The sequence below is a fragment of the Ursus americanus genome, chromosome 25 (assembly GCF_024610735.1).
Source record: "Ursus americanus isolate L20-20 chromosome 25, mUrsAme1.1.p, whole genome shotgun sequence".
NCBI lineage: Eukaryota > Metazoa > Chordata > Mammalia > Carnivora > Ursidae > Ursus > Ursus americanus.
In genome coordinates this window covers 5,996,088-6,068,176 of record NC_142151.1, presented here as the reverse complement: position 1 = coordinate 6,068,176, position 72,089 = coordinate 5,996,088, and the positions used below count along the sequence as shown (strand labels likewise).

The 72,089-nt window shown below is 40.4% G+C and overlaps 1 protein-coding gene across 3 annotated transcripts; it reads left to right on the top strand.

The window, feature by feature from the left end:
* Positions 1 to 14,079: 14,079 nt before the first annotated feature.
* On the top strand, positions 14,080 to 56,503 carry PARP11 (poly(ADP-ribose) polymerase family member 11). Of its 3 annotated transcripts, none has more exons than XM_045781169.2 (9): positions 14,080 to 14,287; positions 35,889 to 35,999; positions 37,578 to 37,706; positions 38,552 to 38,672; positions 41,384 to 41,459; positions 44,930 to 45,002; positions 45,081 to 45,211; positions 51,937 to 52,088; positions 53,585 to 56,503. In XM_045781169.2, the coding sequence occupies exons 3-9, from the start codon at positions 37,581 to 37,583 to the stop codon at positions 53,899 to 53,901; spliced, it is 996 nt and encodes a 331-aa protein (XP_045637125.1). In that variant the 5' UTR covers positions 14,080 to 14,287; positions 35,889 to 35,999; positions 37,578 to 37,580; the 3' UTR covers positions 53,902 to 56,503. The 3 variants fall into 3 exon arrangements, with proteins under 3 accessions (XP_045637125.1, XP_045637124.1, XP_045637123.1); XM_045781168.2 differs by having other exon boundaries at positions 35,886 to 35,999; XM_045781167.2 differs by lacking the exon at positions 35,889 to 35,999.
* Positions 56,504 to 72,089: the final 15,586 nt, after the last annotated feature.

Here is a 72,089-nt window from a genome sequence, read left to right as displayed (position 1 = left end):
CTGCTGGTGGAGGGCAGGATGTGCAGACAGCTCAAAGGCTGGCAAGGCAGCCCAGGTCACACTTCCTGCCACTTCCCGATCAAGGTCCCTGGGGCCCCTTCTAGAAGTGTGACCTTAGACATGTGACGAGACTCCCTGAGCCTCCGTTTTCTCAGGTGAAAAGAGGAAGTGATCTCACCTTCCTCTCTGGGGAGGTACAGTGGGGAGCAAGAGGTTGGGAGGGGGTGGGGAAGTAGCCCTGCCCAAGTCATTGAGACCAAGCTGGAAGAGAGGAGATAACGTGGGGAAACCATGGTCCAGGGAATGGGCTGGCTTGGAATTTGCAACAGGGCAAAGGCTGGGTGTGGGGGGGTATGGGGTCAGGGGTTCAGGCATGTGAGAGATAAGGTTGGTTTCACAGGGATGGGATTTGCCAGGGAAAGTACTTTCCTTGATTTGAAGTGACAAGTGCTCTTGACAGTGCTCTTTAAGGGAAGGAGGTGATGTGGCTTAGGTGGTGTAATTTCTGGATGACTGTTACTGGGGAGCAGGAGTTTATGTTCCCACGCCTGATGATGCATCCAGCAATGCATGTGGCTGGGCTGTTTCTTCACACACTTTTACTTTTGCTTTCCTGTAAAGAGTTCCAGTGTTATCATTATGTTTAACAGTTATAAACACTCCCATTTATTACGAGCTTACTAAGCACCGGCTTTACTTGTATTTGCCTGGGAAATTTGTGCTTATCACCCCCAAGCCAGGCAATGAGTGAGCTGTACAAACACTGCTTTATAAGCCTTGGACTGACTTGTTAGTATGCAGCCCTCACCGTAAGAGGACATGGTTCAGAAAAATCAGTTCCCGATTTTTCCCCCGGGGTTGGAAGATTACCTCTCAGGCAGAAGCCGGGACTTGTGGTTTAGTGAGCCTCCTCTCCGGTGCGTGGGGAGTTTGTGGGTGCTGCATGGGGCATGTCCCGCAGGAACAAAGGTGTTTGCTTCCTCTCACCTTCTAGGCAGGCTCCCAGTCCCAGGGAACTCACAAATCACTGTCACGGCGCTTCTCACATCACACGGTCCTTATCTGTTTCTTTAGTGCTCTCTCCCTCAAGACTGTGAAGTTCTCATGGGCAAGATCTAGATGTCTTTCCTATATCTCCTCGTCCCTAACACTGATGTCCCCAGCAGGGTCTGGCACAGAGCGATGCTCGGCGCGTGTTGAGCAAAGGAATGACTTCTGTTCTCAGCTCGGTTTCTGACATGCTTGGTGAGCAGTTCATTTTTGGAAAGACTGTATTTTTCCTCTGTCACAATCTCATCAAAGTCTCTCCCCACAACTATAGTACAGTTGAGCCTTGAATAACATGGGTTTGAACTGCACAGCTCCAGATACACGTGGATTTTTTCAGAGTACATTCTTATATTCTCTTTCTTGTGGTTTTCTTAACATTTTCTTCTTTTTTTAAAGATTTTTATTTATTTATTTGAAAGAAAGAGAGAGAGAGCATAAGCAAGGGGAGAAGCAGGCAGAGGGAGAAACAGGCTCCTGAGCCCTTCATGGGACTCGATCCCAGGACCCCAGGATCATGACCCAAGCCGAAGGCAGACGCTCAACCGATTGAGCCAGCCAGATGTCCTCAACATTTTCTTGTCTCTAGCTTACTTTATTGTAAGAATACATGCGTGTAATACATATAACATACAAAATATGCGTAAATCGACTGTGTTATCAGTAAGGCTCCCAATCAACAGTAGGTTGAGTAGCTGAGGTTTGAGGGAGCCAAAAATTATACATGGATTTTTTTCTTGTGCAAGAGGTTGGCACGCATAACTCCCAAACTGTTCGAGGGTCGACTGTACTTTTGTGACAGTGGTGTGTGATCCTGAAGTGTTCTATTAAGATTACTCATTACAACTTATAAGTTACTACAAAGAGTATTTCACAAATATTGAGGGGAGAAGCCAATCCTCCCTTCCCATGTGCTAACATAATTACACAATCCATGTTTGCTGGGATGCCCACCTGAAATTACGTAGGACACACAGAAGTCGTTTCTGCATTATTAAGAAAGGTAGCTATGCCATTTATTAGGTGAAATATACACCTGACTTCCAACCCAAAGGTTTCGGCTGTTGGCTAGTAGAGAAAAGGTTAGATTAGAGTAGGATGGGCACCAATGAGGCAGATTTGATCCTGAACCAGTTAGTTGTCCATTAGACGACTTGTCTGAAATCCCTTCTCTGTGGTAGCACAGGGAGGAAAGTGAGCTAGTTTGGGTTTCATTGTCAATTGCACACTAAAATCGTTTTTTTGTCTTAAAATGAAATGTGTTCTAGTATCAAACTACCTGAGCTCACCTCACCTAAAATAAATAAGAAATTTCTGCGTATTAGATGATTACCTAAATGTTCTGATCAGAGAAGACTGGTAATGGCTTGGAATGCATTCAATATCCTACCAAACTTTTTGGAGTATCCCCTGGATAGTGCTCAACAGGGAGTGGGGAAGAGGGCAGGAGGGAGTGACCCGGTATGTGCAGATCAATAACGATACAATCCAGCAAGACACCCACACCCAAATGCCGCAAGGATGATCATGATTAAGTGTCAGACGATCTGCACCGAGTGCATCAGAGATTTCAAGAGAGGAAAGCACTATGCTGGGGGGGTGGTGTTAGGAAACACTTCCCAGGAGAATCAGTAACTGTATTGGGCTTTAAAGGGCGGATGAAAGCTGGAGAGGTGGCTGGGGATCACATTTCACCTTAGGGAAAGGCCTGAGCAAAAGGATGGGGAGACCACGTGGAAGAGGGACATGGTCCATCTGAATGGAGAGAAGGCTAGCACCTGGGAGGAGGAAGAGACACAGCTGGAATGAAATGTTGGAGCCAAACCAAAATATAGTTTTGAAAAAAAAAAAAAAGCAGGGAAGGGTAGAACACATTTATTTTATTGAGAAGAAACTGAAAGCCAAGATAAAGGAGAAAAGTTAGTAAGAAAATGTCCGATTATTTGCGACATAGAACAGAGACCATCAGACCCTGAAGAGCCCTTCCACTTCATCTGGCCCAAATGCCTTATTTCACAGATGGGGAAATTTCAGCTGAAATAAAATCAAAACCTGCCCACACTCACTCAGCTAGTGAAGGGCAAAGCCAGAGCTAGAAACTAGTGTGGTGTTCTTTTCACCCCCCTTAATAAATTCAAATCTCCAGACTTAGACAAATCGCATCCCAGGTTGCTCAAAGAACTCCCAGAACCATTGTCAATAATCTTTGAAAAAGCATGGAGAATAGGAGAACTGTTAACAGACAAGAGAAGAACAAAGTTGTCCCGATTCTCAAAAAGGGGGAAGGGGGCATATTATAAAAACTATAAGCCAGTCAGCTTGACAATTATCCCTGGCAGAATTCTAGAACAGAATTTTAAAAAGCTATTTACTCCACAAACATTATTATAATAATAGAAACGAAGGGGGAAATAACCCACAATTTCACCACTTTAACCCATCAACTGAACAGATTATTAAGTAGACTCTTTGTAAGTCTTTAGAAAAGCAGAGATCACTCAGAGCCAACCCGAAATCTCAGAAAACAAAACATGTCTTCATTTATTCCTTTTTTGATAGGGATATTAGACTGGTAGAAAGAAGAGGCATCAAAACCATACTTGCTTTCAGCATGGCATTTGACAAAATCTATCATAATCACCTTGTGGATCAGACATGACCTGGCTGATAGCCAATGGGTACGACCACGGCTGGTGTAAGAATTATACCTAAAGACTGCTGATTAGTGCATATGTCAGCCTGCCGGGAAACCATGGCGGCGAGCCTGGAGGTCTCTCTTTCACACGTCCCTGACAGGATTTTTGTCTGTGTCTTAGACGAGATGCCTATCAGATTTTCATATGACACGAACAAGGAGGGATAGCTAATATGAAGGAAGATAGGATAATATTAATTATAATAGCAAACACCTACCAAACCTGCGCTATGTTCCATGAATTGTGTAAAATATACGTCTTCCACAAAATTATCACATTGAAATGGCACCACTCTCTGAGGCAGGTGATATTATCTCTCCATTTCAGAGATGGAAAAAAAAAACTGATGTTTTAAGAGATTGAGTCATTAGCCTCGGATGACACAGTTCATGAGCAGGGGAACAAAATTTTGAATCCCAGTATGCCTGGTACCAGAGGCTGAATTAAATGAGTCTGTGTAATTTTGACAGACCACAGCCATGAGCCCAAATCTATGCTATATCACAGAGCTGAACACCTGCATTATAATTTTAAAAATGAATTTCATAGACAGGGATTGGGATGGTCTGACCCACCACATCCACATGAGTGACCTGGGAGCTGGCCACAGGCTTCAAAAATAAAACAGTGGAGAGAGTTCACCAAATGTGGGTCCCCTTCATAGAAACACAGTGTTTGAACCAAGGCAGCTAACAGTTCTGTTGGCTATGTGATTAGAACATGTGTTAAGATAAATCAGAAAAAGAGCCAAAATCAATCCAGAAACCATGTTATATAAAAAATGGTTGAAGAAATGGATACTATTTTAGGCTGAGAAAGGCCTAAACCATCACGTATTTAAAAAGAAGTTGTAGAAAAAGGGCAGTTTATTCTGCATTCCTTTAAAAGGAAAAATGGAAATCTATGGGTAGAAGTTATAAAGAGCCACACTTGGGCTCAACCTAAACGACTCTCTATTGGAATTCTCTGGAAATATAACAGGCCACTTCTCTGAGTGGTCAGTTTGCCATTACTATAAGAGTTTAAACAGACAGAGAGAGCCCTTGTTAATGTGGAAGAGATTAGTGTGGGAGCTGGGAGGAAGACAGAGGCCACATAAGCTCCTTTCCAAATCCAAAATTCTAAGACTCGACTTAGTTGTTATCTTATCAGAACTTGGTTAGTGGTTATAGTTCAAATAGTGAATAGTTTATCAAATGATTCATCAACTAATCCTGGAACAGATCCAAAAATGTTAAAACAATATGGTTTGCTGGGAAATAGGAGAGTTTCTACTTTAATTCCTAATTTAATTTGTAGCTACCTGAATTTGTATCAGCATTATTTAACTGGCAAAGCCCCATCCATATCAGAACAAGAATCTAAAACCTTTCACTTTTGATTATGGTGCACAGTTAAGCCTCCTGACCACCTATCTCTTTTTGACACTACATAGTTAAGAGATCTATAGTTCTTTATAAATGCCTTTACTCCTAAGTACACATTATACTGCTTTCATTCAATCTTGACCATTTGGTTGATTTACGGTAAAGTAGTACAATTAGATTATTACTACTCCAGACAGCTATTCTGAAATGTGCTTGACAAAAGCTGATCTTGCCCACCCAGAAACAAAGGAATTCTCTGGCTTATTAGAAAGTTTGTGCTCGCCTTTTTTTCCCCCCCCATTAGCGTCCTTCTCGCCTGTGTGCCAGCGCCATCTAGTGATAAGATGATGAAGTGAGCACATTTTCCAGCCAGGGAGCAAAACCCCAGTTTTAGACAACCGGTGAGGGACCACCATTCCTTTCTGCACTCCAGAATATTTGGACTGGAAGAAATATCCAGGGGCCAAATATTTAATAGCCCTGTATTATCCAGGCAGCTCTTCCCCAAGATCCTCGCCAGAGATAGTGATTTTTAGTCTAGTCCCGGAGTAAGCATTCATCCTGGAGGGCCCCGGCTGAAAGAAATCCTCCCAGGACAAATGAAAATGAATGAATTGAATGGTAGAAATCACAGTGATTTTTCTTTTCTATTTCCTTTTAGTGTCCCCCCACCTCCTTTTTTTAAGAACTCATGGCAGGTGAAGACATGGCATGTGACTGGAGACGTGTGGAAATGCTCAGAATAACCTCAGGGAGAGAAAACGGATCTGAAATGAAAGCATGAGATAGGGAAACACACAAACACCCTGAAATAGAGGGGAATAACTTAATGTTCTTTGGGCCGTGATTTTTGAGAAGTGGTTGCCAGGCAAATCTTGTTCAATTCTACAGCAATAATGAGCCTTGTCTTAAAACCATTCCACATTTAGCCCACTGGACTTTGAAGAAAATGATATCATATGCATTCCTATTCCAGTTTTAGGATTATTCAGGATTGTGGATAATGTTAGGAATATTCTATCAAATAAAAATATCAGCACGAGACAAGCATCATCCCAAATGCTAAATGTTGATGGAAGGATTTGTGTTACATGTTTGCTAAGATTTCTATTCTACTCAGAGTTTCTTATTCTGTGATTTAGGGCCAGCCACAAGATCGGCAAGGAGTGCGTTTGTGTCAGGGGTGCCTGCCCCAAAGAGCCTACGGGTTGGCAGAGTAAGAGCCTTCTTGTTTCTTCAGTTGCACAGGTGAGTCAAAGCAAGGTGATCTGGACCATAGAGCCGGTCATCATTCTCAGCTGCTTCCTGTCCCTTGCGTTCTTTGCATTGTTTGTGTATTTACTTTATATATTATCAAGTCTTATATCTGGCTCTCTTTTCAGTCTCCTCCAGCAAATGAAAAGTTCCTCAAAAGCAGGGAGTTTATCTTTTGCTTCCTGTGTGTCTGGGCATCATGGCGCTGACGTACCTCAGCCCACTGTCTGATTTGTCTCATTATGACATCAAATCATGGACTGTGAGATCTGCCAGCAACATTGGAGATCACCTGGTTCAGTTATCTCATCTTTTAGATGTGAGATCGAGGCCCCAAAATGGGATGTGACTTGTTCAGTATCACCCAGCTAGTTGGGACCAGAGCTTGCATCAGCCCCTGAGCCTCCTGACTGTTCTAGACTTTAACATGGCATCTCAAGCTTCTCTCCCATAATGGCAGGGTGCATGTGCCTCCCCAGCCTGTTTCCAGGATCTCTGGGAACAGCCAGCCACAAGCCAGAAACTGTTTCAAATTGTGTGTGAATATTGCCTTCTCAAGTATGCATATTTTGCCTTCTACTCCGTAATATGTATGTGTTCGTTTCAACATACACGTTAGAACTATGTTGTCTAATAAGGCAAATTGGTACTGAAGGTGTAATAGGAAAGAGCTGTTTATTCCTTGGCATAATGCTGTAAGCGTCGAAGTCAAAACAAAGTTGTAACTTTGGGTTGAGTGCTTCGGGTTTAAGAATGGTGGACATCTTTCTGAGTGTGGTTTTCGGCCCCCTGAAGCTATGTGAAGGAGAACAGAGGAGGTTTAACGAAGGATGTGAAAACCAAGATCCCATATTTTTAAAAAATGAATTGTTCAACAGCTTTTTTTGAGATGTAATTCACAGCCATACAATTCCTCCATTTAAAGTGCATAATTCGGGGTGCCTGGGTTGCTCAGTTCCTTAAGCATCTGCTTTCAGCTTGGGTCATGATCCTGGGGTCCTGGGATCAAGCCCCACGTTGGGGAGCCTGCTTCTCCTTCTCCCTCTGCTCTCTCTCTCTTGTGCTCTCTCAAATTAATAAATAAATAAAATCTTAAAAAAAATAAAGTGCATAATTCAATGGTTTTTAGTAAAAATTTGCTGTATCTTGAGAGAATGGGACACAGAAAGCATGAGAACAGCCAATGATCAGTATGTTAGAGACGTACCTACTCCACACAGTGCCTTTTAAAGGGGAAGATAAGGCATTACCTAGTTTTTAAATGTAGTGTATGCTCTGTCCTGCCTCCTAGTAATCTGTGGGGTATTATTAATCTACAGAAGCACCCCTTTTATAGCTCCCCAGCTCCCCCTCCCACACTCAACCAAAGCTCTATCCATAGCTCGATTTGCTGGGCAAAGCAATGGACTTTATGGTGAACTTGCAGAAAAGAGCAGTCCTTGAGTTGGAGGAAGGGAGCAAAGGGTCAGGGAAAGGGATATAGGTGATCAAGGAATGGGCAATGCTGCTTTTTTATAAAGAAGAACGTAAATTTATCCTGGGAGAGTACTTGAATTCCAACTGCAGTTAAGTAACTGGGGCTGGTATCAGAAGTAGCTGGGTTGAAACCACATTGAGAAATGGCATAAAGTAGTGATTAGGGGCGCAGGCTCTGAAGCCAGACACCTACGTAGGTTTGAATCTTTGGTTTTAGGCCAAGGTAATTGATCTGAGTCTCAGGTCCCTTACATAAAAACCTACTTTGTAGGTTTGTGGTGAGCATTGTATTTGTTAATATATATAAAGAGCTTATAACAGTTCACACACATACTTTGTGCCATGTAAGTATTTGCTAACTGGGAGACCAGGCCCTGTTCAATCTGCACATCTCTGCTCCCCGTTCACACACACACTCACACACACTCTCCTTAGGAACTTTGCACCAGCTGTTCCGTCTGTATGGAATCCTCTTTGCCCAGATATCCATCACACTTACTCCTTTCCCTCTTCCAGACTTTTCCTCAAATGTTACCTTCTCAAGGAGGAGCATCCTGACGCTTCTCAATATTCCTTACCTTGATCTAGGTTCATTTTTTCTATAGTTGTCGTCACCCTATAACATACGATACAATGTACTTATTTATTACATTGTATTATCAGTTTCCCCCCAGCCCCAGCCCGAGCCCTGCCCGCCCCCCCTCGCATGTAAATTCCACATGGGCAGGGATTTTTCTCTGTTTGGTTCACTGACGTATCTTAAAAGGCTAGAGACAGTGCCTGGGATGTGGAGGGTGGTTGGTAAATATTTGTTGAATGAAGAATTGGAGAGTAATTCATATTAGATAATCTGTTGTAATTTCTTGACCTCCCTGCTCATTAGGAACAGGCATCAGCCCCACATGCCTGGAATGACCTCACGCAGGCAGGACACCCTCCGGTCGCTCTTTCTACCACCCAAGGCTTTTACTTGCCTCACTGTCTCCTAATATTTGAAATTATTTCTTATGGAAGTGTTTTCCTGCTTTCTGCTTTTAACCTCAAAGCTTCTCACACTCTTTTTCTAAGTCATTTCTGTTGCCCCTTTCCGGATCAGTCCTATTAAGTCCTTCTTTACAATGTGATGACCAAAACCCTAATGTGGCATTCCTGGAAGGAAAGCCCCAGCCAGGAATGTCACAGCTCCAGAGCCTTTTCAGACTCTCCGTCCTCTAATTAGGATGGCCACACATCTCAGCTGCTGCTTTTGACTGCTGCTGTGAGCTGCATGTTGATGCCCATCATTGTGCCTAGATAATTTCCCCGAGCAGCTAAAACTAATAATCAGTGGTATTTTCAATAGAGCCTTGCCATTTAGTGGGTGAGTTATTTAGCACTTCATTTTTTTTCAGTTGAATTTAATTTCTGGTCATGTTTCCTAATTAGGAAGATTTACAGGATTCATTTTGATTTTTTGAAAAATTCCTTTCCAGGAATGCTTATCTCGGCTTCAGCAAATGTTTCATCTGCTTATTTCACCTCTTAATTCCTGCTGGGGTTGTTAACGCGTCAGACTTCAACAGCAGGGCTGATTCTGGGGCTGCCTCATTGTTGGCTCTTTTTCAGACTGAGGCTGGGTCTTTATATTCAAGGCTGATGGGCACAAATGCAGCTTTTTCTCCCTTACTCCCGTACCCTCTTGTGGCCCCTCGGCTCTCCTTTTGCGCCTTCTTCCGGTCTCCAGCTCCTCCTTTCTGTCAAATCCAGCCTGTCTTCTATATGCATTTCTAGGGCTCCCCTATTTCTGGCCCTAAATGTGGCTTTTAAAAATAAAAACAGTTATAGAAAGTTACATTAAAATAACAAGCGATGAGATATCTTGCATCTCACCCCTTATTTGGTTCTCCTTTCTCCTCCTATTGTCTGTATGTGAGATGGATTTTGTTTGCACATATTTGCCTTGCCGCTCAACTAATGGTTTTCTGATTATTTGCGTGCTTTCCAGTGATAGGTCTCCACTGCTGCTTTTCTTCTCCTCGCTCCTTTCCCCTCAGGCATTTCCTCCCTCCTCTCCTGGCATTCAAAGAGCTAATAAACTCAACCAGGTGGAAGGGGGGCTGCAATCACTCAGGATCCTTGGGCTGGGCTTAGCATGGCTCTAGACGCCTCCACCCAGAACACACAGAGAAAACACAAAAGATAAAGTAAATTGTCTTCTGTTTGTTTGGTCTTCCTGAGAAAACCTGTGACCGTGGTCAGTGTGCGTAGTTTCTACTGACATGGCACTTTGCCCAGAGCTGTGATGCAGAGGGGAGCATTCCCAGTGCTGGACTTGGTGTGACCGGCAGAATTTCAGGCATTACATGAAGAAAGTAATCTATCGAAAGACTATGAGAGGTTGAGCCCCAGTGATTGAGCCCACACCTGAGATGGGTATGGGAGAGTACAGTGAAGCTGTTTCCTATGAGGAATTTTAGGAAGTCCCAGATTCATTGGGTTTCCTCAGCAGAATAAGAGGTGGATTATCAGTACAATTCCAAACACCCAGAGGGCCCGGGTAGGTAATTTAAGGATGAGAGATACTGGCCCGGTAACTCAGGTAACACTGAGTGGCTATTCCTAGTGGGAAGAGGTCAACGAGAGTTTGGCCAGTTGTTGGCATAGGTGAATATACCGTGACTAAGGGAAGCTGGAGAGCCACAGTGCTTCATGTGAAATGTCCCGGTTTTAAAATGGCAGCCACTGACCAAAAAAATGTAAATACTCTCTTTGTGCTAAAAGTCATTAGCTATGAGTTTACGACCCCAGGACTAAGCCATCACTAAGGTCCCTTTCCACTCCTACTCTCTCAGTGGTCATAACTCAAGAACGATAAGGAAAAAAATAATACTAAAATTTGTGCAGCTATTTCCAGTTTATGAAATATGTTCCCTTCATGTTACTTTGAGATACAGCAGTTTATATTTTAAAAGTTGATGTATATTCAAACCCATTGTGTTTTCTCCATTCCGTTCTCTGACCACCAGCCCAGGCAACCCCAAGACTTCAAGAAAATGAAGTATAGTCCCAACCCCACAAAAGGCTGAGGACTTGGTCCTAATCTTTCCTGTTAAACTTGCTTTGTAAAAATCCCCACCTTTGAAGAAGAGCTAAATAACTTAAACTGTTGCTATTCACTTAACAAAACGTGTTAGACACAGACACAAAAAACACCAGTAACCATGGACAAATTTCATTAATTATAAATTATAATCCTAAATAAAAGATTAACAAATTGAATCTGGCAATATATTCAAAGAATAATGAATATATGACAAAGCAGAGTTTATTTCAAGAATGTAAGGATGAGTTGGACACTAGGAAATCTACTATAGTTCATTATATTAATAAGTCAGAGTAAAAAGTGAATATGGAATAGACCTTTAGAGACAGTTAATAAAATTTAACCTCCTTTCCTAATTCAAATCTCATAGTAAATTAGGAATAGGAGGAAACTTCTTCAAAGATGACAGTGTTTTTTAAAGATTTTATTTTCAAGTGATCTCTACACCCAATGTGGGGCTCAAACCCACAACCCCGAGATCAAGAGTCACATACTCTACCAACTGAGCCAGCCAGGCACCCCAGGATAACAGTGTATTTAAAGGATATCAAGAATCCACTAAGGGCAAATGCTCGTCTTACTACATTATAGACTGAATGCCCATTATCTTGTCCTGTATTCTTCAAAAGTTTTCTGAGGTTTTGGCCAATTGAACAGGAAGAGAGAAAATTGCATTATTTGCAGGTGATATGATTGTTGACATAGAAATTCAGAGACATCAGCTGGCAAATTCTTAGAACTAATAAGACATTTTCAGTGTGTTAGGATATGAGATAAATAAATAATAAATAGAAACAAAGTTTTCCTAATTTACAGTAATGAAAAATATCTCATTTGCAATAATATAAAAAAACCATAAAATATCTAGAAACAAATCTCACAAAAATTGTGCAAATCTTTGTGAAATTTTTTTATGTCTTTGAAATTTAAAATACCTAAATACATGAAGAGATGTAGTCCTGAATGGGAAGATTCATGAATTTGAAAATTTTGAAAGAAGAGAATTAGGGGAGAACTTGCTTTATGAAACAGCAAATACATTACAAAGCTACAATGATTATAAGTGTGATATAGCACAAACCATGAGAGACTCCGGGAAATAAACTGAGGGTTTCAGAGGGGAGGGCAATGTGGGGATGAGGTAGCTGGGTGATGGGTATTTAGGAGGGTACATGTTGGGGCACCTGGGATGCCAGTTAAGCATCTGCCTTCGGCTCAGGTCATGATTCCAGGGTCCTGGGATCGAGTCCCGCGCCGGGCTCCCTGCTGAGCAGAGAGTCTGCTTCTCCCTCTGCCTCTGCCTCTCCCTCTGCTCATGCTCTCTCTCTCTCTCTCTCTCTCAAATAAATAAACAAAACCTTTAAAAAAAAAAGGAGGGCACATGTTGTGATGAGCACTGGATGTTATACGCAACTAATGAATCATTGAACACTACATCAAAAACTAATGATGTACTTTATGGTAGCTAACTGAACATAATAAAAAATTTTAAAAAGTGTGACATAGCACAGAAATAAGCAGATAGCTGATAGAATAGACAAGAGTGCTCAGAAACAGATACACACACACACATTTAGTTCGTGATTAATGGTGCCACTTCAAGGTAGTGGGGAAAGAATAAGATTATCCGACAAGTGATATTGGGGCAACTGGTTAACCATTTGCAAAAAGTACAGTAGGAACAAAATAAGGTGAAATCTATTTCAGTCCATTTACAAGAAGAAACTAGAGATTTCAAATTTACACATTCTTGTTGAGTATAGTTTGGTAAAATGTATCAAAATTTGAGATTTCTATAATCTCTTATTAAACAATTCCATTTATTTTTTTTAAGATTTTATTTCTTTAAGAGAGAGAGAAAGAGCACGTGCATGAGTGCGGAAAGGGGGCAGGAGCAAAGGGGGAGGGAGACGGACAAGCCCCAAGTGGGGCTTGATCTCAGGACCCTAAGACCATAACCTACGCTGAAACCAACAGTCAGATGCTTAACCAACTGAGCCACCCAGGTGCCCCTAAACAATTCCATTTATAAGAACTAATTCCAACGAGGTAAATGGAAAATTGTACAGAAACGTCTGTACAAGAATGTTTATTGCTGCACTTTTTAGAATAGTAAAAAATTGAAAAGCACTTAAATGTCTGTCACAATGGATTATTTCAAAAGTGTGTGTGTGAGATATGCATACAAACCTTAGCATGCCATGAGTCTACTTCAAAATGATGAAATAGATTTTTATATATTGGAGTGAAGGGTATCCACATGATATTAAGTGAAAGAATCACATTCTAAATCGGTAGGTATTCCTTGAACAAAAAAAAAATTTTTTTTTATGTGTGGAGTTATGGAAAAGCCCAGAAGGATATATGACAAACTGTTTCTTTTTCCTTTTCCCTGGGTAGATTCTATTTTTTTGCCTAGAAGATTCTCCCCATTTCTTAGAGCTCTTTATCCAGGTAACTTCAGTAGTACATCCTTGAGGTCTTAGCTTAAACTCTGTAGGGGGGAGAAGGGAAAGCAGACACCCTATCCTAGGTAAGCATGCTCTCATAAAACTCTGTACTTGCCATACTACCTAACCTACTGCACCTCTTATATATCAAATTACTTACTTTTTGTTTTTGTTTTTGTTTTATTTCCCCTAGACTCTAAGCTCCATGAGGGCATGGACTGCATATGGGTCTAGCGCTCCAGAGCCTAGCACGGTGTCTGGGAAATAACTGTCGCTTATTGAGCTCTTACTGCATACCAAATACTGTGGTTGGTGTTTTAAATGATCTCACTGCACACTGAGGTAGATGCTATTATTCTCTCCATTCTGAAGATGAGGAAATTAAAAGATAGTGAAGTTTGTCCCAAAAGCCATTGGCCCCGCTTGGATTAACTCCCAGGCCTGTCTGACTCTTGGCCACTACACTCACTACATAGTGATCAATACTGGAGGAAGTACAACCAACCGCGGCATGAGTATCACTTAGCGGGGACGTTGCAGCGCGGACATCGCACTTAAAGGGTGATTGGAGCAGAAGCCCATTAATTCCCTTACAATCTGATACTCGCAAGCCCCGCCCACTATGACCCGCCCACCAGCCCGGAAGGGAGAGGCTGGGGCGGGACGAGCTTCCGGGGGCGGGGCGGGGCCAGCGCTGGTTGGCCGGCTTCGGGCGGAAGTCGGGAGGGTCGGTGGTCCGAAGACGCTGGCTTGTGACAGGGCGGGGTAGAAGGAAGGCCTACATAAAGGTTGCTTCTCCATCCCTTCGCTCCCGGGGACCCTCGGAAAAAACCCAACACCCCGGCCCCGCGGCTAGCCCCTTCCCCCAGGCTCTCTCCGCTCGATTTCGCCACCGTTATGTGGGAAGCGAATCCGGTGAGTAGCCGGGCGGGACGGGGCGGACCCAATGGGCGGGGTTGAGGGGAGAGGGGCGGGAGGGGGTTCCCGGGAACTGCTCCCCCTCACCCGCTTCAGGCTGGGTGTTGAGTTCCGGGGCCCCGAAGATCCTGGCCCTTGCGGCTTCTGTAGTCTCTGGCTTTTGAGCGGTGGAGATGGCTCCGTGGGTTCTCCAACGCATTATTGCTTTCTGTTACAGTTATTTATTTGACTTGCTGTGGTTTCTCCGCCTCCCCCTTTCCCCTTCACCGTCTTTTTAAACTTTGTGTTTTGCTTCCTAATCGGAGTCCCAGGGCTTGGGACGTGTTCCTCTGCCTTTGCCTCGGGTGTACCTGCCAGTCCCATCCATCTAAAGCTAGGGGACTCGACGCCCGTGTCTTGAATGGGCTTAAGAGGAACCATCAGTGCTCTTTTTCGCTTCTTGGTGGACAGTCATTTCAGACTTGAGGGGACCGAGTGTATGTTCTAAGCCTTTATATGGTGAAGTTCTTAGATTTTTTTTTTTTCCAGTGGACAGAACTGATGACCTGGAACTTTTCAGCTGCAGGTCTTGTCTCCCTCCTTGTTTGACTCCAGTATTTGCATTCTGTCTGCCTGTATTTTTGTCTGCTTTGCTTTTATACGTTTATTTAATGTGCAGCTCTCAAGGAGTGGAATCTGTTTGCCCAGAGTATTCCATTCATCTCGTTAGAGTTGAAATCGCCTAGTAACATGGCAAATGTACACCTTAGGAGTTGACTGGGGAAATGGCAGAATCCCGTTTCAGCAAATTGTTGGACTGAGTGTGTGAAACTACCCCGTATGCCGAGATAACTGCCCAAATTTACTTATAACCCCATTTTCATACTTGCAATACTCTTTTGCTGTAATCAACACTTTTTTTTTCCATTTCTGGAATGTATTTCCAGATGAGTTGGAGTGTTTATCAGTTAATTCTGTTACGTTTTTAAGTTTTTATCCAGTAGAAGCTAGTCTGTTGGTCTGCATTCATGTAACTGGTCGTCAGATAAGTTTTTTTGGGAGGGGTTTCATACATATAACTCTGCAGTATCAGGCCACATCACAGGAAAGTAATTGCTGGTATTTGATTTTAGTAAAAATAATTTAGAATTATGAGAATGTGCTGTCTGCTTTTATATTCAGTTTCACTGTCATCAACAGTCTTCATTTTCTGTCATTGTACATGTATGTGTGTGTGTGTATATGTGCATCTGGCATGTGTGTCTTCAGTTTTTATTAGCAATTCCTTTGTCTTGGCTTCTCCATAACAAATTTTTTAGTCACCTAGGTCTGTCTTGCTCAAAGTCACAAGTTTCAAATTCTTCACTATACTGTAAGCTCCCTGTGGGCAGGGATTTTTGTCTGTTTTGTTTATTTCGATATCTTCAGGTTAGAGAACAGAGCCTGGCACTTAGTAGGCACTCAGTAAATATTTGTTGAATTAGCAAAGGTGACTGGATTAGTACTAGAGGGAGTCCTTTGCTCCTACTGTTCATTCTCCCTCCTCCATCACATATACATTAGCAGTCGCTATGGGATCATTTGTATGTTTGTAAGGATTATAAAGACATGAGTGAATGTCTTATAAATTTTGGTTTGTTATATAGCATTATCTCATTTCCTTGTAAGGAACGATTTTGCTTGATTTCACTAGAGCAGACTGACCTTTGTTAATAGTGGCGACCCTTCCACATATAATCCCACATTCTTCTTTCGACCCTTACCGTGCTACCCTAGTAAGTCTTAGTGCTACTGTATTTTCTTACTGACACTTGTTTCCTTCCTAGAACATATGAATTCCGTCAATATGGACGGTTTAGTTTTTAAAAATACAGTCAACGTTCTGTATGTGTGTTTCTCTAGTAGTTTGTTAGTTTATATTAATAGAAGCGGCATCTGGACTCTTTGTCCAGCTGTGCTCATGGAATGAAAATTAATTTTAATGTTCCCCTAAGCCAAACATAGTGGGAATTAAAAAAAAAAAAAACCAAAAACGAAACTACAGTGTATCCTAAAGATAAATGCAGATGACTTTTGCATTACCCATCGATCGAAATTACTATTTGCCGTTTCTTACCATTGAATGAGAGAATAAATCCTACTTTGTGAAGCAAGGCTACCATGAACTGCTTTAATTGAGGACTTCTGCCTAGTTACTTTCTGTATATTTTTGATAGCATCTATGGCCTTAATTTACCACCTATGAGCTGCAGATATACCTCCTATTGCAAATGTACCTTCTGTATGATACTGTATTCTACTCACAAGTGGCTTTGAGAAAATGTTACACTGATGCTGGCCATGGCAATACTCAGAATCAGCTGCCCCTTCCAAGTGAAAAGTCTCCATGACATGCTGTGAGTGTGGAAAATCATTACTGAGCTTTCAGCATTTCCTTGGGGGAGAAACCTAAAACAAGATAACCAAGGAGTTATAAACTTTGTCTCAGTACAAAATTTTATTTTATCTTTGAAGACAGTCATGAGGTCAGTGGTATCTACTCAAGCTTTTCACTGACAAGGCACCTTGAAGTAAGCATAATGTCCCTGCCAAGGCAGATCTGATTGACAGAAGCAGCAGGCACACTCAGTTCTGATATGAGCTCTTGGCAGTGTGCCATCCACCTGGGGGAGGTAGCCCTTGACTAACGTCCCCCAGTTTAGAAAAGTGGCAAAATCTGTAGAAAGGAATTGAAAGGGTTGCCATCACTGCTTTGACTCTATATACCGTGACTTTATCCTGCCTTTCTCTGCCCTCTTGTGTCTTATTCCTCTTTGCTGCGATTGGAGTAAGTAATCACTGTTACATATGAGGGAGTTTCAGTTTCCTTTTCTCACACTGATGAAGGAAACTGAAAAATGACAAACATCTGTAAGATTACAAACCCATGTGTTGCAGTATTAAGACCTTACTTTCAATGATAAACTCTTCCATAATTCCTTTCCACATATGAACGCATATTATTAAAAGAATCTGATGAGTTCCTAAGGGAGGGGAAGATTTTCTCAGGATCACGCAGGTGAGTATGCAGCAGAATCATATGAGTACCCGTGTCTGTGTTACTGCGTTCTGTTGCCTGGGTGACGGCAGTGATAACGTGTGTGTATTGGTGCTGTGCTTTACCTGCTGAGCCATCTTTTTCTGTTATTTTATATTCACAGCTGCTTCCAGACTCACTTGGCACTATGATTCTTATCTCTCCTTTTTCTGTCAAGCTTCTTGAAAGAATAGTCTTAGACTTTTTGTCATTCTTATTCATACCTCTACTCCTCAGCCCCACCTCTACCCCTAACACCTCACTTGCTAGGAGGTCACCAGAAACTTTTGAATCAACACATTAGTAGTGACTTTTGTGCCTCCAACCTCTTCTGTCTTTCTGCAGCATGCATACACTAGAGGTGTTTCTCAGGACTCTCTTTTTTCTTTTCCTGGGACTGTACTGCCTTGGATTTCTTCTTTTTATGATTTATCTTTGAATCATAATCTTAACTGCACTTCCTTCTATCCCTGAAACGTTCTCCTGTTAACCATTGTTTTTTCTCAGCACATCCTTGTTGTGGTGAGCTCCAAGGCTTCAGATACTACTGTAGTGAATATGCCTGCCAAATGTACCTTTTCAGTCCTGACCCTGTTCCTGAGCCAGGTGATGGGCACCTCTACTGGTTGTCTCTCTGACAGATCCAAGTTGGTATGTCAAAGCTGGACTACCAGAGAAACCAATCAGTGATTCATTATTTCACCCACTCAACAAATATTTACTAAGTATCAACCACATATAAAACATTCTAGACACCAGGGAGGGGCATTAAAAACATGGATCAAGTCAGAGTCTGCCCCTCAGGGGTCTTGCAATATAGTTTGGGGAGTGGAAGTGATACCAGAGGATACTGGGGGACTAGGAAGGTTTACTAACGTAACTTACATTCGAGCCAGGTGTCAAAGTTATAGAAGTGGTCCTTTGGGAAGGGCAAAGGAGCAAAATGACCACAGACCCCAAAGGTGAAAGAGAATGGCAAGTACAGTTTGGATAAAGGAGTGAAATGGGAAAAGTGCATATCTGATGAGTCAAGTCTCACTATGGGCATTTTCAGAGAATGAGGATGGAGGGCTTGTGGGTGGTGGTAACTAACATCTGTGTAATATCTGTTCTAAATCAGGCAGCGTCCCTCAGGCTTGGGGGAGGATGGAGGTAGGATCTGTTCCTGGAAATGAAAGTTCTGCAGCAAACATAGTGTCTATGAAGATGTGTTCCTAGATCCACATACAATCATGGGTTCGTACTGATCCCTGTGTCTTGGCATTCTTTCTAATTGTCCCAGTAGTGGATTGAGTTAAGCTTGTTAGTACTGTGATGTGCCAGTGTTTGGTGGCTGAAGCAGCGCTCAACAAAGTGTGCCCACATTGAGGTTACCTGAAACCTGTGTGAGGGGAATTAATAAATAATCAGGAATAATTAGGAATAAATAGGAATTAATAAATAATTAGCCTCCCTTTTCCAAGGATGATACTAAGTCTCAAAGTTTGGTGACCTTTCCGAATAAGGACAGAGCCAGGTTTTAAATCTAGGACGTTCTGGCTCCAGAACACATATTCTTTCCAGTCTGACTTAGGATATAAGATTTAAAGTGGATAAAGAAGGGCCTGTGAGGAAAGACACAGGGAGTCAAAGAAAAAGAAGGATTCTTGAGCTGCAGAAAAATTACGACCCTTTTGTGGCACCAACTCCCATGTTTTTAGAACTTTTTTCTAGTGATGCAGCAGTAGGGAAACGATGTGGCCTCCCCAGAATGGCCGCAGCAGCTGCAGCACAAGGCTAAGGGAATGAGTCTAATGGTTTCTGTAGTATCAGAGTTTGTGATACAGGCTGGAGGCAGACGTTTGTGACAGGTTTGAAGGATGGAGTGAGGTGAAATGGTGAGTATGACCCACCTGGTCTAAAATACGCAGAATGTTGAGGTCTGTGGCTTATACAACTCACCCTCTAAGAGTTGGATCTGCTTGTGAAATACTATCTGATAGCACTCATCTATTTATTGAGCACCTACGATAAGCCAATCAGTTCTGAGCCTCAGCATTTACAATGGTGAATGAAACAGACTAGGTCCCATCCCTTAGGGGCTTGCAGTCCAGTGCAGGGAGGCAGACATTAAGCCAATAATTACACAAATAACATTTAACTGCAATTGCAGCAAAAGCTCTGAAAGAAAAAGAGAACAATGACAATGTATAGTAGGGGGAGTTAATATTAGACTGGGGCATCAGGTAAGTCCACTCTCTGAAAGCCACTTTTACAGCGATCTGAAGGATTGAGCAAGAGTTAGCCAGGTAAAGGTTGGATGGGAGCTGAGGAGGGCTATTTAGATGGCAAAGCCAGCATGAGCAGAGACCCTAAGGCAGAAAGGAGCTTGGTGTTCAAGGCAGAGAGAAGCATGTGTGGCTGGAACCCGGTGAGCCAGGACGTGAGGCCAGGATGTAGGCAGGAACTAGCCAAGCATGGCTCTGTGGCACATGTTTAGGATTTTGAATTTCATCCTTGGAGGAGTGGGAAGCCATTGGAGGATTTTATGTAGGAAGGGGAAGGAACATATCTGTTTTTAAAAAGATCATTCTGGCTGCTGTGTGGAAAATGAGTCACATATTAGGAAGTGCGGAATAATGGCCTCCCAAAGATACCCACATCCTAATCCCCAGAAACTGTGACTATGTTAGGTTACCTAGCAAAGCGGAATTAAGGTCACTAATCAGCTGACATTATGATTGGGAGATTGATTACTTTGGATTATCTAGGTGGGCCCAGCGTAATCACAAGCATCCTTAAAAACAAAAGGAGGAGACAAAAGAAGTGAGTCAGAGAAAGATGTTGTTATGGAAGAATAGTCAACATTGCTGGCTTTGGAGATTAATTGAGGGGGCTACAAGGTAAGAAATGTGCTTAGCTTTTAAAAGCTCAGAAGGCCAACAAAACAGATTCCCCCTTACAGCCTCCAGAAGGGAATCAAGCCTATGGTGATTTTAGCCTAGTGAGTTCCATGTCAGACTTCGACAGAGGTGTAAGATAATAAATTTGTGTTGTTTTAAGTCACTAAGTTTGTGGTAATTTGCTCCAGCAACTATCAAAAACTAATGCAGAGGGCCATCGGAAAGGTTGTTATAAGACCACTTAGGGAGCTATAATGTAGTCCAGGGTGAAGATGAAGGTGATTTGGACTAAACTGGTGATAGCAGGGCGAGAGACACAGAGGTGGATCAGTTCAGGCTGCACTTTGGATGAAGAGTGCTAGGTTTCTGGCACAGGCAGCTGGGAGGAATGAAATATTTTCACTGAGATAGGGAGATTGGGAAAGGGGAAGATATGGCTGAGATCAAGATTTTGGCTTTGAGCCTATTATAGGTTTAACATGCCTATGAAGCATTGAAACAATAAAGTTAAAGAGGCATCCGGGTAGGTGGGTCTGGAGACTGGGCTAGAAGTGGTGATTTTGGCCTTAGTCTATGTGGATGGTTTTTAAAATCATGACAGTAAGTGAGACCCCTAGGACAGTGTTTCTCAGACCTTCAGCATCCATGCAGATCAGCAATTTTAAACAAGAAAGTAGTATTTAAAAAATTGTTTTCATTATTAAAAAAGATGTTTTTGCAGCCTCTTACAAAGTATGTTTCTAACTTGGTGACAGATTGCTTGCGATATAGGTTAGATCCAGATACTGATTTTTTTTAAAGATCATGTATTTATTTATTTGACAGAAAGAGAGAGAGAGAACACAACCAGGGGGAGCGGCCCGTAGAAGGAGAGGGAGAAGCAGGCTCCCCACTAAGCAAGGACCCCAATATGGGGCTCAATCCCAGGACCCTGGGGTCATGACCTGAACTGAAGACAGATGCTTAACCCACTGAGCCACTCAGGTGTCCCTGATTTTTGTTTTTTTACCCTTTATTTCTACTAAATTAGGAAATTCCAGGTTATAATTATAGATTGTCAAGATTTGCAACTGGTGTTCGCTGGCTCTGTCAGATGTTTTAGAATGCCAAGATCAAACACATATTGAGAAAGGATGAGAAGATTTCTCCCTGAAGACTATTCCTAGTGTTCAATCAGTTGCCAAATTGACACACTTAAAAGATTAAGTAACCGTAGGAGCGAATGTTTCAACCAGCCTGAATGTTTGGAAGATAGGAGCAAATGTATTCTTAGTCATTCTTTGATTACTTCAGTCTCTGAAAGGTATCTGTTCGTGTTTTGTTGTAACATTGGGATGTGTTCTTTATATATCCCCAGTAATAAAATCAATCTCACTCTCTGATGAGTGAAGAAAGCCATCAGATTCCGGGAAAGAATCACACCCTAGCAATCGAACCATTTGTAGCATAGTTTCGTGACTGAAAAATATGGTATGTTGTTCTCCTCATTAAAAATGGGGAATTTTGGCCTTGAAATAGTAGGTTTAGGTTATTTCAGATGCTGAGTGTGTTTTAGCTATATACTTAAGCAGGCCTCTAGAAATCAAGAATGGCTATTCGTGTTGTCAGCATCATAAAGAAATATTTTTATCTGATCTGTCCTTTTGGAAACTCTTGTCAGCACTTTTTTCCTTGACACCCTTTAAACTAAAGTAGAAGGGTGGTTTTGCAAACACTGCCATTTCTTTCCACACATTTGAGAGTACATACTGAGTTGTCAAGATTTGCTGATACTTAATTTTGGTTATTTCCTTCAACAGTCAATTACAATCAGGAGGCATATTGTTTACTTCTAATTGTTCCATGTGTTTAAAACACCCTTCAGTGATGCAGCAACACGTTTTCTTGCTGTTTGTATAGCTTGTAGTCTGTCAGTTTTGAGTAGGTTACACCTTTTCCAGCCCATGTCACAGCTCACAGAAGCATCATCATCTAAATGAAAACTGTCTTCCCTTGTGCTGTGAGTTTTCACTGATAAGCAGAACAAAAAGTTGAATACTTCTGCCTCATTACCAAGTATATATGCTATAAGAACTGATTTATGTTTTGTCCACAAGTAGTTTGTTCAATTTTAAAACAAGGTATATGCTGAAACACTCATGTGATAATAGTTGCTCTCTCATGACATATGCCATTGATACTATGTGATTTCCAATGGAGTCATTTAATAAAGAAATTTTGTCAGTAGCTTATTTTTTTCAACAGTTAAGTTGGGCATTAAATTTGGACTGACAGTTTCCCAGTGATATCAGGACCTTTACCTGTTTTAGCTGAGGAATGCCTTGTTAGTCTTGCTCTCTTCTCTCCCCTATCAACAAAGTAAATTGATTTGGGGCTTTGTTTGAAAATGATGTGAAAGTTTACTTGGTTTCACACCACCATATTTGCTGAACACTAGCTGATATGAACTGATCAACATAGATTGAACATAATGACATAGTGAGTTGGTAACTTTAAAGAAATTAAGGTTTTCATGAAAATCATTATTACTCTTACATTTCAACTTTACAAAATGTATATGAACAAATTTCTTTATTTTCTCCTCTGAAAATGCCTATGAACTACTTCATAATTCTTGAGGACCATGTTTCGAAGATGCTGAGAAAGACAGGAAAAGGGGCTAGAACTGAGCCCACAGAGCCTGAAAGTTACAGGCTGCATAGAAATTAAGGTGCAAAGGTGATCAAGAACTTGTGGCCAAAAATCCAAGACAATCTAGAGAATATGATTTCATGGAAATCAAGAAAAGAGTAATATAGGACAGAGGGTAAACTATGGAATGTTACTGAACAGTCAAGTAAGATGAGAACTGATAAAAGCATAGGATTTAGCAACATTGAAGCTCATTGGAAGTCCTAACAAGTGCTGTTTCTTGTTTGTTTGCTTGTTTGTGATGGTGGTGGAAGATATTGGGCCAGAAGCTAGAAAGACTAAATTAGAATGGATTTTAGAGTGAATGGAAAGTGAGGTAATGAAAATGGTGTGTGTAGACAAAGAGTTATAGTTAATTCACCAGCGGAGATAAAATGGAATCCTAAAAGTACTCAATCTAAAAGAAGATCGAAAAAGATGAAAAGGGGAACAAAGAACAGATGGAACAAAAGCAAATAACAAGACGATAAACTTAAACCTAACCATGTCAATAATCATACCAAAACAAATGCTGCAGACATGTCAGTTGGAATACAGATTGTCAGATTAGAGTAAGAAGACCTGACTCTAAGTTGTCTACAAGAAACACACTTTGAATATAAAGACACAAATAGGATAAAACTAAATGGAAGGAGAGCTATGGTGCTGACACCAGTCAAGAGAAAGCTAGAGTGGTATATTAGATTTCAGAAATAATTGTATTATCAGGGTAAAGAATATCATTTGTCATTTCCTATGATAAAGAGTTCAGTTAATCAGTAACAATCCTAAACATTTATATACCTGATAATAGAGCTTCAAACTACATGAAGAAAACTAACGGAACTGTAAGGGGAAATAGACAAATCCCATTATAGTTGGAGATTTTAATACTCCTCTGTCAATAATTGCTAGAATAAGTAGGTACACATGAGAAGGATATGGAGGATTTGAACAACAGTATCAACCAACTTGACCTAATTCACATTTATAGACCATTACACTTAACAACAGCTGAATACACTTTTTTTTTTCAACTACACAGGGAACATTTCACATGATAGACCATATTCTGGGCTGTAAAATAAGTCTTAGTACATTTAAAAGAATTCAAGTCATGTACAACATGCTATCTGATCAAAATGGAATTAAATTAGAATTCAGTAAAAGAAAGAGCTGTAAAACCTGCAAGCATTTGGTAAGTAAATAACACTTAAACTGATTAGTCAAAGAGATAGAAAATGTGAAGACAACATATCAAATTTGTGGTATGCTGCTGTAACAGTACTTAGAGGGAAATTTATGGCTACTTTGATGCCTATATTGGAAACGAAATGTCACAAATTAGTGACTACATCTTCCTCCTTAAGAAACCAGAAAAAGAAGAGCCAGTTAAACTCAAGCAGGGGCAAGGAAATAAAATTTAGAGTGGAAATCACTAAACAAAAACCAAAAAAATTAATGAAAGCAGAAGCTGTTTTTTTGTTTGTTTGTTTGTTTTTGTTTTTGTTTTGAGGAACATCAGTAGAATTGATAAACCTCTAGCCAGACAGATCAGGAGAGAAAGAATACAAATTATCAATATTGACAATGAGAGAGGTAACATCACTACAGACATTAAAGGGTAATAAGGGAATGTTATGAACAATTTAATGTCAATCAGTATGGCCACTTAGATGAAATGGGCATATTCTAAGACACAGACTACCAAAGATCCCTCAAGAAGAAATAACATGAATAATCCCAAATCTGTTACAGAGTTTAAGTTTATGCAGTAGGCCTACCCACAAAGAAAACTCCAGGTGCAGATGGTTTCCCTGTAAATTCTAACAAATATTTAAGGAAGAAACAATACTAGTTCTGCACAAGCTTTCAGAAAATTGAAGAGAAGGTTATACTTCACAACTCATTCTATGAAGCCATCATTACCAAATACATTACAAGAAACTATAGACCAATATCCCTAATGAACATAGATACAAACATTTTAAGCAAAATTTTAGCGAATTGAGTCTAACATATAAGAAGGTTAATTAATAATTACCAAATGGTGCTTATCCTAAAAATACAAGGTTGGTTTAATATTTGAACAGCAATCAATGTAATTCACCATATAAACAAACTAAAATGAAAACCATTTGGTCATTTCAATGTATGCAGGAAAGCATCTGACAAAATCCAGTATCCCTGATAAAAACTCTCAGCAACCTAGGAATAGAAGGGAACTTACTCAGCCTGATAAGGGGTATGCAGAAAAGGCCTATCTCAGCAGGCCTAGGGTGCTCAAACCATGTACATTCTCAGGAGAGGCCTGTCTCCATGACTGTCCTTCCCCTAGCTCCAGAGAACTGAGCTCTTAGAATAGTTTGTCTAATGAGTGTATTTGCATGCATGAGATCTTGAGCTGTGCTATACCAGTTTATCCAGATAGTTTACACTGGCAGTGTGATTTATGGTGAGCACCTGCTTTCTCTGGAGATCTGGAATGTCAGCAGCTGAGGTCAGTCAAGTAGGGTGCTATATGCTTATATGACTAACTCCTAGTAAAAACCCTGGACACCTAGGCTCAGGTGAGCGTCCCTGGTTGGCAACACTTTGCACTGGTCACATATGGCTGCTGGGAGAATTGAGTGTGTCCTGTGTGACTCCACTGGGAGGGAACATTTGGAAGCTTATACATGGTTTCCTCTGGATGTCACTCCATGTGCTTTTCCCCTTTGCTTATTTCACTGTGTGTATTTTTTACTGTAATAAACTGTAACCGTGAGTAGACCAACTTCTGAGTCCTGTGAGTCCTTCTCCTATGAGCCTGAGGGTGATTGTGGGGACCCCTGACAAGGGGCATCTACAAAATACCTAATATCAAACTTAAGGTGAAAGACTGAATACTTTCTCACTAAGATCAGGAACAAACAAATGATAGACATTGTACTTGAGATGATAATCAGTGCAATAAGGCATGAAAAAGAAATAACAGGCATCTATATGCTAGAAGAAAGTGAGGCTATCTGTATCTCTCTATCTATAAAATGCCTATATAGAAAATCCGATGAAATGTCCAAAAATCTAGAACGAATAAGAGGATTTAGTAAGGTTGCCGAATACAGGATCCGTATACAAAAAATAATGTATCTTTAAATACAAGCAACATTCAACCAGAAATTGAAATTTAAATGCAATTCCATTTACAGTCATATCAGAAATATGGAATACTTAGGCATGAATCTTGCATAAATGATGTGCAAGATCTATACACTGAAAACTATAATACATTACTGAAAAAAGATCTAAATAAGTCAAGAGATATACCTCATTCATGGGTTGGAATACTCAATATTGTCAAGATGGCCGTTATCTACAAATAGATCACTAAGCCATCCCAATCAAAATTGAAAGGACCTAGTATAGCCAAGCAGTTCTGAAAAGAACAAATTTGGAGCACCAACACTACCTGATTTAAAGATTCAGTGTGAAACCACAGTCATCAAAACAGTGTGGTATTGGCAGCAAGATAGAGAAAATGATTATTACAGCAGAACAGAGTCCAGAAATAGACCCACAAACATATAGATAATTGATTGATTTTTTAATAAAAGTAAGGTTTAGTGGAGAAAGGACAGTTATTCAAAGTTTTGTCAGAGGTTGTGTTTAAGGCCCTTGTGCCAGTGAGGCTTCCACCCTGTGAGATCCATCCATGTGCAGCTTAGGAAATGTTTTTAAGTCTGTCCCGTGACTTGCTCTGATCATTCCTGGGTGGATACAACCTAGTGCTTGTACACAGCCTTCCTGACTCTCATGGCTAATTGTAATTCTAGGGGGGCTTTTCTTGATTATCCCTGGTGTTCTGTATTAAACTTCTGTATGCTTTACCATTTGGCTTGTATTAGAGCTTTGGGCTTCTTAGTTGTTTTTCCTCAAGATTTCCATTTTTTTTTTCAATAACCTTCTTAGGTGTGAGGTTCTCTATTTTATGTTCCGAATAAAGTCAATCCCTTCAGACAGAGATGTGCAGCTCTTTGTCCTTATGGTGTGCCTTTTCCCCCTCAGTAGAACCACTGTGCCACTACACCTGGGGTTGGGGGTGGGAGCTGATTTTTCCCACAATGATACCTGCACTTTGGGTAGAAAAGGTATTGGCAGCCCTGGTCTTCTTGACCTACTCCTCCTGGCATGGAACGTCTATCTTATGAGCAAACTAGGTTCAGTAGCAATCAGGACTCAGTATTCTTAACCTACTGGGCCTGGAGTAGAGTTTCCACCAAATGAACTGGGACTGGGTGGAGGAGCCAGGAGGTCAGTCTCCTGTGTTACCTGCTCAGAATAGACCTATACCTCTAGGCTGAAGAAGATGAGAAACACTAGCAGCCTGCCCCTTCCAGGATGAAACTAGCCCAGGACTAGGAGCTGGAGGGAAGGGGAGCCCCTGTCTTCTTCTCTGCACATGCCTGAGGTAGAGCTTCTATAACATAGTACTGGTGGAATGTGGGTAATGGACTATGTCTTAGTCAAATGCCACAGACTCTTGCCTATTCTGAGATTTAGTAGATTTTCTTGATTAAATGTTTCTCCATTTGCTGTATACCCTTAGGGCAATTTCTAGAGACTTTATATGTTTTTTGTTTGTTTTTGTTTTTTAAAGTAATGTTCACCAATTAGAATGCGGTTCTGCTGGGGAGAAGGTCCACTGAGCTCCTTACTCTCATTCCAAAAGTTCTGCCCTGTTTTTAAGCTTTTAACAGCAGGCTTTGGATCTTCTTTCTATAGAGACAAGGAAGTTTTCATTACCAATATGATTTTCTCAAGATATCATGTTCATACTAACATAATGTATTTTGTTAACTATAATAAACTTACCAGAAAGCTTTTAACCAGTCCAGAAGGTGATATTATTTTTCTCCTATAGATTAGGATTTTGACTTTAAACTCATTTTCCGCATTAGCCTTTCTATTTGATGATCCAGATTGACTGTTCCCAGCCCCATAAATACTGTCTTTGGACTAGACGGCATTATAGACAGATTCTACCAGCATACCTACTGCACTTGAAAATTTACAAAATGCTTTTTCACTTTATATTGCCTTTTTTCTTCATAACCTGGTATGCAGGAAATATCAGTCCTGCCGATTAAAAACTGAAAATTGGCATTGTGGCTAAACTTATTTATTCAGCTAGATAGACAACTTGCACACATTCATTTATTTTATTGCCTATAAATGTGCTCTAATCTAGAGCCATTATATTTTAAAGTTACTGATTTAAACTTGACTTACTCTTTGAGCCTAATTATACAGAATAGCCCTTCCTTTGGAAGGGAAACTTAATGTAGAAAACCGTAAGACTTAATCTTATGAACTAAGTCTTTGGAAAGAGCCATAGTATCTGTGAAGCAAACCAACCAAATTAAGCTTTGGCAACAGGAGAGAAAGAGCAACTGTCTGTATGTGAAAATGAGGCCATGGGAGTTGGCAGTTTAATGAAGAACTAACCCTCAAGAGGCCTTGGGTGTTTATTTAATCTTTGTACTGCTAACTATGATTCTATTTTCTGTTTTGTTTTGTTTCAAGTTTTTATTTAAATTCTAGTTAGTTAACATATAGTGTAACATTAGTTTCAGGAGTAAAATTTAGTGATTGATCACTTACATGTAATACCCAGTGCTCATCACAACAAGTGCCCTCCTTGATACCCATCACCCATTTAGCCCATCCCCCCACCCACCATCCTTCCAGCAACCCTCAGTTTGTTCTTTATAGTTAAGAGTCTGTTTTATGGTTTGCCTCTCTCTCTCTTTTTCCCCCATGTTCATCTGTTTTGTTTCTTAAATTCCACATCTGAGTGAAATTACATGGTATTTGTCTTTCTCTGACTGAATTATTTTGCTTAGCATAGAACACTCTAGCTCCATCCACATCATTGCAAATGACAAGATTTCATTCTTTTTATGGCTGAATAATATTCCGTTGTGCATGTGAGATATATATATATATATCAATCAGTCGATGGACATTTGGGCTCTTTCTATAATTTGACTATTGTTGATAATGCTGCTATAAACATTAGGGTACAGGTGTCTGTCCCTTCAAATCAGTATTTTTGTATCCTTTGGGTAAATACCTAGTAGTGCAATTGCTGATTTGTAGGGTAGCTCTATTTTTAACTTTTTGAGGAACCTCCATACTATTCTCCAGAGTGGCTGCACCCATTTGTATTCCCACCAACAGTGTGAGAGGGTACCCTTTTCTTCGCATCCTCACCAACATCTGGGTTTCCTGTGTTGTTAATTTTAGCCATTCTGACAGGTGTGAGTTAGTATCTCATTGTGATTTTGATTTGTATTTCCCTGATGATGAGTGATGTTGGGCATCTTTTCACGTGTCTATTAGCCATCTGTATGTCTTTGGGAAATGCCTATTCATGTCTTCTGCCATTTCTTAACTAGATTATTTGGTTTTTTGGGTGCCGAGTTTGATAAATTCTTTATGGATTTTGGATACTAACCCTTTATCAGTTATGTCATTTGCAAATATATTCTCCCATTCCATAGGTTGCCTTTTAGTTTTGTTGATGTTTCCTTTGCTGTGCAGAAGCTTTTTATCTTGATGAAGTTCCAGTAGTTCATTTTTGTTTTTGTTTCCCTTGCCTCTGAGGACATGTCCAGTTGAATTTATTTTTGTGTATGGTGTAGGAAAGTGGTCTACTTTCATTCTTCTGCATGTGGCTGTCCAGATTTCCCAACACCATTTGTTGAAGAGACTGGGTTTTTTTTTTTTTCTTCCATTGGTTATTCTTTTTTGCTTTGTCAAAGATTTGTTGACCACAGAGTTGAGGATCCATTTCTGGGTTTTCTATTCTGTTCCACTGATCTGTGTGTCTGTTTTTGTGCCATATTGTCTTGTACCATACTGTCTTGATGGCTGTAGTTTTGTAATATAATTTGAAGTCCAGAATTGTAATGCCTCCAGCTTTGCTTTTCTTTATCAAAATAGCTATGGCTATTCAGGGTATTTGTGGTTCTATATACATTTTAGAACTGTTTGTTCTAGCTCTGTGAAAACTGCTGGTGGTATTTTGATGGGGATTGCATTAAATGTGTAGATTTCTTTGAGTAGTATAGACATTTTAACACTCCATTTGTTCTTCCCGTCCATGAGCATGGAATGTTTTTCTATTTCTTTGTGTCATCTTCAGTGCCTTTTATTAAGTGTTGTATAGTTTTCAGAGTGCAGATCTTTCACCCCTTTGGTTAGGTTTATTCCTAGGTATTTTAGGATATTTGGTGCAGTTGTAAATGGGATTAATTCCTTGATTTCTTTTTCTGCTGCTTCATTATTGATGTAAAAAAATTTAACAGATTTCTATACGTTGATTTTCTGTCCTGCAACTTTACTGAATTCGTGTATCAGTTCTAGCAATTTTTTGGTGGGGTCTTTTGGGTTTTCTACATAGAGTATTATGTCGTCAGTTAATAGTAAAAATGTGACTTCTTCCTTGATGATTTGGGTACCTTTTATTTCTTTTTGTTGTCTGATTGTTGAGGCTAGGACTTCTAGTACTATGTTAAATTAACAGTGTTCAGAGTGGACATCCCTGTCTTGTTCCTGAACCTAGAGAAAAAGTTCTCAGTTTTTCCCCATTGAGGATGATATTAGCTGTGAGTCTTTCATATATGGCCTCTACGATTTTGAGGTTTTTTCCCTCTATCCCTACTTTGTTGACGGTTTTTATCAAGAATGGATGCTGTACTCTGTCAAATGCTTTTTCTGCATCTGTTGAAAGAATAATATGTTCCTATCCTTTATTTTATTAATGTGGTGTATCACATTGATTGATTCATGAATATTGAACCACACTTGCAGCCCAGGAACAAATCCTACTTGATTGTGGTGAATGATTCTTTTAGTATACTGTTGAATTTGATTTGCTAGTATTGTATTGAGAATTTTTGCATCCATGTTCATCAAGGATATGGGCCCGTAATTCTCTTTTTTTGTGGGGTCTTCATCTGGTTTTGGAATCAAGGTAAAGCTGGCCTCCTAGAATGAGTTTGGAAGTTTTCCTTCCATTTCTATTTTTTGGAACAGTTTGAGAAAAATAGGTATAAACTCTTCTTTAAGTGTTTGATAGAATCTCCCTGGGAGCCATCTGGCCCTGGACTTTTGTTTGTTGGGAGCTTTTTGATTAATGATTCAATTTCTTTGCTGGTTATTGGTCTGTTCAAATTTTCTATTTCTTCCTGTTTTGGTTTTGGTAGTTTGTAAGTTTCTAGGAATTTATCCATTTCTTCCAGATTGTCCAGTTTGTGAGCATGTAGTTTTTCATAGTATTCTCTTATTATTGTTTGTATTTCTGTGGTGTTGGTTGTGATCTCTCTTCTCACTCATGATTTTATTTATTTGGGCCCTTTCTCTTTTTGATAAGTCTGGCTAGGGGGTTATCAGTTTTATTAATTCTTTCAAAGAACAAGCTCCTGGTTTCCTTGATCTGATTCTACTGGTTTTTTGTTTGTTTCTATATCATTTATTTCTGCTCTAATATTTATTATTTCCCTTCTTCTGGCTTTAAGCTTTATTTGCTGTTCCTTTTCTGGCTCCTTTAGGTATAAGGTTATGTGATGTATTTGAGACTTTTCTTGCTTCTTGAAATAGGCCTGTATTGCTATGTACTTCCCTCTTAATGACCACTTTTGCCACATCCCAAAGGTTTTGGACCATTGCATTCTCATTTTCATTTATTTCCATGGTATTTTTTTTATTTCTTCTTTAATTTCCTGGTTGACCCATTCATTCTTTAGTAGCATGTTGTTTAACCTCCATGTATTTGTGGTCTTTCAAAAAAAATTTTTTTTTTGTGGTTGACTTCAAGTTTCATAGCATTGTGGTCCAAAAATAAGCATGGTATGATCTCAGTCGTTTTTTACTCATTGAGTTCTAATTTGTGACCCAGTATGTGATCTATTCTGGAGAATATCGCATGTGCACTTGAAAAGAATGTGTATTCTGCTGCTTTAGGATGAAATGTTCTGAGTATGTCTGTTAAGTCCATCTGGTCCAGTGTGTCATTCAAAGCCATTGTTTACTTATTGATTTTCTGCTTAGATCTGTCCATTGCTGTACGTGGGGTGTTAAAGTCCCCTACTATTATTGTATCATTACTAATGAGTTCCTTTGTGTTTGTTACTGTTTTATATATTGGGGAGCTCTCAAGTTGGGGGCATAAATATTTATAATTGTTAGATTTTCTTGTTGGATAGACCCCTTTATTATAATATAGTGCCCTTCTTCATCTCTTGTTACAGTCTTTGGTTTAAAATCTACTTTGTCTTATATAAGTATGGCTACTCCAGCTTTCTTTTGATGTCCATTAGCATGATAAATTGTTCTCCATCCCCTTACTTTCAATCTACAGGTGTCTTTAGGTCTAAAATGGTCTCTTATGGGCAGCATATAGATGGGTCTTGTTTTTTTTTTTTTTTATCCATTCTAACACCCTATGTCTTTTTATTGGAGCAATCCATTTACATTCAGAGTGATCATTGAATGGTGAATTTAGTACCATTTACTTACATGTAAAGTTGTTTCTGGTGATGTTCTCTGTTCCTCTGCCCTCTGTCTTTGTTTCTTTTGGTCTTTTTTTCCCCCACTCAAGGAGTCCTCTTTAATATTTCTTGCAGGGCTAGTTTAGTGGTCACAAACTCCTTTAGTTTTTGTTTGTCTGGGAAACTCTTTATCTCTCCTTCTATTCTGAATGACAGCCTTGCTGGATAGAGTATTCTTAGCTGCATATTTTTCCCATTAAGCCTGTTGAATATATCATGCCACTCTCTTCTGTCTGCTAAGTTTCTGTGGAGTGGTCTGCTGCTAACCTTATTTGTCTTCCCTTGAAAGTTAGGGATTTCTTTTCTCTTGCTGCTTTTAAGATGTTTTGCCTTATCTCTATATTTTGCAAGTTTTATGATATGTCTTGGTGTTGGCCTGCTTTTGTTGATTTTGATAGGAGTTCTCTGTGCCTTCTGGATTTGGATGTCTGTTTCCTTCCCCAGATTAGGGAAGTTTTCAGCTATAATTTGCTCAAATAAAACTTCTGCCCCCTTTCCCCTCTCTTCTTCTTCTGGGACTCCTATGATACAAATGTTACTATGCTTTATGGAGTCATTGAGTTCCCTAAGTCTACATTTGTCATCCAATATTTATCTTTCCCTCTTCCTTTCAGCTTCGTTATTTTCCATAATTTTCTCTTCTATATCACGTATTCATTCCTCTGCTTCTCCATCCTTGTGGCCATTACATCCAGTCAGTTTCACATCTCAGTTGTAGCATTTTTTTTTTATTTCAGCCTAACTAGTTTTTAGATCTTTTATCTCTGCAGTAGGGGACTCCCTGGTGTCTTCTATGCTTTTCTCAAGCCCAGCGAGTGTCCTTATGATTGTTGTTTTAAATTCTGGATCGGGGAAGCCTGGGTGGCTCAGTCAGTCCAGTGTCTGCCTTCAGCTCAGGTCATGATCCCAGGGTCCTGGGATTGAGCCCCGCATCGGACTCCCTGCTCAGCAGGGGAGTCTGCTTCTCCCTCTCCCTCCCCCTGCTTGTGCTCTCTCTCTCTATCAAATAAAAAAATAAAATCTTTTTAAAAAATTCTGGATCAGGCATATTACTTATATCTGTTGCAGTTAGATCACTGGCCATAACCTTTTCTTGTTCTTTCTTTTGGGATGAATTCCTCCATCTTGGCATTTTTTCTAGGTCTCTGTCTTCTTCTGTGTGTTAGGAAAACCTGTTATGTTTCCTGTTCCTGAGAGTAATGCCTTTATGAAGAAGAGTATGCAGTGTCCAGAGCCTGATGTTTCAGGGAGTGTCTCTAGTATGTTCTGTATGCACTCTGCTGCTGTGTTTTGGTTGTTCTATCCTTCAGGCCAGTAGTCTGCAGAGGCTCTCCTTGCCTGTAGTGGGCAGTGTGTGGACCTTGGCCAAAGTGTGGCAAGTTTTAACTTGGTATGCTCTGGTCTGCTTGTTAAAATATTCCAGATCCTATTTCCACCAGAGCTGGAGCTTTGCAGCACTCTATGGTCAGGAGACTTGGTGGCTGTGGGGGTTTGTGTTGGTCTTCCTGGCGGAGGGGCCCACTGCTCTGGCTCTCAGGCACACTTGCCCTAGTAAAGAAGCACCTGCAGAGTGCAGGGGGGTAGGGCTTGGTATAAGTAGGTTAGGCTGCCACTGTTGGTGTTGTGCTGCTTACCAACATGCTGAGGGGTGGAGGAGGGAAATTGTGCCAGCCCTCTCACTTGCCCTGGGGGAGGGGAATTTGTGTCCACAGCTGTCTGGGAAGCCCTCCCAGAAGAGCCTACAATCTCCCCTCCTGTGTCCCAGGTGTCCCTCAGATCCCTGCCTTCACCCTGTCTGTGTCCGGTCCATCTGCCTGCTCAGCAGCACAGTGCACCTGTCTTCTATCTCAGGCAGGCCAGCTGAGCTTTAAAACTCCAAACTTTAGGGAGCCGGTGTGGCACAGACCTGTGTTGGTCCTCTGGGGGAAGGTCTTGGCACACTGTGGCTGGTGTTTGTTTGTCCCAGAAGGGCAGTTGCATGAATGCACAGGAGCTTGGAGTTTAGAGTAAAGCACAACAAAAAGCCGGCGTCCAGATTAACTGCCCTCAGCACGTGTCTCTGCCCCTGTGCTAATGAGCAGGGCAGTGCAGTGGCACCTGCCAGCTCTTTTGTCCCCTGAGAGGCAATGCCACCTCTCCCAGATTCACTCCAAGAAGGGGGAACCATCTCTTCCAGTGTATCCCAGGGGATCCTCAGATCACATTTGCTCCTGGGCCTCTGCCCTCCTCCACAGGAGCACCACAATGCCTGCTAGGCTCCATACTGGTCATGGCATGGACTTCTAAAACTCCAGTCTTTGAGCCCTGTTGGTTGTAAAAACTAAAAATAATCAGCTCTTTCGTTTTCCCAGTCAATGGCTTTGGGGAAGTGTTTTCCTTGTTCATCACCTGTGTGCACATGCGCTCTCTCTCTCTCTCTCTCTCTCTCTCCTCTCTCTGTAATTAGGGCTCTCTCCCCAGTGCAGCACCCATGATCTTTTTCTCCTCCAAATCATGTCTCCACACTTCCTACCCTCCACAATGTGCCCTCTTCTCTCCCTCTCGTGTGCAGTTTGTTCTGTCAGTCCTCAGATTGACTTCTTGGGTGTTCAGAATGATGTGATATTTATCTAGCTGTGTTCAAGGGAGGAGGCAAGCCTAGGGTCCTCCTACTATTCCACCATCTTAGCTCCCCTACTAACTCTATGATTATAGACAAAATAATTACATTTTCTCTGCTTCATTTTCCCCCTAACTTTAATTGGAAGGTAATGACTTCTCCTGCACATTGGGCTATAGAACACAAAAAAATTTTGTAGAATTTGAAGTGCTTTAGGAATGTTCTGTATGGTGGCACCTTTCTATAGTGCTACCTTCTGCAAAATAGGGAGAAAGATGAGTCTGTCCTGGGTCCCACCCAAAGCTATTCATGACAGGAAGTTCTGGAAGGACTTTGGTAAAACACTTACACTTGTAACCTGGCTTAAAGTGTGATCTTAGGGACAGTGTGACATAGCAAAGCACACATGATGTGTATATACTGTACAAAAGGTATTTTCTATGTCCTATTCTTGTTTTCATTTCCCTTTTCTAGTAGAGAAAATATAGAACTCATAAGCCAAATGTTTATCTTAACTATTACCTTTAAACTCATCCTTCCAAGTTTTGGGAGTTATTTTCAGAAGAAAAAATAAATTTAGGTTTTTCCTGCTTGCTTTCTTTCTCACAGTAAAATGACCAAACAATGTGAACAATAATAGAAGGAAGAACAGGAGTTGTGAATAGTTAACCTGGACAATTGATCTTAAATTTCAAATCATTGCCTTTATTTTCTGATTAAAAGGTATAAGGCAAATAGTGGGTCCTATACCTGAAGCTCTTGACCCTAGAGTGTTCTATTTTTCATTTCTTAGCAGCCAGTCAACTTTAAAACATGAAGGAAAAATCCAGAACATAATCATAAAGCATTCCTTGGAGAAGTTTCCAAACATGAATAAAAAATAACAAGCCCCCTTCATTGAGCTCAGGTACTGTACTTGGCACTTTACTGCATTATCTCACTCATTTCTAACAATGGCCCAATGAGGAAGGAGCCTTTAATCTCTATTTTACGAAGAGGAAACTGTGGCCTAGACAAGGTAATTAAAAACTTATGCCAGGTTACACAGCTTCTGGAAACAGGGTGGAACATTTTAAGTAATGAAATTTAAGGCAAATATTTTCTAAATTACCCAAGTAGTACATATTCTTTGGGAAAGAAAAAATCAGAGATGTAGGAAATAAAATTTTTAACAAATCACCAATAACCATATATGTGTGTATGTGTGTATATGATTACACACACACACACACACACACACACACTGGAAAGACAAAGAATAAGTGATAGTGTTGGTTAACCCTGGAGAAGGAAGGTGAGAAGATACCAGAAATGGAAGGGATAGTCAAAAACGTGTTTAGCTTTATCTAGAATGTTCTGACTTTTTGCACAGGGACTGTTTTCATATATCAGTTGCACAAATTTAATTTATTTAAAAACCCTCCAGGAATGAGGACACATTCCAGATAAAGTTAATCTTCTTTGACTAACCTCATCGCCCCTTTTCTGGTGACCCTCTCTTCATCACAGTCTCTCCTCAAGAATGTTTAAAACTTTTCAAAGATAGTGTGGACAAGAGTTACTTGATATAGGGAAGATTGTAGAATCGTTGATAATGAAGTGTAAGGCAGTATACACTATGGCAATTACATACACAGACCCTGGATCCAGACTGCCTGGGTTTGGATCCTGGCTTCCCTATTGTATGATCTCTCTGTGCTCCAGTTTCCTCATTTATAAATTTGGGATAATAATGCCTATCTTACTGGGTTGTCATGAGTCCTAAATGAGTTATTATCTGTACAGGACTTAGCACCTGGCACGTTGTAAGAGCCAGATAAGGGTTACTACAATCATTATTGTTATCCTGACACTCAGAAAAAAACTATGATAAATTGTTGTATATCCATCCAGACTTTTTATCTGTGTGTGTGTGTGTGTGTGTGTGTACATATACACATACAGACATGTACATACACATACATTGATGTGGGTACATATAGGTGAAATTTTTATGAAAATTGGATCATACTATTTCTATTTACTGTAACCTTCTTTTGTACTCTATAGATTATAAACATCTTTCAGTGCCATGGAATAATGAATGTTTAGACAAATCTCAAGTGTATTTGGTCTTAACTAGTTGTGATAGCATGGATTCTTTTGACCAAATGTGTGCACATATGATAAGACAGAAATTTCTTGGCACTATATTGAAAATCTGGAGTGCTTATATATATTGACAGAGCTTCCTTAAATGGTTGAATGGGCTTGATATATCTTACCTGAGTGTATTATTATTTGTCTTATTTGTTAAGCAGTGATATTCAGCCTTCGTAAATGTTTATCTTCAGAGTCAATATGCCAGAGAGAATGGTATTTTTTAAGGGTCACTGTGGGAAGGACACTTGGAATATAGTTCTTTGTAGGAAGAAAAATGATGTATAAAAAGTACATTGATTATTAAGAAAAGTATTTCTTCCTCTGCCTCTTTCGGGCTTTTCAGGAGATGTTTCACAAAGCAGAAGAATTCTTACCCAAGAGGACAGATAACGAGATGGATGAGATGGACACGTCAGACACCCAGTGGGGCTGGTTTTACCTGGCGGAGTGCGGGAAGTGGCACATGTTTCAGGTACTTCCTTTCCAGAACCTACCAGAAGGGCTTCAGATCCACTTAGTGCCACCTTGCTGTCGCACAGCATACCAGTGCAGACCCTGAAGGACATCTAGCCTTAAGGACATCAGATAGCTTGACTAAAAGAAAAATGAGAAGTCCTTCTAGTGCTTTTCCTTTTCATTTCCCCAGGTTTTCTCAATCATGTATTTAGAAGAAGCAGTGTGCGTTCACTGCACGTACAGAGGGCGAGTGTGACTGAGTTGCGTAGTGTCAGTATGGCCGAGCAACTCCAGGTTCTGTTTGGTGGACAAGGAGAAGGGGAAGAGAGCAAGCCCATATTAAGCACCTTTTGTCCGCCAGGTGTTATGTTAGATGTCACAGGTATCTTTTCTCCTTTAGCAGCCTCCCAGCAGCTCTGAAGCAGGTATTAATACTCTGTCTCACAGTCAAAGAGACTGAAACTCAGAAAAGGTCACAGAATCCATCCAGAGTCACATACAGCTAGTGAATTTGAACCGATACTCAAAAGCTTGTCTTCTTCTTTTACTTCCAAGCCTACTTAAAGAAGATTTCATTTGAGCCAGTGAGGAAGTTGTAATTATTTGTAATAATTTGTAAAAATTGTAACAATTTGGAAAGAGGGATTCTAAGCAGTTGCTGGAGTTTCTTTGCTAGAAATCCTGACACCGTTTTGCACACGCTGGCTTAGCTGTGATTCTCCCTGTGTGGGAACTAGAACAGGCGATCAGTCAGTTCCCCTTGTTGCTCCGTTCTCTGTCTCTGTGACCACAGAACCGCCTCTGTGGCCAAGCCATTGATGTGAACAGCTGGTAAATGACACTTTCTGGTTTGTCTTAAAGCCGGATACCAACATTCAGTGTTCAGTTAGCAGTGAAGATATCGAAAAAAGCTTCAAAACAAACCCTTGTGGCTCCATTTCTTTTACTACTTCCAAATTCAGCTACAAGATAGACTTTGCAGGTATGTTTTTTTTCCCTAATAGTTGTGTGTTTTTAGTGTATCGATACAGTAAAATCTACAATTCTGAAGATGAGAATTAGTTGATATATTTGTAAACAGTGAAGTAAATCCTTTTTGTCATACACAGAAATCTCTCTATAAAAATTCAAGATTTAAAATCTTGAGCAACATTACCTTTTATAAAGGAGTATTTTTATGCTTATTGATACTAATGTTTATGGAGATTATCGTATATTTTGAGCTTATATAACACTTCTCTTCTAAGGAGCACAAAACACTTTTTTAATTACGATATGTTAGTCACCATACAGTACATCATTAGTTTTTGATGTGGTGCATAGAACACTTTTTAGCTGTTTTAGTCATCATCCCTTCAGCCTTTTGAAATAGCTGGGAATCTTTTTATTTTAAGGATCAGTCTGAGAGGTTAGGAACACTAGCTGGTAATAGTTTTAAGATGAAAGTTCAGCTCAACGACCCATCTCCTAGTGTCTTTGCCAGAAAACTATTTCTTTAATGGACATTTCCTTCTACCATTTTCTGGTTTCACAGAATAGCCAGCTAATCTGGAAATCGGCCCCACTTTGGATTTCATCCATGATATATGGGCATGGTTTTAGGTATCCCATGAAAAACCTGTCAGTTCAATTCTTTTAGTTTCAAGCTGTTAGTTTCAGCTGTTCATTGCATAGAGACATACAAGACCTGGATTGGGAGGATTTTCTTTTAAAGATTTCATTTTTAAAGTAATCTCTACACCCAACATGGGGCTTGAACTCACAACTCCAAGGTCAAGAGTCAGATGCTCCACTGACTGAACCAGCCAGGCACCCCGGGGAGGCTTTCCCAATAAAGCACATTTTGGCTGCTGCATGGCTCAGTCCTCTAGCTGTTGCCTCCCAACCTCTATGAGTAGTAGCTTTACGACAGAGTAGTAGTGTGTTGTGGTGCAGTAGGGTGGTGACACCTTAGGAAATCCCCTTGGATGAGCTAAGGCCCAGAAATGGTGAAGGAGGTTGTCCAGTAAGAGGTTGATGCAACCAAATCTCTAATGATTATTGTCTCCTCCAAAGCTTGTTTTACTAGCAAGAGTTAAGAACCATTATATTCTTACTCCTGACTAAGCATCCCTTTTTTTAAATGACATTAAGCAAATAGACTGCCTTTAAGGGACCCTGATATTTGTCTTTTTGCTGCAGTCTAGACGGAGGGCATCCCCTAGACCTTTTAGACACCTCGTGTACAAGTACCTGTCTGAAGCAATCCTGAGACATCATGATATGCACACACACCAGGCTTCATGACAAGGATGAAGTTTATCAAAGCATTTGGTAGATAATTCAGCAAGCCCTATGTTTCTGAAAGAGTATTTTCTAGTAAACTATATTTGGGGGAGAGTTTCTCTCAAACAATGCAGTTTATTTAAAAGATGTCTCTATCGAAGAATAGAGTCACATATAATCATTCAATTTCACCAACCCTCTATATAATGATACGACATCAAAGGTATAGGTATCAACATTTTGCATGTACTGTTTGCAAAATTAGCCCCAACCATTCTGCCACAAGCCAACTCAGCTCTTGATAAAAATGGTGAAACAGAAACTCAGAATGAACTGCTATAAGAAGCCACCACAGGCTTTACTCCCTGTGCTGAGATGATCTTGATTTTTCCTGCACAGTGGTGAAGCCATTATAGGCAGAACCTAAGAGAATCCAGAGAGGGCAGAACATGTTTTATACCTTATAGCATTTGCCTGGATGGGTGAACCTCTTTATTTTGGAATGGAATGATGCCAGTTAGATAAGATAGAGGGACTGGCATATCACATTAAGCCTCAGTACTTAGCTTTGTGGGAAGGAAGAAACGGACCTGGTGATACTGCCACAGCTAAGGCACAGAAGAGAAGAAAGTGACACCTTCAGTTAGTTAATTAGTCTTTATCGCTAGAATCTCTTTAAAAAGTATGTATTGCGTCTAGCGGGTTTTCTATTTTTTGGTTTGTTTATACAATTTAGAGAGAAGGCAAGAAATGTACCAATTTTTGAAATTCTGTGAATTGTGTAAGCTTATAGCAGTAATGTATCTTTTTACCCTTCCCAAAATTTTTGGAGAAATCAAAGTAAGTACACTTTCCACTTAATAAACCAATTGGAAGATTTGGTTCTATAATTTCATTCTCTTCCGAGTGCTCTTCATTTTCCTAAGTGTGGAACCCTTGCACTGTAGCATCAGCGTACCGCCAGTGGGATTCCGAAGGAGCTGGCCCTGCTACTGAGCAGCAGGGGCCAAGCATCCTGTGCTTGAGCGTAGGTCGTGCGAGGAAGCCCTGCTCCCTGAATAGCACTTTTTTTTAAAGATTTTATTTATTCATTTGACAGAGAGAGAGCACAAGCAGGGGGAGGGGCAGAGAGAGAGGGAGAAGCAGACTCCCCGCGGAGCAGGGAGCCCGATGAGGAGCTCGATCCCAGGACGCTGAGATCATGACCTGAGCCGAAGGCAGTCACTTAACCAGCCAGGCGCCTGAATAGCACTTTTATGTCGTGATAAATAGATGTATGGTGAGGTGTCCTTGACAGACTGTGCTTGGCAGCTCCTCCCCAAGCCCCGAGGTTCCCCATCGCCAGGTGGTGTGGCTGCACATCCTCGTGACTGTTTACAGCACAGCATGTTCCCAGCACTTATCTAATATCTTTGTCTTTGTATGCAGAAATGAAGCAAATGAATCTCATCACTGGAAAACAGCGCTTAATAAAAAGAGCCCCCTTTTCTATCAGTGCTTTCAGGTATTGTAAAGAGAATAGGGGTAGAAAGAGTGGGCTTTTCTCCTCTTTCTTAGTATTTGGCAGAGGAACAAGTAGACTGAAAATGTTTGGGTAGGTTATTTCATGATCTTGATGTTGCTCTTTTTGTTACTGAATTTCACAATAGTTGATGAACTAACAATATGATTACCTTCTGTCCTTGTTTCCTTTCCTGTTGTCCTCTTCATTTCCCCTTATATGTTTACATTTTTTCATTTCTTTAGGGCAGTTACAGAATGCCACATGGTCTCTGCTATAGGTCCTTGAAATAGCTTACTGAAGTAGGTTTTTTTTTAATGTTTTTTTATTATATTATGTTAGTCACCATACAGTACATCCCCAGTTTCCGATGTACGGCTCGATGATTCATTAGTTGCGTATAACACCCAGTGCACCATACAATACGTGCCCTCCTTACTTCCCATCACCGGTCTATCCCATTCCCCCACCCCCCTCCCCTCTGAAGCTCTCAGTTTCTTTCTCATAGTCCATAGTCTCTCATGCTTCATTCCCCCTTCTGATTACCCCCCCTTTCTTTATCCCTTTCTTCCCCTGCCGATCTTCCTAGTTCTTATGTTTCATAGATGAGAGAAATCATATGATAATTGTCTTTCTCTGCTTGACTTATTTCACTTAGCATTCGCAAATACTCTAATGGAACCATCCAGTTATGTGGGCCATAAATCCTAGGCAGTTGCCCACTTTGTCTCTACCACCGCTTATCCCCATTGGGCAACTCCTGGGAGTGATTTCAAATCTGTTGTGACCGAAGGAGACCTACAGGAGGTGGGAGAGCGGTGGGCCAGCAGCACCACTCTCTGCTCCTGGAGCTGGTTGCACATTTTCCTTTTTGCTCTCGCTGGCTGTACATAGCTTGAAAAGATGCCAGAAGAGAGTATGTATTTGTTATTCATGTGAATGAAAGTGAAGGGGAAAATCTTAGAGCATACTTTCTATTTTCTGCCCAAGCGAATATTGAAATCCCTACTGTTGAAAGAATGTAGAATCAATCAGAAAAAAAAAAAATGCCAGCGTGTGAATTAGAGGGGATACTCCTTTGCTCTTCCCAAGGAGATATTCTGAAAGTATTAGAGTAAGGAAAGAAATGCTTTAAGTTTCTATCAGTTTGTTTCTTAAGACCTTTGGCTTATATTTTAGCATCATAATTTAAAAGTTATTCAAGTACTTATATAATGAATGCCCTAGAGAATATATTGTTTTCTTACCAGCCACACCATATCTTTATTCTTGAGTACGAGGAATATAAAAAAGAAATTACTTAGCTTCCAAGAGTGTGTAATCTGGGAGGAAAATGAGATACAGTCATGGAAAATGTTCATGTAATTGTGTGTTATTATTTCTGGCTTACTGTGGTGGGGAGAAGCAGCACACTGTGGGGTCAAGCACTTTGTTCTGTCACACACTATAGAAACCGTAGAACAAAGACAGGAGAGGGATGGAATAACCAGAATGGAAGGCAAGACGCAAGGTAATGACAGAGGAGGAACAGTTAGGTTGGCTACAGTACAGCGAGGCAAGTAAGTGAGCACTGATACGGAAATATTCATTTGTGGCAGGGATATATCGAGCATGTGTTACATGCACGGTGAATGGTTTACATTTCCTACTGGCAAGGAAATTACAATTAATTAAGGCTATGGGCTACATAGAAATTAGAAAAAAATACTTTTCGGAGTAAAAACTGTGCCTGAAGTATCTTTTAACAAAACAAAAACCTGCAAAAACAAACAAGAAAAACAACAAGAACAAAACAAAAACAAAAGACAAACACTGGGAAAAGTACTTTTGTTTTAACAAATAAAACAAAACAAAAACCTTAAAAAACAAACAAGAAAAACAAGAAGAATAGAACAAAACAAAAAACAAACACTGGGAAAAGTACTGGTGCTCTTATCATCAAGGGCTCATCTCTATTGTATCCGAATCTCTGAGTAGAAGATCCACAACCCATTAGAAACGTATGACCTCACTCATAATAAGAGAACTACAAATTATACCAGACTATTTTTTACTATCAAACTGTCAGAAATTCAAAAGTTTGATAACACACCATTTTGGAGAGATTGTTAGGAAATAGGAATTCTCTCCATTTCTGGTGGTGATGTTAATGAGTACAGCCTTCAAGGAGGGCATGTGGGTAGTATCTGTTAGAATCCTAAATAAATATGTTCTTTGACCCAGGAATTCCATTTCAAAAATGTTATCCTACTGATAGACTAGTGTGTATGTAAAATGGCAAACCCATAACCATGTTGTTTTGTGTCATTCTAAACAGTAGCAAAAAGTCAGAGATCAGCTAAATATCATCAACAAGAGACCTGTTACATAAATGATGGTATATCTGCCTCATGGACTTCTATGTACCTGCAAAATAGGTTGCACTCCTTCGTTCAACCACTATGGATTGAGTGTTTACCATGGGCCAGGTTCTGCGGTAGGGACTGGGAATGAGGATCCTCTCTATCTACTGATACAGAAAGATCTCGAAGATCATAATAAGTGGGGGGAAAATGGCTGCAAAAAACATATTTTTGCTACCATTTGTGTATAAATTTGGTTTGCGTTAACCTAAAGAAGCCTGGAAGAATACCCCAAAGTCTAAAAAAAACCTGATTACTTGGAGTTGGGGCAAGAGGCGACAATTAGGGAAGGAAACTGTTCATTGTCTTCTTCTTTATACATATTCATTTTTAAAACATATGATTGTAGGATCTTTTCAAAAATTACAACGAGCTTTAAAAAGGAAGCTAAAGACAAGCCTGAAAATTTATGATTTTCTTCTAGTAACCTCCAGTCCCCAAAGGATTAGTATGTCCTTTTCAGCCTTTTGTCATGAAACCCTCCAACTTTTTGTCTTTTTCTGTGTTCACATCCAGTGGCTTCAGCGTGGTGGGCAGGTTTTTAAAGTTTCACTGGCTGCACTAGGTGAATTACCACAGGCTGTGTATGGGGATAGAGGGCAGTGAACAGAGGAAAGTTGAGGTTTGAGTTAGAGCTTGAAGGACAATGAACATATGGCTGAGGGGTTTGTTTGGATTTTATTTGATAATATCAATCTGTTAAAGAGGGTTTTCTTTTTATCAAGAATTTGGTTATCTTTTTGGACATTCCTTTCCTTTATCTAAAATCTTCCTTACATTTTAAAGAATTTCTGGCAGTTTTAGAAAAACATGACAAAATTAAACAACCGTGTTTGAAATTTTCATGTTATTCAAGATTGGCTGATTTCCATCAAAGTTGTCAGTTCAGCACGCAAAAAGCAGCACACAGGGGTCACTGAGTAAATATATGAAAATAAAGAACCAAGGGCTTCAATTAATTGTATTTGTCACAATATCCCAAACATGAGATTTGGAGAAAAGGCGAAGTTAAATCATGACCATATTTATCATCAGCTTCTAATACTGTGTTGTGTCTTTTTCTATTCAAAGTTACATCTGTGAAAATGAGGCCATCCCCATGCCCCCACACTGGGAGAATGTGAACACCGATGTGCCCTATCAGGTAAGAGCGGGGCTGGCCAGCCGCCCTGTGCAAGAACGGAAGGGGCCCCAGTAAAACTATGCCAACTTCTTTTTCCAGCTGGTTCCTTTGCACAGTCAAACACATGAGTTTAACGAAGTTGCCAGTCTCTTTGGGAAAACAATGGACCGCAGCAGAATTAAAAGAATTCAGAGAATTCAGAACCTGGACTTGTGGGAGTTCTTCTGCAGGTGAGGCGGCATCTGGCCCGAGCCCTCTTTGTGGCCTCTAGGTCTTCTGGAGTCTTGGAGAAGGCGAAGCGCGAATGTGGACGCGTGTTGTTTTTTGACAGTGTGGTGCAAACTGTGTGTCTCTGCGCTCTACCTCAGTGTGCTCTCCAGGGGCCAGGGGAAGGGCTGGTGATAGAAAGCGACCTTGGAGGTCAAGGCCAGGCTCACTTACAGCCCTGTGGCTTTTGAGGTACAGAGCAGTGCATCATGGCTACAGTCAGCATTAGGAGGGAGTCAAGGGAATTGTTAAGTTTTGTTGGCATGGCTTGAGTGGCACAGTGCTGCATGTGGAGTTAGAAGTCTCTGGAAACAATTGTTGAATTTTCTAAAAAAGCGATTCCACCATCTTGCCTGTAAGTCATTTACTTGTTCTATTTTGGAGGACATCGTGAAACGCACTTTCAAATGTCCTGCCAGGCCCCGTGTATGTAGTAGATTTAAAATCTCAGTTGAGTACTTAATTTAGGTTGGAAACCAGCCTTTGGATTGCTCAGTATGCATTTACCCTAAAAATAAAGCCCATTATAGAAAATTTAAAGGTATTGTCCAAATTAACCTGTTGTGCTGTATTTTTTAATAATAAGTATTACTTAAAATAATGGCTTCCTAAAATATTTTTATTAAATTTATAATGATATGTAATTTCTAATTTTTTTAAATATAGCAGACCCTTTTTTAAAATATGTTTATCTTAGAGACAGGGGGAGCATGTGCCCACATGCACCCACAAGTGGGAGGGGAGAAGCAGATTCCTGGCTGAACACAGAGCCCCAGGTGGGGCTCTCTCTCAGGACCCATGAGATCATGACCTGAGCCTAAATCACAAGTAGGTTGCTTACCTGACTGAGTTACCCAGGCGCCCCTAAATATGAGCAGACTTTTAATATTTACTCAGGAAAATTTCAAATAATAGAGTCTAATATAATGAATATAATGCATAATATAATGTATCCATCATCCTGACTTAACACGTTAGGATTCTCACACATCATCTATCTCCTTTATTTCTATTGCTGTTGTTGCTGAAGTATTTCAAAGCAAATCGTAGACCTTAACTCATTTCATTCCCATATACTTGAAAATTGGGCCGACTTTTGTTTGGTAATGATACGTGGAATTCTTTCATGCTTCTGATAAGTAGTAATACGGCCTGAGTATATTCCTGGTTTTATTGCCATAATAGTTTATGGTAAGATAAGGGGTTTTCAGTGTGTATTCTTTACAGTCTTGGGTCTTTGAACCAAGCCAACTTTTATTTCTGACAATAATGAGTTTAACTGAGTTTAAAAGGTTTTATTGGGTTCTTGTTAGATGATTCTTTTGTCGAGGAAGATGAAAGCTTCTCTCCCCTTTAACTTGATTCTCTCAAGAGGTAAATAAAGTGAGATTTTCTAAAATGGTCTGATGAAAACTTAATTCATTATTCTGAATCAGGCCTCTCAAGTGGAGTTCAATTATAACTGAACTCATAATTTGAGTGGTCTCAATTCAATCCTAGTGGTAAAAGGTACCAGCGAATCCCCACGTTTAAATATTGTATACTAGGAATTTTACTGAAAATGGTTTCACTCTGCCAATGCCCTTCATGATTTTATGTAATGTTGGCCTGTAGAAATCTGTGGTGGTAAATGAACCTGTCACCTGCTCTGACAGTAGAAAATACTGGTTCCCATTGTAAGGACAGCCTGTTATTTTGACATCTCCACAAAGATCTAAAATCCTACTCACTCTCATCATCATGTAACCTCTGACTTACTATACAGGCAGCGAGGCCCACGTGAGTCCCTCTGTTTCCATGTTGCCCAGGCCTTTTTTACTTCTCTCCCTTCTTCCAACAAATGTGTTGGAAGTAGCACCTACTTTGTGACAGGGAGTATTCTAGGCACATTGGGGACATAACAGAGACAAGGAGCGAGGGACTTGCACCACAAAATGAAAATAAAAATTAAGATGAATGATTAGGGAAGAAGGTAGAAAGGTAGTCAAGGGGCTGAGCATGCAGGAGTTTGTAGTAGAGCCATTGGAATGGTTGTGTGATTTTCCCCAGTAGCCTTACTTGAGTCGGATTGATCCAGAGTTGAGAGTTAGGAGGAGCAGGCCATGCAGGGCCTTATAAATCAAGCTGAGGGGTTTGGACTCTTTTCCTGGACAGTGGAAATCCAGTATAGAACTTGAAGCAAGAGAATGATCAATCCGATTTGCAGTTTAGAAAAATAATGTATCGAGCGGTACTGTGGAGAAGGGGTTTAAAGCAGTGGTTCTCAGGAGTGATTTTGCCCACCAGGGGATATTTGGCAATGACTGGAGATGATTTCTAATTGTCATGTGGTTAGATGGGGAATTAAGTAAGGGGTGCAAAACATCCTACAGTGCACAAGACAACCTCTCACAACAGTTAGTTAGCCCAAAATGGCGTAGTGCGAAGGTTGAGAAACATTGGCTTAAAGGAGTCACAGTTAGAAGCAGGGTGCCCAATTTAGGAAATTGTTTCAGTAATTAAACTGAGACCCGTTGGGTGGACTGAACCAAAGTGGCATCTGCTGTGCTGGAATGAAAAGGATGGGTTTGAGATTTTAAGGATGTAGAATGATGATTTAATGTGTTCAGTGGTGTGAGTAAGGAGATGGGAAAGATAGCTCCAGAGTTTCTGACTCATTTCGGTTGACTAAGGGAATATGGGCAGGAACAGATTTTGGTCTTTGTTGTGAGGGAGGATGGGGAGGAAGTAGCAATTGATACCTGTGTCATGACTCAGGAGAGTGGTGTAGACTAGAAATAAAGATTTTGGAATTATTAGAAAATGTGAGGTAGTAGAAGCCATAGAATTGATGAGATGACCAGGGAGTGTATGTAGATTAAGAAAAGAAGAGGACCAGGGACGCCTGGGTGGCTCAGTCATTAAGCGTCTGCCTTTGGCTCAGGGCATGATCCCGGAGTCCTGGAATCGAGCCCCGCATCGGGATCCCTGCTCTGCTGGGAGCCTGCTTCTTCCTCTCCCACTCCCCCTGCTTGTTTTCCCTCTCTCGCTGGCTGTCTCTCTTTCTCTGTGTCAAGTAAATAAATAAAATCTTAAAAAAAAAAAAGGAAAGAAAGAAAAGAAGAGGACCAAGGACTGAACTGTGCAAGGGATGGACAGAGGAAAACTCAAGGCAGAAACTGAGAAGTAACAACCACAGAAGGTGGAAGAAAACCAATAGATGTTAGAGTTACAGAAACCAAAGGAAGACAGTGTTTTAAGCAAGTAGGTGTCATCCTCAGGGTCACATACAAAAGAGATGCCAAGTAAGATGATATTGAATATGTCCTTTGGATTTTTTGACAAGAAGGTCATTGGCACCCTTGATAAGAGCCATGTTGGTGGATGCTATATTGTATATACAGCAAATGTTGGCAGCTCTTCCAAGAGGCTTGGCAGTAAAGAGGAAGAGAAATGTGAGAAGATGGGTACTGTGGAGTTGGGAAGGGTGTCTTTGTTTTGTTTTGTTACTTTTTTTGAATTTAAAGGTGGGAGGGACCTGAGCATGTGTAAATTACAGTAGGAAAGAACCCAGGGAGAGAGAGTTTAAAGGACAAGAGAAGGAGAAAGGGTAATTGATGCATTAAGGCTCCTAAAGAGGGGTGGTAGGATGAAATTCAGAGAATATACTAGAATATACAGAAGGAGCTAGACAAGGGTGGTCCAGTCATGTTTACAGATAAGTAGAGGTAGGGGATGAGGAGAGGGGTTACATTATGGAGTTTCTTCCTGAAACTTTCAGTGTCTTTGGCGAAATAAGAAGTGAGGCAACCTACAGAGAATGGTTAGGGAGGTGTAGATAAGAGGGAGAGATGGGGGAAGGAGTAGATTTGGAATGGCCAATATGGAAAATGGGGGAGAAAGAACTAACCTGGGAGCCATAGGATTTCCATCAGTGTTGAGGGCTTAGCTAATGTTGGAATATGTGAATTCAGAGTGGAAACCTGGGGATGTTGTGTGATTTGTTTCAGCAGTCCATATTTAAGAGCAGAGAGGGAAAGGGGTTGGATTGACCCAGGGTTGGGAAGGATGAGGCAGCAAGGAGTTAAGAGCAGTGACAGCTGCTATCGCACGGAGAATGTGGATTTAGATGAGAGGTTCTCAGCCCTTTAGCAAGTTCTGCAAGTGATTCTGATGCTCAGCCAGGATGGAGAACCACTGGTCTGAACCGAGGTGAACTGACTTCAATCTGGAGCACGAAGATATTCCTGTTGCAATTTAGGGCACGTGGCAACTTAGTCCTTTTGGTACCCTAGTCCCTGAGAGGGTGGGTAATTTTAAGATATCTTTGAGAAGCGGGTGCTGCCGTATTTTCTGGAAGTTCAGAAATGACTGAGGGGTTGGACCAACATGGGCAGGGTCATAAAGAACTTAGTGTAGTTTGAATCCTGTGATGTTCCCCAAAGGTTTAGTTACAGCCCAAGAAGTCTTGGAACTCAATGTTAGCCTTTCCGGAACCCCAAGGTCACAGTATGTCACGAATCTCCACATTTCATGGGTGCCTTAGTAGTTGGCACTAGATAAACTATGCTGTGGGGATGCAAAGCTTCGCCTACCCCATCCTACTCTGCGTTCAGCTGGTATATATGCCACGTCCAATCCAGTGACTGAGCAGATTTTCAGTGTCCACACTAAGAGAGACTCGGGTGAATTTTCAAACCAGAAATTATTCTAATCTGTGCCTGAGAAGTATAATGAGTGAATATCCTGATTTTGGAGTGGATTCTAGTCATTACAGATGGTGAAGCTTGACCTTAGAAAGATGTATACTAAAATATTTACTTAGGTAAAAACAGTATGGATTCACTAATGCCCAGCTAAATAAGAGGATTACCATAGTGGCAGATGACCAAGGCCCTAGACAATATAACTTAGTTTCTACAAAGTGGTTGACGAAGGTTCTTGTACTGGAGGCAAGATAGAGAAATGTATGCTGGGTGATAGTTCAAAGAGAAAAATTAATACCCAGTTAAAAGTCTTGGGCTGAGAGTAACATGAGTGGCATGCTTGCTTTCTTCTTGAGCCCTTCAACATTTTTATCAGTAATTTGGATGAAAATGTAGAGGGCTTGCTTATCACACTTGTGAAAGATTTAACATGAGAGGGGGTAGCTTATTTGTTTGTGACTGAAGCACGAGTCAGGAAGACCTTGGAAGATTGAAACAGTCAAAACAAATTTGGTTATCTTTTTTTTTTTTAAAGATTTTTTCCTTGCTTGGAACAGCAACATATGTGCATCGTAAAAAAAAAAAAAAAAGAAAAAAAAGAAAAGACAGTACCTACAGGTCTAAAAAAGAAAGTTGGCAAATTTGTTCTTAGTGAAAACATGCTGGATTTTTCTGAAGGACATATTTGTTTAATGCACACCCTTCTAACCTCGTGCTTCATGGTCTGAAAGACTGTCACTAGTAGACCAAAGCGTATACATTTAAGTTTTGATACATATTGCTAAATGACTCTTGAGAAAGACAATTTCCATTTCTCTCATTTAAATGCAACTGTCATTCCCCCACAAAGTCACTAAGCTGCATGTGGCTTATAAATTATGCATTTTTTAAAAATTGCTGTTCAAGATAAAGCTTAATTAAAATCAATCCACTACTTTAGGTCTATAAATCAGTTGTACAAATACAGCAAGGCAAAAAGAGGTCTGGTTTGAGAAAGTCTTGGGGGTTTGGAATGACCTACAAAGTGATGCCACTGGTGAGCCAGGAGAGCCGATGCTGGCTGATGATATCTGGACTCTGTTTCTATTTCTTACTGACTTTTATAAATTAGAAGACATCCAGCAGATTCTTGTCAACTAAAGGCTGTTCAGGAAAGAAAAAGGCCTGGAAGCAATGCTATGAGGCTGTTTTCACGTTGTCTGTTTTTTACTGTTACAGTCAGTCCTGCATTGAATATCTTTTTATGTGTAAGAAGAGATTTGCCCCTTGGGAAGTGGGTTGAAGTGGATGGCTTAATGTTCCCTCTAAGTTACAAAATTCAGTTCAATCCAACCAACATTAAGTCTCTGGAGATAAAAAGATAAGGGCATGGTCCCTGCTGAAGGAGTTCATTATTTAAAATGGAATGGGAAGAAATCAGAGAGGGAGACAAACCATGAGACTCTTGACTCCGGGAAACAGAATGAGGGTTGCAGAAAGGGAGGTGGATGGGGGGATGGGGTAACCGGGTGATGGGCATTGAAGAGGGCACATGGTATGATGGGCACTGGGTGTTATACTCAACTAACAAATCATTGAACATTATGCCAGAAACTAATGATGTACTCTACCTTGGCTAATTGAATTAAAAAAAAAAAAGAAAATAAAGAAATAAAGACTCTGTGAATTAATTGTTTGTAGTGTCATTTTTAGGCATCTGTAAAGCTTAGCTGGTTTAGGCAATCAATTACCTTTACTAGGATGGGGCTATATCTATAGTTTTTGGTATAATTTTCAGCTTTAAGTCTCAGTTGTAACTAATAATTTTTGGTAAGATGATTATGTGTCCAAGAGCATTTGAGATGATTTCTTTTCCAGAGCTGCTTTGTCTGCTTACAATTTACATTAAAGAAGTATTTTCTGTTTCACCCTTTCTATTGAACTTGGCACTTCTGAAAACTAATAAATGCCACTTATGATCTGTTTCTCTGTGTGTTCTGTGCCTATGTGTATTGTGTTTTTAGGAAAAAGGCTCAACTCAAGAAAAAAAGAGGTGTGCCTCAGATTAATGAACAAATGCTCTTTCATGGTACCAGCAGTGAATTCGTGGAAGCAATTTGCATTCATAACTTTGACTGGAGAATAAATGGTATACATGGTGCTCTCTTTGGGAAAGGTAACTATCAGAATTCTAGGTCTCGTTCAAGTCCTAGGAGAGAATCTCCTCTTTTTAGAGATAATTGATTGTTTTATAATTCAGGAGTTTGATAGACATTAAGAGTTACTGTACTAGGTTTCTCGCACACCCTCAGAATTTCTGAGCCACAGAAAAGCCACATCCTGCACCTACAGGGTAGAAGTAAGACTTTGACACCTCTACTGGATTAAATAGCTCCCCAAGTCCCAGTCATTCAGATGGGACATCATGTCCAGATTAGCTGATTTGTGCATTCCATTTAATTTCCATGTATAAATCCTTTCCATGGATAAGCCTCTATGATAAACTGTTTTATGTCAAATATATAGAGAACTATAAAATGCATTGATTACATTGTGGACAGGTCTAGGCACTAGTATTTTTGTTTTGATTTTTAGAAAATGGTAGGTAAAAATATTAATGAGCAGTAAGGAATAATGGGGGAATTCCTCACCTTTTTTCTAATGTTGTGAAAGTCCAAGCTCTCCATTTTATGCCCATCACTCCAGGAAGTTACGGTGAGAGATGAGAAGAAAAGATAGGGATAGGTGTTTATTTTTCTGGTCCTTACTTTGTACCTTATCTCCAGCAAGAAAACTGGCTACTACTTAGGATCAAGACATGCTACATTTTAATAAAGTAGATTAATTTTTAAAATAATTACTAAAAAGGCCATCTTATTGATTTAACTGTACAGGGATGGGAAAAGCATTGCCATAAATCCTGTCAGGATGGCATAATCTGAGACTTTGCAATTCATTTCCCAAATTTTTTGGAGTAAATATTGCCTTCACGATGTCAGTCTCCTAGGTGTACCCTTTTGGAAGAGTTGATGCTTTATTGAGTTTTAGATTTCGGTGATGACCCTGTGTGAGATTGTTCTGGGATGCTCAGATGTGAACAGCTTTGCACTCTTCAGAAGTCTTTTTGTGGTTATGGGGTTCTGTTATCTCCTGAAATATTCTTGACTTGTTACCCTGTAGCATAGAAATGTGGTTTCTTGGGTTTTGAAGTAATCTCTGCAGATCAGTCGTTCTCACTATGCTGAACAGTGAGATGCTACACGAGGGCCGTGGGCTGAGGAAGGTAGTGGAGGCAAATAGAAATGAGAGGGAGGCCCAACCAGCTAAAACTCAGGTCTCACCACACATTTAGTCACAGAAACAATTTATCTCTGTCTTATACACTGGATTTCTTTGTAAGCTTTCTTTCGGAAACGTTAAGTCTGGTCACTTCATTTTGGTGGGAATAGGGGAGGGTGTTGATGGTGGGGAGTGGTCTGTATAAAAAACTTATCCATGGATTTCTGTTCTCTCTCAGAGATCTACAGACAAGGAAATTCCACATCTGTTTTCCTTAGACGATTCCATGTGTCCGTTCCCCTAACAATTAGAATGTTTTTGCTTGTGTTTCATATGTTCTTCAGAGTAATCCTGGCTCTTTTTTTTTTTTTTTTTTGGTCCTTTTTGTTTAAGGAACCTATTTTGCTAGAGATGCTATTTACTCCAGTCGCTTCTGCAAAGACGACATAAAACATGGAAACACATTCCAAATTCATGGCGTAAGCTTGCAACAGCGGCATCTGTTTAGAACATATAAATCTATGTTTCTCGCTCGAGTGCTAATTGGAGATTACATAAATGGAGACTCCAAATACATGCGACCTCCTTCCAAAGACGGGAGCTATGTGAATTTATATGACAGCTGTGTGGATGATACCTGGGACCCAAAGATCTTTGTGGTGTTTGATGCCAACCAGATCTATCCTGAGTACTTAATAGACTTTTATTGATTTCACTTCCAAATCTCAGTGGTCAAGGAAGTTCTGTGCTTTTTTTGCAGGAAGATTTGCTCTCCTGTCATCTAGCCACTAAATGTTCACTATCTGATACTTTTGAAACAGATATGAAAAAAAAGTGGCCTCCATATAAAAAGACATACTGACTTTAAGGTTGGTTTTTTGTTGTTTTGTTTTTGTCCGTTGCTCGTAGTCTTGTTTGTTAAAGATTGATACAATACCATTGCCATTTTAACACAGAGACGAAAGGTAGCACTCAAAACTAAATCAGCTGAGTCTCAATTAACATGATCATTCAGAGTCTGTAAAGTTTACGTGTGTGTTATATTTATTCATATATATATGTCCAAAAAATAAAAAAAACAGACATAACTGTGTCCCTTCAGAGGAATTAATCCTTTGTAAATTGAATCCTGACATTATTATCCACCAATCAATACGTTACCTTGTTGGTCTTCCAAAGTGGGGATTTAAAATCTCAAAGCAGGCTGAGTACGATGGTAGAAATCAGAAATAAAAACTTTATTTACAGAGGTGCCAGACCAGCCAAAAGCAGGAAGTCAAGGTAGAGTGTCCTGCTGATTGCCCAGGGGAGCGGGCTGTGGTCTCAGACTGCTCATGTCATTCTTTTATCTCCTACATCAGAATTGATAAGTCGCTGCAGACTGTAATTAGCCCACAGTTCACCCACCAGGGCTCTTGAATTCTCGTACCATGACTCGCTGCACACAGTGTTTATTGCCTCTTCAAAGTGAAACGTTTATTTCTTTTCCAAAACATGTATTTTTCCCTTCACAGCTATTAAACAGCAACTCACAATATTCACATTTTTAAGTTGGATCTCCCCATTTTGAATCGTAGCAGAAGGCATGGGGTGCTTGGAACAAATCTGGTTTAGTCTTTTGAGTAGTAAATTGACAATCTGCTAATGCTTGAACAGTTAGGTCCAGTTCATAATCATGTGTAATGGAAGTTTGTTTACCTGTTCCGTCTGTTTTGCTCTTATTCTATTCTAAAGAATAAGTAATGTTGGAACAGCTTCCTGCCCCTAGAGGTGTTCTGGCAGAGGCTAGACAACAACTTGGCAGAAATGACATGCAAGAGTTCAGGTGTCAGATGGAGGAATTGGCCATATGATGGTTGAGTGTTTCCCCACCTTGATTTTCCATGATTCTACCCGAAAAAAAAAGAACACCTGTACCAAGCCTTGCCAGAAAACCTTTTCCTAACTCAGTCTAATACTGAATTCTCTCTCCATTATCCTCATTCAGTTTTGACTGAGAAGTTGTGAACGTAATTTAACTTTTCAGGGAAAAGCCACTAAATGTCCATGCCTGTGTTGTTCATTTCAATCATTTGCATTGGGAAAGCATCTCGAAATCATAAAAATGAAGAGTATGGACCAAGATTAGGCATGGTAATTCTTCAACTGCCATATATCCCCAGATTTTTATTGTAGCCCAGAATACTTGTAACTGTACAGTTGAAAGTAAGTAGTACACAGGAAACTGTTATGTACAATACTTTGAAACCAAGCAGCAACAAAGATTTCCTGACTCAGATGTGCACACTAATAGCCAGTTTACATGAAATGCTGTGAATATTTAGGAAGAGCCCGTTTTAGAAACATGCAGAGATTATCATGGAAATAATTGGAAGAAAAGTCACCAGGCTACCTTGTGAGAGGTCGCAAACTATTGTTCTAGATTCATTCACAAAAGAACAATGTTCGAGACATTAGGAATTCAGATTTTGAAAATCTTTTTATTCTATTTATTTGTTATTTACACACCAAAAAAAAAAAAAATGTTACAGTAATCCCCACTTCAACATGGCCATCCTTTTTTTCCAATTTAACACAATTTCCCTTCCCATCATTGGAATGGAGTAACTGTTGTAGCATTTGGGAGTTATTCTTGTTGATGTGCAGATCTTATCTTGAGGTGTGACTAAGAGCCCAGAGTCTAGGTTTGCAAGGCAGTCTGTATGAACTCTAAACTTAACTAGTTGGCTCAGATGTGGTAAGTAGAGTGCATTGCAATAGACATTATAAGAAAGAATTCTGTTGTTCTTGTCTGACAATGTACTGCCAATTCTCCTTTTGTAAGGAAGAACTAATTTTGATAAATTTTTCAATGTGATAGTGTAGCTTTAATCACTATTAAATTCTGTTCGTTTTGATCAATAGATGGAGTTGAGAAATCCTAATTAGTATATCATAGACTGGACACAACCATCTGCCCCCTTTTCCTCTTGTCCTCACATAGTATGCATGGGGAGAGTAAAGAGAACCTATTCCAGATTAATGAATAAATGATTTTTAAAATTCTACATTGAACAAATTGCAGCCGATAGTGACTTTTCTTTTTCACTTTCATGTCAAGCCTCAGGGTAAAAAAAATGTATTTATAAGAAACAGTTTCATAAATCTTGCAGTTATGAACAGGAAGGTTTTTATATTAGTGTAACTTTCTTTTCTAGACTGTTATGGTGATGATAAAGCATTTGGAGCCATTTTTTATATGTGAATATATTGTTTTTACATGTGGTGATTAAAGCTTTCCATAGCAGGGCTTGGTTGTCTGCGTATGCCATATATTTGTTTCTGTGATTTCTGCGTCTCATCTCCACCTTGCATTACTTAAGCCTACACCTGCAGCTCAAACTTAACGAGCCGTTGAGAAGTCTGTTGCCTCTAACTCTTATATAACCCGCTTACAGATGGGGGGAAATCTCTTGTTCTTGGTTTAAGTCATCGTGACCAACAGCTAATCAAATGATCGGTGGGAAAATCATTTACTCTGCTATTGAAAATTCCAAAACAGTTCAAGGCCAAGCGCCTACAGACAGTGTCCTTTACTTTCGGTGTGCTTCCCCAGCTCAGAGGAGCAATTCTGGGGGGGTGGTGTCTACATGCACCTGAGGAGCATGCTTCCTGCAGTTCATCCAGCCTCCAGCACTCCTGGTATGTCCACAGTAAGTTTTTGAAGCAAGTTAGACATTTCATCTGATCTTTAAGCTTTTGTTGGCAAAAAAATGGGAGCTATCCGAAGATGTCTTAATTTTACAGGTGGGAGACGGAATGATCAAGGCTTACCTGTGGAGAAGGGAGACAAAATGGCAGAAGATTAGGGGACTTGTGTCATCTGGTTCCTTGAATTTTAGCTAGATATCTATCAAATCATTCTGAACACCTATGAATTCAACCTGATATGTAAGAAAAAGAACTGCTGGAATTCTACAAATAGAAAAGCGACCACTCTTTGCAAGGTAGGAGGTGCAGAGAAGTGAATCTGAGGGGATATATCGGAAGATAAACAGTAGGGGTGGGGGAGCCTCCGTAAGCCAGCTACTGGAAAGTGATATAGCCCCAGAGCGCAAAATCGAAATCTTTAGAAATCTGCTCCAGTGAAAGACATCCCTACCTGAAATGTGCTCAGGTGGCAAAGCAGGGCAGAATGCTAGATAGGACAGTGTGGTCTCAGGATCCCTGGGGTCACTGAAAGAACGGAGTGCCTGAGCCAGCAGAGTTCCCAAGCATTGGGAGCGGGGAAACCAGCTACAGTCAATGAGCCCAGGAGGGGGCTCTCAATTGGTTTGCCATAAATCCCGAACCATGGCATGATCGGGTGACCGCTCTCGCTGCAGGGGCCCTGCAAAGGGTAGAACCATGGGAACCCTCCTTCCCCCAGGAGGATTGGTGTGGGTGTGAACCGCAGGAATCTGCAGAGTTTGGTGCACACAAAAGCAAAGACTGCTTTTCCCTGAGGGTTTACTGAAGAGAGGGAGCCAAATCTTTCAGCTCCAGGGCTGGAGAGCGGGGCACCACCATTTTTATTTTCATCCTCTAAAGGGGCCCGGAAAGCCTTTAGGGAACAAAAGCCACACAGAGCAACCCAAGACAGCCTACACAGAGCCCGGCCCCCTGGCAAGGGGCAGTGCAACTCCACCCAGGTGAAGATACCTGAGAATCAGCACAGCAGTCCCCTCCCCCAGAACACCAGCTGGAACATCAGGTGAATACCAAGTTTATGGAGCTCACAGAACTGCAAAATTCCAGTACTAGGGAGAAATAGTATATAGAATTTGAGGGTTTTTTTTCTTAGGATTCTTTTATTTTTCAGTTAAAATTTTCCTTTTCTTTTTTTCTTTTCAACTAGTTTCTTATTTTATCAGCTCTTTGTTTTTAAGTCTTTTTAACTTTCATTTTTACATTTGCATTTTGTAGATATATTCATTTTTTGCTTCCTTTCACTGTATTCAGTTTTATTTTTGTATATATATTTAAGATATATATACAAAATTTGGGATTTAGTGTCTTCTTTAAAGACACTAAAATTTTAAATTTAAAATTTTTTCTTTGAAATTTGGGATTTAGTGTCTTCTAACAAACAGACCAAAATACACCCAGGACCAAGTGGATCACCCTATTTTGTCCACCTGAGAGATTATATTCTCTCCTCCCCCCCCCTTTTTTTCCTTTTCTTTTTTGATTTCTGACCTCTTTGGATTCGTCTAGTGTGTATTTTGCTTGGGTCATGGTCGATACTTTTTATTTGATTCTCTCATTCATCCATTCTTCTCTGGGCAAAATGACTAGAAGGAGAAATTCACAACAAAAGAAAGAACCAGAGGTAATATTCGGCCACAGATCTAATCAATATGGATATAAGTAAAATGTCAGAGCTGGAAGTCAGGATAACAATTATAAAGTTACTAGCTGGGCTTAAAAAAAGCATAAAAGACATTAGAAAATCTCTTAGTGCAGAAATAAAATCTAATCAGGCCAAAATTAAAAATGCTTTAACTGAGATGCAGTCTTAAATGGATGTTCTAGCAGCTAGGGTAAATGAGGCAGAAGAAAGTGTCAGTGACATAGAAGACAAGATGATGGAAAGGAAGGAAGCTGAGGAAAAGAGAGAAAAACAGCTAATGAACCATGAGGAGAGGCTTCAAGAAATCAGTGATACCATAGAGTGAAACAATATTAGAATTTTTGGGGTCCCAGAGGAAGAAGAAAAAGGAACAGAAGGTATATTTGAGCAAGTCATAGGTGAGAACTTCCCTAATCTGAGGAAGGAAACAGGCATTCAAGTCCAAGAGGTAGAACTCTCCTCAAAATCAATAAAAATAGATCAACACCCCCACATATAATAGTGAAGCTTGCAAATTTCAGAGATAAAGAGAAAATTCTGAAAGCAGCTCAAGATAAGAAGTCCTTAACCTGCAATGGTAGAAACATTTGACTGGCAGAAGACCTATCCACAGAGACCTGGAAGGCCAGAAAGGGCTGGCATGATATATTCAGGGTACTAAATGAGAAAAACATGCAGCCAAGAATATTTTATCCAGCAAGGCTGTCATTCAGAATGGAAGGAGAGAGAAAGAGCTTCCAGGACAGACAGAAACTAAAAGAATCTGTGATCACTAAACCAGCCCTGCAAGAAATATTAAAGGGGATCTTGTAAGTGAAGAGAGAGCCCAAAAGCAACATGGACCAGAAAGAAACAGGCAATCTATAGAAACAGGGACTTTACAGGTAATACAATGGCACTAAATTCATATCTTTCAATAGTTACCCTGAATGTAAATGGGCTAAATGCTCCAGTCAAAAGACACAGGGTATCAGATTGATAAAAAAGCAAGACCCATCCATATGCTGTCTATAAGAGACTCATTTTAGACCTAAAGACACATCCAGATTGAAAGTGAGGGGGTGGAGAACTATTTATCATGCTAATGGACATCAAAAGCAACCTGGGGTAGCAATCCTCATATCAGATTTGATTTTATTATTTTTTAAAGATTTTATTTATTTATTTGACAGAGACAGCCAGCGAGAGAGGGAACACAAGCAGGGGGAGTGGGAGAGGAAGAAGCAGGCTCCCAGCGGAAGAGCCTGATGTGGGGCTTGATCCCAGAACGCCGGGATCATGCCCTGAGCCAAAGGCAGATACTTAACGACTGCGCCACCCAGGTGCCCCCTCATATTAGATATTAAACCAAAGACTAGTAAGGAATGAAGAGGGACACTATATCATACTCAAAGAGTCTATCCAACAAGAAGATCTGACAATTATAAATATTTATGCCCCTAACTTGGGAGCAGCCAATTATGTAAACCAATTAGTAACAAAATTAAAGAAATACACTGATAATACAATAATAGTAGGGGACTTCAACACCCCACTCACAGCAGTGGGCATATCTAAGCAGAAGATCAACAAGGAAACAAGGGCTTTTAATGACATACTGGACCAGATGGACTTCACAGGTATATACAGAGCATTCCATCCTAAAGCAACAGAATACACATTATTCTTCAGTGCACATGGAACATTCTCCAGAATAGATCACATACTGGGTCACAGATTAGGTCTCTACCAGTACCAAAAGATTGGGATTATTCCCTGCATATTCTTGGACTACAGTACTTTGAAACTTGAACTCAATTATAAGAGGAAATTTGCAAGGAACCCAAACACTTGTAGATTAAAGAACATCCTACTAAAGAATGAATGGGTCAACCAGGAAATCAGAGAATTTTAAAAACTCGTGGAAACAAATGAAATGAAAACACAACTGTTCAAAACCTTTGGGATACAGCAAAGTTGGTTCTAAGAGGGAAGTACATAGCAATACAAGTCTTACTCAAAAAATTAGAAAAGTCTCAAATACACAAGCTAACCTTACACCTAAAGAAGCTGGAGAAAGAACAGCAAATAAAGCCTAAACCAAGCAGGAGAAGAGAAATAATAAAGACTAGAGCAGAAATTAATGAACTAGAAACTAAAAGAACAGTAGAACACATCAGTGAAATTAGAAGCTGGTCCTTTGGGATAAAGAAAGGGGGGGTAATCAGAAGGGGGAATGAAACATGAGAGACTATGGACTATGAGAAACAAACTGATGGCCTCAGAGGGGAGGGGGGTGGGGGAATGGGATAGGCCGGTGATGGGTAGTAAGGAGGGCATGTATTGCATGGTGCACTGGGTGTTATACACAACTAATGAATCATTGAGCCTTACATCGGAAACTGGGGATGTACTGTATGGTGACTAACATAATAAAATAAAAAATCATTATAAAAAAAAAAAAGAAGCTGGTCCTTTGACTCTGAGAAACAAACTGAGGGCTTCAGAGGGGAGGGGTGGGGGAATGGGATAGGCTGGTGATGGGTAGTAAGGAGGGCACGTATTGCATGGTGCACTGGGTGTTATACGCAACTAATGAATCATTGAACTTTCTATCAAAAACCAGGGATGTACTGTATGGTGACTAACATAATATAATAAAAAAATATTAATAAATAAATAAATAGATAAATAAATTAATAAAAACTTGTACAAAAATGATCATAGTAACATTATTCATGTATCCAAAAAAAGGAAAACAACACAAATGTCTATGAATTGATGAATGGTAAACAAAAAGTGCCATATCTATATGATGGAATATTATTTGGCAATAAAAAGGAATAAAAATGGAGGAACGCATGGGAAAAAAAAAAAGCTGGTCCTTTGAAAGAATTAATAAGATCAATAAACCTCTAGCTAGACTTATCAGAAAGAAAAGAGAAAGGACCCAAATTAATAAAATCATGAATGAAAGAGGAGAGATCATGACCAACATCAAGGAAATACAATTTTAAGAACATATTATGAACAAATACATGCCAAAAAATTAGGCAATCTGGAAGAAATGGATGCATTCCTGGAAACTTATAAACTACCAAAACTGAAACAGGAAGAAATAGAAAACCTGGGTAACAGACCCATAACCAGCAAAGAAATTGACAGTAATCAAAAATCTCCCAACAAACAAGAGTCCAGGGCCAGATGGGTTCCCAGGGAAATTCTACCAAACATTTAAAAACTAACAATAAAATAAAATTTTAAAAAGAAGAAGAAGAGCTAATACTATTCTTCTGAAGCTGTTTCAAAAAAACAGAAATGGAAGGAAAACTCCCAAACTCATTCTATGAGGCCAGTATTACCTTGATCCCAAAACTACACAAAGACCCCATCAGAAAGGAGAATTACAGACCAATATCACTGATGAACATGGATGCCAAAATTCTCACCAAGATACTAGCCAATAGGATCCAACAGTACATCAAAAGAATCATTCACCATGACCAAGCGGGGATTTATTCCTGGGCTGCAAGGGTGGTTCAACATTTGCAAATCAATCAATGTGATATATTCCATTAACAAAAGAAAGGACAAGAACCATATGAACCTCTCAATTGGTGCAGAAAAAGCATTTGACAAAATACAGCATCCTTTCTTGATTAAAACTCTCCACAGTGTAGAGATAGAGGGAACATACCTCAATATTATAAAAGCCATATATGAAAAGCCCACAACAAATATCACTTTCAATGGGGAAAAACTGAGAGCTTTTTTCCTAAGGTCAGGAACACACAGGGATGCCCACTCTCACCACTATTGTTCAACATACTACTAGAAATCCTAACCTCAGCGATCAGACAACAAAAAGAAATAAAGGCAATCAAATTGGCAAAGAAGAAGTCGAACTCTCACTCTTTGCAGATGACATGATACTTTATGTGGAAAACCCAAAAGACTCTACTCCAAAATTGCTAGAATTCATACAGGAATTCAGCAACATGGCAGGATATAAAATCAATGCACAGAAATTAGTTGCATTTCTATACACTAACAGCCAGAAGAAAGAGAAATTAAGGAATCTATCCCATTTAAAATTGCACCAAAACCCATAAGATACCTAGGAATAAACCTAACCAAAAAGGTAAAGGATCTGAACTCTAAAAACTATAGAATACTTATGAAAGAAATTGAGGAAGGACAAAAAAATGGAAAAACATTTCATGCTCATGGATTGGAAGAATAAATACTGTTAAAATGTCTGTGCAACCCAGAGCAATATACACATTCAATGCAGTCCCCATCAAAATACCATCAACATTTTTCACAGCTGGAACAAATAATCCTAAAATTTGTATGGAACCAGAAAAGACCCTGAATAGCTAGAGGAATGTTGAAAAAGAAAACCAAAGCTGGTGGTATCACAATGCCGGACTTCAAACTATATTACAAAGCTGTAATCATCAAGACAATACAGTACTGGCACAAAAACAGACACATAGATCAATGGCACAGAATAGAAAACCCAGAAATGGACCCTCAACTCTATGGTCAGCTAATCTTCTACAAAGCAGGAAAGAATATCCAATGGATAAAGGATAGTCTGTTCAGTAAATGGTGCCGGGAAAATCGGATAGCCACATGTCGAAGAATGAAACTGGACCATTTTCTTACATCATACACAAAGGTAAACCCAAAATGGATGAAAAACCTCAATGTGAGACAGGAATCTATCAAAATCCTAGAGGAGAACACAGGCAGCAACCTCTTCAACCTCAGCTGCAACAACTTCTTGCTAGACACATCTGCAAAGGCAAGGGAAACAAAAGCAAAAATGAACTATTGAAACTTCATCCAGATAAAAGCGTCTGCACAGCAAAGGAAACAGTCAACAAAACTAAAAGGCAACGTATGGAATGGAAGAAGATATTTGCAAATGACACATCAGATAAAGGGCTGGTATCTAAGATCTATAAAGAATTTATCAAACTCAATACCCAAAAACCAAATAATCCAATCAAGAAATGGGCAAAAGACATGAACGGACATTTCTCCAAAGAAGACATCCAAATGGCCAACAGACACATGAAAAAATGCTCCACATCACTTAGCATCAGAGAAATACAAATCAAAACCACATTGAGATACCACCTCACACTAGTGAGAATGACTAAAATTAACAAGACAGCAAACAATAAATGTTGGCGAGGTTGTGGAAAAGGGGGAACACTCTTACACTGTTGGTGGGAGCGCAAGCTGGTACAGCCACTCTAGGAAACAATATGGAGGTTCCTCAAGTTAAAAATAGAGCTACTCTATGATCCAGCAATTGCACTACTGGGTATTTACCCTCAAAGTTACAAATGTAGTGATCCGAAGGGGCACCTGCACCCCAGTGTTTATAGCAGCAATGTCCACAATAGCCAAATTGTGGAAAGAACCAAGATGTCCATTGACAGATGAATGGATAAAGAAGATGTGGTACATATATACAACGGAATATTACTCAGCCATCAGAAAGGATGAATACTTACTATTTACATCCACATGGATGGAACTGGAGGGTATTATGCTGAGCAAAATAAGTCAATCAGAGAAAGATAATTATCATATGGTTTCACTCATAAATGGTATATAAGAAACAGTGCAAAGGATTATAGGGGAAGGGAGGGAAACCTGAATGGGAAGTCATCAGAAAGGGAGAAAAACCATGAGAGACTCTTAATCATAGGAAACAAACTGAAGTTGCTGGAGGGGAGGTGGGTAGGAGAATGGGGTAATGGGGTGATGGGCATTAAGGAGGGCCCATGATGTGATGAGCACTGGGTGTTGTATGCAACTGATGAATTACTGAACACTATATCTGTAACTAATGATGTACTATATGTTGGCTAATTGAATCTAATTTTTTTTAAAAGGCTTACCTGTGGAAACAAATCTAGTTTTCTGTTCACTAAAATCGTGTCCCAGTCTGTATAAATGTTGGCCTATTGGTAAGGCTCAGTGTGATGAAATGCAACTCTGATGGTATAGAAATGTGACATCTTTTTTTTATTATTATTATGTTGTTAGTCACCATACAGTATATCATTAGGTTTTGATGTAGTGTTCCATGATTCATCGTTTGCGTATAACACCCAGTGCTCCATGCAATACGTGCCCTTCCTTAATACCCATCACTGGGCTAGCCCATCCCCCTGTCTGCCTCCCCTCTGAAACCCTCAGTTTGTTTCCCAGAGTCCATAGTCACTCATGGTTCATTCCCCCTTCTGCTTATCACCCCCCCCTTCATTCTTCCTTTCCTTCTCTTACTGATCTCCCTGCTATTCCTTATGTTCCACAAGTGAGTGGAACCATATGATAATTGTCTTTCTCTGCTTGACTTATAGAAATGTGACATCTTTACAAGTTCTGTTCCTAGGCCATCCCAGATTTGAGGCCACCTGCCAGGTCACCAAGGAATAGCAGTGGGGACAGTCTGACAGCGACCTTGGTTGTGCTATAGCCCCACATTGTCCATTCTGCTTGGGGAAGGATGTTCTGTTTGTTTTTGAATAAACATTGTATTTTGTTCAAAGCGAAGAGCCTATTTCTAGATGAAGTTACACATTCTGTACTTGTAAAAAAAGGAAAAATAAAAGGTAATGCAAAATAGCAAGGAAAGGAAAAACAAACAATGCCTTGTCAGAAATTAGTTTTTATTAGAAACTTTAGCACAAGGAGTTGACTTATTTTTACCCCTTTGCACTATATGCAGGAAGAGCCTTGGTGCAAACAAGCTGCCCTGCCTCATTTCCTATGAATAATTTTGTGATGTCACTTGGGGCAACACTGATGGAAGAGATGAACATTTCAAAGAAATATGAAGTACACAATTATTTGGGGGCTGCCTGGTTTTTGTAATATATATGGGAGACATGAGCCCTACACATCCAGGAAAGATGTTCTAAATTCACCCATGAAAGCTTCACTTTTTTGCAGAGTTGGTTCACTTCTCACGTTCCAGAGACTGCAGGCTGGAAGGTGGTGGAGAGCCTCTGTGGTCTCTCTCTTTCCCCTGCCCCCATCCTGTGCTGAATTGCACCTGACCCATCACAGGTAAAAAGATGTCTCGGTTATTCTTAACACTGAGACAGTAAATTCCTTGCTATTACTGAGTTAAGTCGCCGGCTGTAAGATTATGTAATCCATTTTCTCAGTTCTAATTGCTTGGCTTTCATTCTTCAGCACTGCAGGCTGAGAACTTGGCTTTCATTTGAACTTTCTCACTGTGTGGCGATGTTGCTAGAATTTAACATTGGTTTTATTCATTTTTAAGTGGCTTCTCATGAGTCTGGAACACAGGGTAATGCCAAAGACATTTGTTTTCCTGTAGCTTTTTAGCCTTGCTGTACCCTCCACCAAGAGGTTATACAGTAAGCTGCTTCTGACTCCGGATTATGCTAACTTCACTAGGGTAAACCAGCTTAGGAGAATCACAATCCAGGATTTAATCCAAATCATTTTTACCATATTAATTATAAATCCAGATTGTACTTCTTGGGGTTCCTTGTTCCTTTTTTTAAAAATCCCTCTTCCTGACAGGCTCATTATGCTTTAAAGTCTCCTGGCTAACATGTGGAAGCTGCAGGCATTTGTAAATTCACATTTGATTAACGTTCTTAGAGAATTCAGAGTTCGAGCCCAGTTCCTCCTCTTTATTCCTTTAAGAAGGAGATCAAGCACCATCTTGGGAGTTGCTGATCTGAGTTTTATTTCTAACTTTGTGTTTGACTCAGTGTGAACTTGGATAAATCAGCAGAGGGGAAGGTTCACTTTTCAGAAGGTGAGGTTTATGAAAGACTCTTGTTAAAAGTAAAAGACCTGACAGAGCATGGTTAGATTCCTCCAGGCACCATCTGACCTGACTGAGGGTGCTTTTTGAGTTGGGGTCAAGAAAGTACAGTAGTAGGGATCGTGATGCATTATGAAGCAAGACTTTGGAATAGGAAGGGAAGGGAATTGCCCTGCCTCTCCCTGAACCTTTCCTGCCATTCTGTCCCCCTTTCCTTTCAGTTCAGCACTCAGAGGTCCCGCAGTGTGCCAGGCAGTGAACAAGTCAAGCATGGCATCTGCTCTCGTGGAACTCAGAGTCTAGCAAGGAGGGAGGGAGGACATATATTGAACTGTAACCAGAGCAATACACTTTACCGAAGGGGGAGTTCAGACCACTGTGAAAGCCTGTGGCAACAGGACCTACCCTATCCTGGAGAATTACAGAAGCCTCCCCAAGAAGGGACATTGCAAGGTAGGGACCTGAAAGATGAGTGGATATTAATTAGGTAAAGGATGGATTTTAGTCCCCTGGCCACACCTAACAATGTCACATCAGGCTTTCAGGAGATGAGAGGAACAAGGCGTGGGGGAGGAGGCAGGCTGTAGCATTTTTATCATTAAAATTAAGGTGACAGAATCCAATCCTCTTTAAGAACCAGAATGTGCTGCCCCCCAGCCCTGCACCTGACTCTGGGAGTCAGTCTTAAGGGGACTAGAACCAGTGCTAAGGGGTACATGGAGAGAGGAGCAGAGATTGTGTAGGTCTTTATACTACTTACTAGGAGAATCAAGATGCTTGTTAGGTAGACTTGTGTATTCTTGCCCCTGTGCCTTTGCTCATGCACTGCTGCTTCCCCCAGAACACATACTTGCCTACCTCTCTTTTTCCTTCAAAGTCCTATCTATCTGAAGCATGGGCCCTGGAGTCAGATGACCAAGTTGAACCCTGGCTCCACCACTGACCAGCTAGCCAACCTTGGAGAGGTTTCTTAGCCTCTCTGTGATTCAGTTTCCTCATCTATAAATGGAGATAATAATGCCTACCTCACTTGATGAAATCCTTCCTGTAGAATGCGTGGACAATGCCTGGCACAGAGTAAGCTTCAGTCAGCGTTAGTGGATATTGATCTAGAAGACCCTTCCTGTTTTCAGAAGTGTTCTGTAGCTGATTCAACCCTCACAGATCTGGGATTCTTATGGGATTCACGTTACACCTGGAGTTAGGGGCATACTTCTTCTTCTTTTTTTTTTTTTTCCTTAGCATTTACTTGGTCAGTGGCCTTCAGCCAAAGACCACCAGAAGCAGTCCTGTGGGTCGTACTGAGGGAGAACACAGACCATGAGGAACTGTGGAGTGTCCCAGTAAGAGAGTGTTAGAAAGAACTTATCCTAGGACGTGGGCTTTGGTTGGGTGATTTGGGGTCGCATTTAAGGAAGTGGCGTTTTGCCCTCAATTGGATGCAGGGGTGAGTCTTGATTCGGTATCTCAGTAAATCTTATCTGTCTGGCTGGGAAGACGAGGCAGGGGACGAGCTGCAATTTGTAAAGCAGTAGCAAATCTCTCATTTTGGCTGAAAGACGGGGATGGTTGATATTCTGCAGGTGGACAGCGGCCTTATTTTTGTGTGTGCTCAGACAAAATTATGAAGTGGCCTTGCTTTGTCTCATTTTATCATAGTCTCCAGTAACCTTGTCTGAGGTTTGAATTCTGTGAGATAGTTATTTAACAAGTTGAGAAGGACAGAAAGATCAGCCCCTGACATTTAGAAACTGGCCTGGCACTCAGAGTACGTCGCATTCTCCTGTAGAAGCTAAACTGTTTTACTTGGGCTAGCTTTCTTTCTAAGGGAAATTCTAAGTGGATATATTCATACATTCCACAAAACACTCACTGAGTGTCTATCTCTACCACTCACCAGCCCGCATGCTCAGCAAAGGGCACGATGGTAAGAGCCCTGCTTTAAGGAGCGCGGAGTCTGGCATGAGAGGAGATTTAAAGACTGTGTGCTTCAGTCAATCATTTGGGTGGTTTTGATGGTGTAAATGCCTTCTTCAGCTTTCCCATAAAGAAGTACTCCAGCCAGTGTCTGGACACAGTCACACTAAGCACCCGCTCCCATGAGACAGTATTCGTTTAATGCCAAACTTTAGAAAATCTTCCCTGGATCTGTAATCCCCTCCCAGTATCTTCCACCACTTGGACCCATGTCAACCTACTATTAAAGGCACACAGAACAGGTTTTCTGCATGTCACCTGTAGCCCCCCTACATAGTCACCACATGAGAGGTGTAAGTGAACTTGGACTCTCACATCTCAGTGCTGGGCTAATTACTCATATTTTTCTCAAAAGAATATTCTCATTCAACAAATAATTTAATGTGATCGTGTTTTCTGAACGGCTTTGCTGTTTAGGTCTATGTCATATGGCTGGAGGTCCAAGTCTACGTTTGGGGGCTTCCTGGGCGGGTGGGCGCCACTGAGGGTGAGAGCTACAAACACTAGGTGGCAGCACCTCCCTTCAGAACTGGCAGCGCCATCTGGGCGCTGAGTACCTCTCTGCACTTTGGAGAGCTGGGATGAAAGAACTCTCCAGAAACAATCTCGTTTCTCCTTCAGTCACAGGTGGCACAGCCCCCACTCAGGGCCACCGAGATACGCATTTGTCCCATATGTAAAAATTCCTGAGGAAAAGGGGGGCCCCTTCCCAGTAGTGAACTCTTCGAATGTTTTAGAGTCTTGCCTATTTCAAAGTTCTTCTATACAATCATTCATTCACATGATATTTCATCTTATTTTCTTTCCTTTTCTCATATGAAATTTTATTTAGTCCAGCAAAAAATTATTGAGTACTTTCTGAGTCCATAAACACAGTTACTCTTCAAAACTTACCTCTTCAGACATAAAATAAAAATAAAAGTAAAAATAAAATAAAATGAAATAAGATAAAATATAAAATAATCTCCAGTTCTCTAACTTCTCTCTGGCCTCACCCTGCAGCTCTTCATGTACCCGTGGTACTATCTCCTGGGTCTGCTCTATATCGTTCACAAGTTACAGGGCCCCAGAGTTTCACCATCCTCCTTGACACAGACAAGATACTCAGTTTCTTACAGTTGTGAAGTTAACACCTCAGAAAACAATATGCGCATTCTTTGCTCTTCATAAAATGTGTGTCAAAAAAGGGAAGCCATAAACTTGGCTTAAAATTGGAATCTATGACGTACCAACGCACGTGTTTGAATACTTCTCTCAAACTCTGAGGAGTTGAACTTGGTACACTATAAGTTTTTTTAAAGTTTAACTTCATACTATTCCTGTGAACCTGGGGGCGGGGGGGCAGATAATTTGCTGCTGTGGAGGACAGAACAAACTGACTCCCTGAGGTCATGTTTCAGTGCCCAGCTGGCTTAGGCCCCAGTCACAGGCACTGTGATTACCAGTCCAGTGATCCTTTGGCGTAACTTTGTTGCAACGTGGCTGTATTCGCCTGATCTTCACACCGATATCCTTCATTTAAAAAATAGATGTATCTTAAGATGAACATTTTGAAAATATATGTGTCATGTGTTTAGCATTTTGTTTTTGAACAACAATGTGCTGTCATGAAAAACAGGTTTTAGAGTCAGACCATCTTGTGTTAGAGACCCAGCTGTGCCACGTTGTACCATGTGGCATTGGAGAGTTGCTGGACTCCTCTGAACGCTGTTTCCTTGTCTTTTAATGATATTGTGAGAATTACCTAAGACCATGTGGGTATGAAAAGCACTCAGCACTGACATACGCTAGTTGCTCAACACTGAGATCGAATTTTATGACCCATCGAGTCGTTCCAAGAGGAGGGTATCTGTAAGGCAATGGTGGAAGGGCCAGAAGGTCTGAGAGAAGTCATGCCGCAGTGCTGTCGTGCTGTCGCGCTCGACACAATCCTTCACTTCTTGGAAAGCCTAAGAAAGGAAACATGGAATGCCAGAAGGAAAAACCAAGGCAACTTAATAAGCAACCTAGATAAGAATATATCTATGATTAATTTTTGTAATATTTTATTTATTTCTTTATTTATGAGAGAGAGTGTACGAGCAGGGTGAGGGGCAGAGAGAGAGGGAGAAAGAGAGGATCTCAAGCAAACTCTGCTCTGAGCACAGAGCCCAACACGGGGCCCAGTATCACATCCTTGAGATCATGACCTGAGCCAAAATGAAGAGTTGGACACTTAACCAACTGAGCCCCCAAGGCCCCCCAGGCCCCCCAGAATATATCCCTGATTTACACTCCTTACTGTCCATCCATCCCTTGGCTTCCAGGCAGATTTGTATCTTGTCCATTCCAGACAGCCCTAGCGGATTAGGAACAAAGCAGAGTTGTGGGTAAGGATAGTAGAATTTTGGGTATCCCTTCCAGCCTGAGACCCTCTCGTTGAGAACCCTTTGTACATTTTCGCGGTCAGCAACAGCAACACTCACATCTAATGCTTTGGCTTCATCTAGATGGTCACAGACTGCAGTTACGTCACTTGCCATCATTGACAGTCAGGGCCGGGTTGTAATTTATCCTCTTTTCTTCCAGCAGCACCTACATCCATGCCTTGAATATCCACATATATAGTTGTTGGTTTTACAATTAGTTGCATTAATCTGAATCCAGTCTTGGCTCTTCCACCAACTTGGCAAGTCACTTCCTCCTCCTGGGCCTCAGTCCCCCATCTGTAAGATGAGGATGTGGTCTGAAGCCCCCTTCTAGCTCTCATCTTCTGCAATACACAGCGTTGACTCTCAAAGCTGCCAACAATAAAAGTAATATCAATTCTGCAAAGCAATTTATGTTCACAGTTCTCCAGCTTAGAGTCAGACTTGGACCATAAATTGGAGTGTAGACAGAAAACTAAATAATAAGGAAAATATACTAATATAAAGGGTAAAGTAACAAAGATTGAGGGTACTTTTAATATAGCCAGGGGTGTTTTACAGAAAGTTGACGCTCTTGTCAGATGACCTTGGAGAGTCCAGTTTATTCCAATAAGAGGAATGATACCACAGAGGGGCATGAGATCTAGCTTGTTACTTCTCAGGCATTCCCCCTGCTGTCACACAGGTTAGATGACACTGCAGGCAGGAAACAGCCTCATGGGTAATCTAGATTTTGAGGAATGCCCCAGGTGTCTGAGGCAATGCAGCATAAGTTGTAACTGGCACAGCTCTAGGTGGTAAATCATCACCAACAGCAGAGAATATGATGGGTTATAGGAGGCAGCTAGCTGTACTTCATGCCTTTGCCTCCTATGTGGGAAAGCAAACTGCAGACGGATGGAATGAGAATAATCTTGAATAAACTCTGAGGACCTAGACAAAATCATAGCACTCAAAAATAAAGGCTCTGTTTTAGTAATACGATTCACTTGTTACAAACCTCACAACTGTTTGGGATCTTTGCTGTTCAAATCTGTTCATCTAAGGGGAGAACTCATGACTAACCAACAGGTATGTGAATTGTTAAGCGTGTAGCCAGCTCCACAGGTACAATATTCATTTACCTGCCAGTGGTACGGTGTGCATTCTGGAACCCAGCGAAGAGAAAATCTATTTACAGTTTGGGCTAGTAGAACAGTGAAAAGGTTATGACATACACTCAGTGTATGACTGGATGGTGGGCATTGCAGTAGCATCTGGCAAATTTGAATGAAGTATTTTGGGTGGAAATAATGAAATCAAATGAACCCACTCATTATCTTTTAATTACCT

Coding starts and splice junctions, on each gene's coding strand:
- PARP11 (XM_045781167.2), top strand. Junction 45,003..45,080: donor ACACCGATGTGCCCTATCAG/GTAAGAGCGGGG, acceptor TTCTTTTTCCAG/CTGGTTCCTTTGCACAGTCA. Junction 52,089..53,584: donor TGGTGCTCTCTTTGGGAAAG/GTAACTATCAGA, acceptor TTTTTGTTTAAG/GAACCTATTTTGCTAGAGAT.